Source organism: Dreissena polymorpha, chromosome 13 (assembly GCF_020536995.1).
Source record: "Dreissena polymorpha isolate Duluth1 chromosome 13, UMN_Dpol_1.0, whole genome shotgun sequence".
Lineage (NCBI taxonomy): Eukaryota > Metazoa > Mollusca > Bivalvia > Myida > Dreissenidae > Dreissena > Dreissena polymorpha.
In genome coordinates, this window is record NC_068367.1 from 68,249,972 (window position 1) to 68,322,060 (window position 72,089).

Consider the following 72,089-nt stretch of genomic DNA (forward strand, 5'->3'; position numbering starts at 1 on the left):
CGACGTCAGCGAAGGCGAAGCGTGGATGCCCAGGCTTACGTCAACACCTATTTCATGCGCAACGGAACACCGGCAATCTATTACCACGTTGAATTGTAGCGAAACAAATGACGTATCGTTTACGGAACATTACGTCAATGAAGCTAAAGTAATGTCGTTTATTACAAATTTCCGAATAGTTACCGGTAGGTAGAATCATGCTTTCCGGCGACTTCAGATTCCGGATTCCTTGTTTAACGTAGCGGTGAACTCCGAAAGGAGTGTCCCGACGCCGTGAACCAAAGAACTAACATACACTGAACTGTAACATCTATTATCTGCCCTTTTAACAAAACCTTTGATAAGTATGAAAATGTCTCGCATGTCATTGTAGCTTTAAAGTCAGCATACAATTATTGATACATATTTAAATGATCAATTCTACTGCAGGCTTGTCATACACGTGTATAATATTGAAACGGTATATTTCTTGTACACGATTTGTATGTAATACATATGTTTATGTTTTATTAATGTCTTCGTTTTGTTTGTTTTGTTTTATTTATTTTATATCTTAATTTATAATATAAACCTGTTGAGAAAAATCACACAATGTATGCTTTATCAATCGTAGAGAGTGCAATCGACAGACTAAACATTCCGTATTTTACTAATCGCTACTTTTTATAAATCCGTTTGCCATACAAGCTAGACTATTTTAATGAATTCATCACAGAGGTATTGGAACAAACAATACCAGATCGATGGTAGGAGCTTTATAGAGAATTACATGTACCTGCGCTATCGTTTAATATATATCAGCTAAGGTTTATAATAAAAAAGCTAGTTTTTCTGTTCTATAATACCTTTAGGCCCCATTTTTTAAACAAATGAATAATATAATTTCTAAGACGTAAATGCATATATTTAATGACGTTACACGTGTTCATCATGGCGTAACGAGTATTTGCACTGGATTTCTATCCATATCATTTTTCATTGTTTTGCATACAAGTTTTACATTAGTGCGTAGTCACATCAGTCTCACGTACGTTGTGCCAACATTGACTTCACTTAAAACACACGCACTTAATTTTAATAACATACATCGGAAAGATATTAACCGCATAATTTCTCAACTCAAACTTTCACTAAATAAGACAATGCCGCCTTCCAAAGGCTGATAGCTTTATTTTGGCAAATATCATTTCTTAAACAGAAAAAAGAAGAGAACAACAGACACGAGAAATACTTCAGAGAAATGCACTAACATCGCAGTAAAAATTGTCTATTGTTTTTACCGGTAAGCCATTTTAAGATGCCATATGGGGTCGATCATTAGGTGATTCCGTAAGCGTGAACGAACCGATAAACCACAACCGATCTCTTCCGATAAAGGAACTACTAAGCTTCTTTACATTTCCCGACAACCGTCATGATACGTTGTCCGAATAACAGGAATGATGACAATGTCCTGGTCACGTGCTCACCAACATTGTACCCGCGCCCTTCTCTGCAAATGTGTAGACCCCGTGCGTAATGAAACCACGTACACGCATGGGTGTCCAATCGGTAAGCGGTTATTTTTTATTATGATCCAGATTTGTTTGCAGTACGCAAGGTGAAAACTAGTAATTTGAAATGAGTGCAGCTCACGGCAGCTTCTTTACGTTCGAGTGTAAGCATTTTTCACGCGCACACATGAAGACGGTTAACCAATGACATTGCGGGAAGCCATAGGTCTTTGGGGAAGCAATTAATTGAAGACTAAGTAGGTTTCCCCATAGACCTTTTAAACATTTGTTCTCGATGATCACTGAAGATAGAAGTGAACATTTGTGTCAACATTTTCGTTTTTATTCCGCGGTTTTATATTTGTACATGTCACTTCCCACTTAAAAAGTACCATATTAGACTAATAATCGTTTCTATTGAAACTAATACTAATATATCGTTTGGTCGAAGGAAAATCCTGCAATGATGGAGAGTGCGTGATTCGATGTGACAAGCTGTACACGTGCTAAGGTAAGTGGTTCCTGGACGCTTTCTGCGCTGACAAGACTGTTCCCTTTTCAGTAACAAAGCTCCAAGCCGAGGTCGCGTTAATAAACCAGTGATATAATGCACGGACGGCATACAGCCTGGCTGCCATCCAAACCCATCCGTTATTGAATGGAAGCTGGATTGAGGGCCAGACAATAGTACTCATATTGTTTATGTATCGTTTCGGTTTTCTTTTTGTCTGTTTGTGTCAGAAAGCTTCGTGCTACAAAAAATCATCTGCAACTGAGAAACAAGAGCATTATTTTCTTCAGCGGTTCTGATTTGTCTGTTGAGAACTGTCTTACGTTCTGTTGGATCATTTGATGCCTATTGTGTTTCCTTTATTGTGGTTAAACAAATTATTTGATGATTTTATATGTTATAAATTATAATACACATTAATATTCATGGTAAGTTGTGGTATATCATGTGGTAAAAATCGGCCTTTTTCTGGGCGTGATCTTGATTCATATCCTGTTCAATGTTAACTGAGTGGTGATATATACATGTATTTTGCATCGATTTGATAATGCACCAGTAACACATTCCCTGCCAAGAATCCCTTTATCTGCGTTGAGGCTTTGTCACCCAAAACTATAATAAATAAAAAACGGGAAACAACGGCACGCTGTCGTGATTATTTTGGGAATCGTTAATGGTCGGACAACGATCGGCGTGATTGTCTTTGCACTCATGAAAGTTGCACGTCGCACGTGAAATTCGGGAGAATCAGGGTGATTCGGATCACTGTGGACCAGTGTTCAAACGGTGTTGATATTGCATAAAAAGCATATAGTGGACCTATCCTACTAAACTTTTATTTTCATATAAATAATGTCTGTTGTTCTGATTTGACAACGCTCCAAGCCGAGGATGAGTTGGGGACTAGAGATCTAATGCAAGAACGGTCTACAGTCTGGCTCCCGTTCTTGTCTGGACCGGACAATACAAGTCGAGCTCTGAGAAAACTGGTCATAATGCATGTGCGTAAAGTGTCGTCCCAGATTAGTCTGTGCAGTTCACACAGGCTAATCAGGGACGACACTTTCCGCCTTTATGACATTTTTCGTTTGAATGAAGCCTCTTCTTAGCAAAAATCCAATTTAGGCGGAAAGTGTTGTCCCTGATTAGCCTGTGCGGACTGCCATCTATAATCTCGCACTTCTTTCATCAAAGACGATATTTTTAACACGATATATCGCCTTTTGGGCTACATACACAAGGGCGATATATCGCGTTAAATATATCTTCCTTGATGAAAGAAGTGCGAGATTATAGATGGCACTATTCGGATTCCGTAGTAAATAGTTTGCATCGCATGAACACATTTCAAAACATGAAATCCCACATCGTCATCAAAGCGTTACGATCCGAAACCATAATTTGAATAAAGATTTGGAGAAAGACCGGTAGATTCAGAACGCTATCGTGACGGTTTCGGGATATGTACGGACGCTTCGTGACGCCGTCCTGAGAATCGGAAATTAGTTAGTATCATTATCGGCGTATTCGGATAAGAAATCCATACAGTTACACGTTACATTTGGAAAATCGAGGCTGAATCGGATCAATTCGGAACAATATCCACTCGGTGTCCGAATAACGTTCATACATAGCGTTATTGTGGACCGTACACTGCCAAAACAACTCGCATTTTCATATGTATTTAATTACTATTTTATCCTAACTGTCTTCTTGTTCTACCGTATCCATAATTATATATCATACCTCCTGTAAAGCGCGTGTCATGTGTTCTAGGGCGTGTTTGGAACTGAAAGACAGTCATTTGACAATGAATGCTTCTCAGACTGAATTAACATTCCCATAGTTTTAGCCATGTTCTGGGAAAACCGGGCTTAATGCAAGTACCATGTCATATAAGCACGCGCAGTTAGCACATGATAATTTTGGCAGGCACTTTCTGCCGTTATTGAATGTTTCGTTTAAAGGCAGTCTCTTCTAAACAAAAATCAATTATATTATTTTTATACAGAAAATATATTTATTTAAATACCTACTTATATAAATTGTCCATAAATAACACCAGAACTTTTAACAAAAATGTTATTTCAGTGATTGTTTATAATTTAATTCGTTTGCAATTAATATTTTATCATAAAGAGGCATACATTAAGTGGATAAATTAGTTTTTATGTCTCATCAATATCGAGTACTTTTTTTCTGCTTCATTTGTTTGGTTAATGATAAATTTGTGTCTACATAAAAACATATATCTTTACGGTATACCGGTAATTAGTTAAAGATTAAATAATATATGCACTTTTCAATTTGCATTTTGATCTATCATCTATGTATTTATATATCATATGCATAAAATAAGTAAGTAAGATTACCACAATTCAATGCCGATATAATACGATCCTTTCCATACGTGTACATGAATGCGTAATATGCTTGTAATTATGGATCTAATATCTGAAATAAATTAATGTAGAGTCTCATAGTTATGACATGTTTATACCTTATGTTTTCATGTTGCATGATATGAGTGAAATAAACAATTTTGTCTCGAATCGAGTAATAAAATGCCGGGTAAAACTGTAAAGTTCTCGGCCAGGAGTCACGTAGGTACTTCCTCACAAGCGCTACAACGCGTTACAAACACTTGAAATGTAGTTAAATTAAAGACAAGGTGTTCTCAACGAGAGTTGCGAAGTTTGGAGGACGTGTGAAAACATTCATCTGTGGTCCTGTTTGGCGGATTAGTGCGCATGCGGGAAAAATCAGTATATATGCCGTAAAAGAACGTAAATTTATCATAACGAAAACAAACTCAGTCTGTTCGTATCTTACTGATTTACCAGCTCAAATTAAATAATGAAGCTTACATATTCTACACATCCCGGTAAAACAGGAAGTCAGCGTCGTCAGCAGACAACATTCACGCCTGAACAGCTCGACGCTTTAGAAGCCGTGTATTCGGACAACAGTCACCCGGATGTACAAGTAAGGGTGCGCTTAGCCATCAAACTGGGTCTTACCGGAAACAACATTTTGATCTGGTTTAAGAACCGACGCGCGAATACCAGAAACACGGATTATAATGACGCCAATAAAGTGGCCCCAAATTCCCCCAGGGCAGACACAGTAACCGCAGACAACGATGACGTTAGAAAACGTACTCCAACTTACCGCCTCCTGAAGAAAAGAAGCCAGAATAATAATTACGTGACCATAGCAACGCCAAAGCAACTCAGATGCGTATACAACAATGTCAGCGACGGCAAAGAGTGGATAGCCGAAGCGAACATCGACGCCTGTTTCATGCGCGACGGAATTCATGGATTCAAGCTTCATGCTGAGTGCAATTGAAACCGATGACATATCATTTATAGAACATGATGCTTATGATGCCTACGTCATGTCGAATTTTACGTTTTTTTCCGAGTAGTGACCACTTTGTTAAGTATAATCATACATGCATATCGGTGGCTGCAGACTCGTGATTCCTTGGTAGTGGCAACGTAGGAATGAACGCTGAACGGATTGTCGCGACACCGCAAACCGACGAACAGAAGTTAACTGAACTGTTATTATCTACTATATCCATATCAACACACGATCCATTTTTACAAAGCAGATTATTAGTATGAGCATGTCTCGCGTATGATCAAATGATCCATGTTCGTCATAACAGTTTCAGTTATTGAAATTGTATATAATTGCCATACACTATTTACATGTTATACATCTTTTCATTTATCTGTTTATAAAAATATATTTATTTTTATTATAATATTTATATAACTGTTCAGGTGTATTTCCATTAAAATAAAACAAAAACGACAGGTCTTGCTTTCTGTGTATCATACCTGGCTGTATGCCCCATTAAAAAACACACTATAATTGCTGAGTCTTCGGAACTTGACAATGACAATGTTTTATAACGTTTTACGTGTCTATCATGACGTCATGAGCACTTGCACTGAAAATGTGTGAAATACATTGTAAGCTGTTTAAGCTACTTTTGTTCATATACGTATCTAATGTAGACTTCATTATTGAATCATATGTAAAACTGCGGTTGAATGTTAAAATCATGTATTATTATAATGCAACGCATATGAACGCATTAGATCCCCATTGGTGGAGAAAGCAAGTAGTCTTATGCCTGAGTTTGTGAATCTAGGTGATGAGGATAAGCGTATATATATTCTCTACAACAATGATATTGTTAAACTTACAGCCAAAACCTGCTACAATATTCTTCAACTTCGCTATAATATTTTGTATAAATAGCAAATGCATACCTTAGTATTTCTTTTAGTGTGCTATAATGTAAATTAATGTTCTAGGTGGGAGATGAGTATTGACTGAAATACACGTCTGCTTTCTTGATACAGCACAAAATAAAGCACATTTGGTGTCAGGTTGATATTGGCTACATGTGTGATTAAACACGTTTCTTGGCACCAACCGAAAACAACAACATAACTTTTCGTTTGGTTAACACCTTTATCTATAAAATTAAATAATATATAAACGTTCTTATACCAGTTTTATTCATTAAGAATACGCCGTACGTTGGTAGGGTTAATTTAACAAAGCAAAACAGCTTAACACTCTTTAAAAAACATTGCGTAAACAGTGCGAATTGAAATGGACAAAAATATGGTTACGACAGATAAATGATCAGGTGACGCTTCCAAGATAAAAACTAATAAATCAGAAACTCTAATAGAAAATACGATGAGAACATACAACGCTTGGTTACATATAATACTATTATGGAGATGAAACTGCTACAAATTACTTGGGTTTGTACTTTGGTAGCAATCATTTCTTTTAGATGGGCATTCTTGCGTCGCTTAGAACCCCTGAACATAGAAATATACCGTAAGGAAAAATTAACAACGCATAATGTCTAAACTCGATCTGTCTATGAATAGGACGATGCTGCATTCAAGGTATAATGTGATACAGAGAAATCTACAACACCGGAGGAAAACGTTCTATTGTTTATACTAAAGCCATTTCGACGTACAAAAGGGGTCGATTCGCACAATGATTTCGTAAGAGTCCATGGACAGATTAACCACAACCCACCCATCTACTAGAGCAAGAAACTTCACAAGCGGCGTGAGTGAGTAATATTGGTCTAGGTACATGTAGATCTACCGCAAGACCTCACCTGATGCCAGCGGACAGATTTCGGATTCGCATTTGTTCGAGGTGACAGAACAATTTCCCTTGTTGAGCGGTCCATGGACCTAGTAGACGATACCGGCGAATGATTTGCGGCTATTGCAAAAAAGACCATAGAGAGTAGAGAGGTGGAGAAATTACGCTCAATAGAAGCTTCATTTAAGGAACATTAAGAATGACGAGATGGATGTATTTTTGTTTCCTACCAAGTCTCAATATCTCCAATTAAATTATTCTGAAATATCTGCTCATGTGTCGTGAGTTTATAATTGCCTTCTCCTTTGTTTTATTGGAATATCTTTGTTTTGATCGTCAGCACTTTCCTTGCAGAGTATTGTGCAATTTTTCCCTGGCCACATATGCCCAGCAAACAATCTATATGGGTCCCATATGGGTCCCATGTGAGCACCTATATTGGTCCCATATGAGCTGCCAACATGGGACCCAGATGGGGAGTGCAACCGGGCTCCATATGGGTCCCATCTGGGCTGCCCCATGTATTAATATTAGGAAAGGCAGTTTCGACAAAATAGTACCAGTTGTTCGATAAACAAAATTCGCCTTTATTATTAAAAAAATGAAGCTGATGTTATTAACATTGTTAATACACTTACCACTTATAATAGTCACAATCACCAGAATTGTGTAAAAAATATTCCACCTCATGTAGTTCCCGCATAAGTTTCAAGATTTTATAGCTTTCTTAACCGTTTTGACTCATGACCGAAACGTTGGTAATCTGTTGATGTAATTGAAACCAGTCGAGCACTGTGTAGAAATGTCAACACAACTTCGTATTAATTTCTAGCTGTTTCATCCTGTGAAACAAGGGTAAACTATACTATCTTAGTTCATATGTCTCTGACATTCTGTTATTTTTATTACATTAAATTTATTGATAAAATCGGATTGTCGATTAAATAACCATACAGATTTAATGAACTCTTCCCATTTATTTACCATTATTTACCAACAAATATTTGACCTACATTATGACATATTACCTCACAGTTGCCTCACTTCAGCTTTCAGAATGGAGAGAGGCCGGGCAAAGCCTCTGGATGACAGGACTCAGCGTCTGGCAGAATATTTGAGTGAGACACTAAGCCCTATGGAGACGACATTAATGAAGGTGCAAAGTTTGCTGGTTTGGGAAACTCCAGCAAAGAGTGCCATTATGGTCGGAATTGTCCATGCAATTTTCTGGTAAATGCTGTGTAGCAGGATGAAATTATTTGCATTTTTTATATATTTTATTTCTTGAGTTCAACCTACTGAACAAGTAGTCATGTTGTAAAAATGCATGTACCAAAGCTATTGGACTATCGTACAAATAGCACTAATTTGTGGAACAACCTACAATAAGCTAAGTTTAGCTTCCAGGTCAATCCACATATTACTGTGTATTTATTTGATGTGTATGCATTCCGAAATAAATATGTTTAAACCAAATAGCACTATAATTATGAGGATAAATAAGAATTACAAAGACACTCCACTATTTACTTTTATAAATATTTGATACATTTGTTTTTTGTATAACTGCAGGGCTAGTTTGCAGCTACTTCGCAGACAATGAATTGTAGGGGCTACCATTTTATGCCTACAATTATAAAAAGTATATAAATTAAGCATAAAATTTTAAATAAAGCATTTTATTTTAATACATAAAATGTTGCAAGTTCGGAATTGGTGAAAAAACAAGGTTTTACAATCGAGACCAGTGTTCGACACTAACAGGAGTCCGGAAGTCCGAGACTCCTTAAAATGAGACTCGGACTCCTTGTTTTTGAGTCAGAGGAGTCCGTCGGACTCCTTTAAAATCATCTTTGAATTAAAAAAATCAATTGATTTCCTTATGTGTTTCGCAAGATCAGAGTGTCCAAACTTTTGTGGATCCGAAATATGTGCCACAAATCATTCTGCTTGAACACATGGACGAAAACAAAAGAATCTGAAATATTGATTTTGGTTCCCTGTCACTGTCCGTGCATGTAGTAATAGGGAAACATGCAAACTATGAAACAATTGAGGCCGTTTTTTTTTCACATATATTTTTGCTGTAGTAAATTGGCTTCGCCAAACAGTTTCACATTACTATAAAAATCATCACAATACCCGATTTTTTTAAAAACATTGTACATTTAATGGCCCCAAGGTACTGAAGATCTGACCGTCTGTTAATCATTTGAGCGTCAATGACCCGTGCCACTATCAATTGATGATTCAGTGGTTTATTGCAGTTTGTAGGCATTGTCATACCAACCACACTAATTGGTTTCTATTGTGTACTCCTCCACGATAAAATCATGGCAAGTTACTTCAGAGAGACTGATGATGGCAACAGGGTGTAATCCTCGTGGAAATTGTGCTTTGCATGCAAAATATTGTCTAAACATGTTTTCATGGTGTAAAAACCACATAATGAAATTGCAAAAAAATTAGAATTATATTGTGTTTCCCAATTTCCACGTTCTTGGAAATATTATAAAGAATATATATAAAGCAATGAGAAATATAGGGTTGTTATGTAACACCCTTACGATGTGATTTAGTAACTATCATATGATACTTACAAAACAACAATGATTTTAACCCTAATGTCGAGGTTAAACAAAGTAATCATAATGCATAATAGAAAATAGTATATGTTGAAATCTTACAATGATTAAGTAAATTCTTACTTTAAATATAACTGGAATGCGTTAAATATTTTTCAATGTGATATACCAAATATTGAACAGCAGTCACAACTATCTTTGATCTAAAAACAAACCTACAATAAACATTTAACATTTCAGGGATTGACATGTGTTACTGGCCGAAAACATTATATAAAAAGTGTCTTAATTATTGGACTCGTTGAAATCTGTCCGGACTCCTAAATTTCAAAATTAAGGAGTCATTGGACTCCTTACTCAGATTAGTTAGTGTCGAACACTGGAGACTGAAATTGTTATCAATGTTTTTAATGTGATGTGCTATTCAACGTTTCCTCACTATATTGCTTGAATCTAGAAATCAAAGTCTGCAGGACGCTAGACATTTTTCGATAATTATATTTGTACAGTAACTGCAACTAGCCATTCTTTTAATCATAGTGATAACTACTTCGAAATGTTTTAGAGATGATTTACGATCTTATGTCCTTCACATGTATCTCTCAACCCAACTAAAGGCGAGCGTTGTTGTTTTGAAAATTGATACTGTCCAATGAGAGCGCACGCTTTGAATAAGCAAAAACACTCAAAGCAGTCAACATCTTCTGTAAAATCATTCTGAAAACATGTGACGTAATTTCCAAAAGTGTTGGGTTTTGTGGCAGTGTGTTGGCTTTGTTATACCTTCGACACTCATCGGTCCCTACTGTGAACACCTTCACGATAAAATCTTTGCCTGTTACTTAAAAGACTGTTGATTGCAACCGATTGTAATCCTTGTGGAAATCGTTCATTCCATTCATATTGGCAAATGATAAATTCCACTCTTAAAGAAGTTTAACAAATAATTGTTGAATGCATAACACACAATTGCAAATGTTTTCTTGAATTCTTAAATGAGCTTAATTAAAGTTGTAATCAGAAACACGCTTCAAAATTTTAATGTTAATGACATTAGCAAATTCTAGCTTCTAATAAAGATTGTGCTTGTATTTTGTATTGATCCTTTGTCTCAATCATAAGGGCCCTAAGGGCCCCTGTGCATCTGAAAAAATTCCTGTAGAAAGTACTGGACGTGATTTAAAAATACTTGAATGCAACTCGCAAATTAATTCTGGATTCTGCTTCTGTTTTACAGAAAGTACATTTTGTCTGAGTCACATATTTTCATTTTTTTCAACGAATTATTTGTAGCTAGTATATTGTGAGTCAGTCTTATTTGGAACCATTGGTTGTATGCATCTTTTGTGGTTTTAAATACCCATCGATGTTGACTGTTCCATTCAGAGTTTTAAATACTGGAAAGACTATTCTATTTTGCTTGGCCTGTTGGTACACTATTGTTTTGTAATAATATGTTATATGTTTTTTGTTGTGAAACATAGGCTTAATACACATGCATATCCTAGATAGTTGCAATAATCCAACTCCCAGGTGCCCCCCTTGAAGAAGAGGGGGTATATTGCTTTGCAAATGTCGGTCGGTCTGTCGGTCGGTACGTCCACCAGGTGGTTTCCGGATGATAACTCAAGAACGCTTGGGGCTGGGATCATGAAACTTCATAGGTACATTGATCATGACTTGGAGATGACCCCTATTGATTTTGAGGTCACTAGGTCAAAGGTCAAGGTCACGGTGACCCGAAATAGTAAAATGGTTTCCGGATGATAACTCAAGAATGCATACGCCTGATATCATGAAACTTCATGGGTAGATTGATCATGACTCGCAGATGACCCCTATTGATTTTGAGGTCACTAGGTCAAAGGTCAAGGTCACGGTGACCTGAAATAGTAAAATGGTTTCCGGATGATAACTCAAGAACGCATACGCCTAGGATCATGAAACTTCATGGGTAGATTGATAATGACTCGCAGATGACCCCTATTGATTTTGAGGTCACTAGGTCAAAGGTCAAGGTCACGGTGACCCGAAATAGTAAAATGGTTTTTGGATGATAACTCAAGAACGCATATGCCTAGGATCATGAAATTTAATAGGTAGATTGATCATGACTGGCAGATGACCCCTATTGATTTTGAGGTGACAAGGTCAAAGGTCAAGGTCACGGTGACCCGAAATAGTAGAATGATTTTTGGATGATAACTCAAGAACGCTTTTGCCTAGGATCATGACACTTCATAGGTACATTGATCGTGACTCGCAGATGACCTCTATCGATTTTCAGGTCACTAGGTCAAAGGTCAAGGTCACAGTGACAAAAATAGTATTCGCACAATGGCTGCCACTACAACGGACAGCCCATATGGAGGGCATTCATGTTTTACAAACAGCCCTTGTTTATGTTTGTTTTGCAAGTTCAATATAGTGTCTACACAAATGGATATACAAATAGTCATAATATAAAAACATGAAACTAGACAAGAAGGAGAATGCACCAAGTTATTGCCCATTGCTTGTTTCCCTAAATGGTCATGCACATGCAGCCCATTAATTGTTGTATAATTTCATGTGAATGGCAGGCTTACATGTACGTCCGTATACCTCCATTGCATACGTCTTATTATGTTGTTACATTTTGACACATGCTTTTGCACACATTCCCCTTGGAAATGCACACATCACCATTAAGTGTTGCTATATATATGAATGCATTCACTTCGGTAGGGAAGCAGTTCACGTTAGACAACAGAGCAGATAGGTCACAATTACTTGTTGTGGTCGGGCCGTAAGGCCGCCACATTTATCTTGTTGTTCAGAAGATTTTACAAACATCTGAAAACTTCAACAATTCAATACCTCAATGTTATATGCTTATACATTTTATTTGATCAGGCAAACATTATCATCAAAAGTAACCACCTTAACAAAATATTTTTGGTATATTTGAATGATTTTCAAAAATTTCACAAAGATTTAATCAAATTTGACAACACAAGTCACAACCTCACATGTTCAGAAATTACATCAAGCTTTAAAGAGTTCTTAAGTCATAGGTCGAGAGTCCTCACAGACTTATCAGAGATGTCACTTTCCACTTTTATAGAATTGTTCGTTTAAAGACCATCTTTTCTTAGCAAAAATCAAGTCTGTGACAACACATTATGCACATGCTTTAAGTCCTGTTTTCTCAGAACAAGGCTCAATTGTGGTTGGAACATTGACTTTGTGATGTCCACCTTTTGTCTACAAAGTGGACATTATATCCATCAAACCTGTTCTTATTTTCAGGTTTTTCTTGTATGGTGGATGCAGATTTTACTCCACCCTTGCAACTGTGATTATGGCCCTGTATTTCCTGCGGATATGGAAGAAAAAGATATGGCCTGAAATAAGAGGTAAGGTGTAAATGACAGTTAATTATTGAACATGTGCAGTTTTCATAACTGTCTTGTTTGAAGCTTTTTTGATTTTGTATTTAATGGGCAATTATGATAAAACTTTGCAGATAACTACCATAGTAAGGAAAATTGCAATTCAGCCTCTCTTTGGGACAACAAGGTTAATACATGTGAATGCAGTCAGCACAGGCTAATCAGGGACGACACTTTTCAGTTTTAGCTTGACTATTATATATGAAATATATATAGTGGAGCTATCCTACTCCCCCGGCGTCGGCGTTCCCATTAGCGTGCAAATGTTAAAGTTTGCGTACTACCCCAAATATTTCCTTTGACATATTGCTTTTATATTTTGCATACTTCTTTACCAAAATGACCCCAATCTATAAACAAGAGCAGACAACTGTATCAAGCATTTTGACAGAATTATTGCCCCTTTTATACTTAGAATATGCATATTATTGATAAATCTATGTTAAAGTTTGCGTACCACCTCAAATATTATGCCCCCCTTCGAAGAAGAGGGGGTATATTGCTTTGCTCATGTCGGTCGGTCGGTAGGTCGGTCGGTCCATCCGTCCACCAGGTGGTTGTCAGACAAACTTCATAGGTACATTGATCATGACTTGCAGATGACCCCTATTGATTTTGAGGTCACTAGGTCAAAGGTCAAGGTCACGGTGACCCGAAATAGTAAAATGGTTTCCGGATGATAACTCAAGAACGCATACGCCTAGGATCATGAAACTTCATGGGTAGATTGATCATGACTCGCAGATGACCCCTATTGATTTTGAGGTCACTAGGTCAAAGGTCAAGGTCACGGTGACCCAAAATAGTAAAATGATTTTCGGATGATAACTCAAGAACGCTTTTGCCTAGGATCATGACACTTCATAGGTACATTGATCGTGACTTGCAGATGACCCCTATTGATTTTCAGGTCACTAGGTCAAAGGTCAAGGTCACAGTGACAAAAGTCGTATTCACACAATGGCTGCCAGTACAACAGACAGCCCATATGGGGGGCATGCATGTTTTACAAACAGCCCTTGTATATATCTGTCCTTGGTTTATTGCATTGCTTTTTTGCTGTCCATCTGTACGTCAGTCCAAAGACCTTTTGGTTCCACATGATGGATTTTTATGTTTATAGAAAAAAAGTTATATGATTGAAAAAAAACTCAATAAAAACCAGTTATTTACCAACATTACAAAATCTTAACAGGTTAGTTTTTATGCCCCCCTTCGAATAGAGGGGGTATATTGCTTTGCACATGTAGGTCGGTCCGTCCACCAGGTGGTTTCCGGATGATAACTCAAGAACGCTTAGGCCTAGGATCATGAAACTTCATAGGTACATTGATCATGACTCGCAGATGACCCCTATTTATTTTGAGGTCACTAGGTCAAAGGTCAAGGTCACTGTGACCCGAAATAGTAAAATGGTTTCCGGATGGTAATTCAAGAAAGCTTATGCCTAGGATCATGAAACTTGATAGGTAGATTGATCATGACTAGCAGATGACCCCTATTGATTTTCAGGTCACTAGGTCAAAGGTCAAGGTCATGGTGATCCGAAATAGTAAAATGGTTCCCGGGTGATAACTCAAGAACGCTTATGCCTAGGATCATGAAACTTGATAGGTAGATTGTTCATGACTAGCAGATGACCCCTATTAATTTTCATGTCACTAGGTCAAAGGTCAAGGTCACGGTGACCCGAAATAGTAAAATGGTTTCCGGATGATAACTCAAGAACGCTTATGCCTAGGATCATGAAACTTGATAGGTACATTGATCATGACTGGCAGATGACCCCTATTGATTTTCAGGTCACTAGGTCAAGGTCACAGTGACCCTAAATAGTAAAATGGTTTCCCGATGATAACTCAAGAAAGCTTATGGCTAGGATCATGAAACTTCATAGGTACATTGATCATGACTGGCAGATGACCCCTATTGATTTTCAGGTCACTAGGTCAAAGGTCAAGGTCACAGTGACAAAAAAACATATTTACAAAATGGCTGTCACTACAACTGAGAGCCCATATGGGGGGCATGCATGTTTTACAAACAGCCCTTGTTTTCTATGTCCTTTGACATATTGCTTTCATATTTTGCATTCTTCTTTACCAACATGATCCCAATCTATAAACAAGAGCAGACAACTGTATCAAGCATTTTGACAGAATTATGGCCCCTTTTATACTTAGATAATTGAACATTTTGCTTAAATTGCCATAACTTCTTTAGTTATGATCACATTTGATTCATAATTTCATACTTTGACAAAACAACACTTACCTGACGTACCACAATGCACTCCATGGATCCAAACCATCCCCCACGCCCCACCACAGAATCCCAATAATAATTTTTTTTTTTTCTTATTTTCGAAAGATCATCTATTAAATGACCACACACCCACATTATACCCCCCTCTCCATGATGGCTTACAGTATACTGTCAAGCAATCGAATAGTCGAGCGCGCTGTCCTCTGACAGCTCTTGTCTAAACACTTTTCGTTAAACTTTAAAGGAAGTCCTTCTCAGTGTAAATCAAGTTTAGGCAGAAAGTGTTGTCCCTGATTAGCTTGTGTTGACTGCACAGGCTAATATTAGTCATATTTATAAGACGCGCAAAGAATTTAGAGATACTTTTTATATGGGCTAAATTCTTTGGATCGTCTTATCGGTCAAGGACCTTTTTTGTGGGGGAAACCAGAAAGTTTAAATTTTCATCAATTTGCGTAAAACTGCCAAATAACATTACCAACTCATTCAGTTTTTGTTCAGAAGTCCATTTTTACCTCAAATATCATCAAATTGAAGTTGGAAAGGCATAAATTCTTCAGTTAAACTTCTGCTTGAATCGCAAAACAATCACTGACCTGTAGCCATGTCATGAAACTGATTTAAATATGAACCAATCAGAAGAAGGCATTACGGTGTAACGTGTACGCGTAATTTTATTTAACATGAGCTTTTAACACCGACTTTTACCTAACTAGATCTAGTATGCTAATCTTTGTCGATTTAATAAGCATATGTTCAAAACAGATATGGTGCAGTTTCTATTCACTGTTCTAAGTTTCAGCAAGTGTTTATGCATGTCTTTTTCGCACCTCTGTCTGTGTTGTTTTATGTACTTACATTCTACGTTACATAGGACGGTATACTGTACGATCTGTATCAATATTATTTATGTACAGTATAAAAATAAAAGATGTAATTTATTTCAGAACTTTTTAATTGTCAATTTAGAAAAAAAACACAATGCTTAATTAATCCAGAAATCTATAACATCGGTTTACTATGTAACGCGCTGCACCACAACAGACGAACGCAAACTGTATTTTACGCTGTTTATTCTTCCACTTTAAACCAGATGCTTTACATCGAGGCCGTGTTATCGATTTATATCTACACAGCGAGTGAATCGAGAGATATTGAAAATGTGAATAGTGGTTGGATTTAAATTGCTCAGGCGTGCAAAATTCAAAGTGTCATTACATAATTTTTACGGAACATTAACGAGAAATGAATTATCTACACAGGTATGTAAATATTATTGCAATCCGTTGATATTAAGTGTCATATCGGGGCTTGGATGTTGCGCACAAAATCCTTGCGCAACAATATAGACAAAGAACAAAAAATCTCCACCATTAAATTGGTCTTTCAACCTTTGTACGCTCCAAATATTACCCATATAAAAAGTAGCTTAATATTTGAGAGCGTACAAAAATTTGGACTAAGGCTAATATGAGATGACAATTTACGCACATGCATGAAGCAATGTTTTATCAGATCAAGACTAAATTGAAATGGAATGTTAAAATGATTATTGAGAACAAATGGAATAGTCATCCAGCAATCAACTGTTATTATAAATTATATAATTTTATGATTATATTAAAGAACTTCTACTATATTGCAGTGCAACCTAAAGAACCGGAACCAGACGAGTGAGTGACACTTCTTTTGCTAGTCTATTAGACAAAAACACTTTATTTAGAAACAACAACAAGCAAATAAGTTCAATGAGATACAAACAAAAGATAAAGATTATTTTGAGTAGTGGCTAAGCATAGTGGCGAAAATACCACCTTCAAAGTGCAAACTTTTCTTCCTTAAAAAGGCTAGGAGAAATTTTTTACCCTCTAATCATTCCATTTTGAAAGAAATTTTTGTAAACCAAATCTGTATGCATCTTAATTTTTAAATCGCTTGACTATGAAGTTCTCACGTTGAGCTATAGTGATCACCCTATATCCAGCATCATGTGATGTGGGCTGCCAATCTTTAAGCTTGTAACCACTCTGGAGTCTAGAGGCCATATTTTCTTTCTAAATTTTAAAGAAACTTGGTCAGAATGTTTATCTGTGTTAGATTCTGTATCACAAGCGTCCGAAAACAAGGTAAATTATTGGAAAAACCTTTTTACCACTCTCGAAACCACATATATGACTTGACTTTAATAATTATGAAACTTGGTCAGAATGTTTATGTTGACAATATTTATGCCAAATGGGGTAAAAAATATGTCACCAGGTCAACTCTTTGACAATTGGTGTACCTTGATCTCAGGTGAGCGCTTCAGGTCCATCATGGCCTTCTTGTTTATTTTAACTCTCTTCTAAGTTTATCAGGGATTTAGAACTTGGTAGTAAAAAGTATATATGCTATTGTATGGATTTGAAGATGCGTTGGTCTTACAATCAACTATTCAGTTTGTTTAAGTATGTTGTGTGTGAGGTGTTATGTTTAGGTGGACCCTAGAACATGACTCACATGACTTTGGATAAATGGGTTTTGCATAAACCATTCAATTGAGTTGGTTTAAATATGTTGACGTGTGAGGTGTTATGTTTAGGTGGACCCTAGAACATGACTTTGGATAAATGGGTTTGGCATTAACCATTCAATTGAGTTGGTTAAGATATGTTTACCTGTGAGGTGTAACTTGCAGGTGGACTCTAGTACACCCAAAGCTTCTGAGTGTGGCAGAGTTGAGTGAGCACATGGCGGGTGCCTGGTTCTACGCCAAACACTGTCTGGACTGGTGGGTCACTATGCGACGTGATAGACCGCTCAAGGTACATGTGACCCCAAGTTGGCTGTGTTAAAACAATTAAGCTTAGTCCTCCGCTTTTAAATGTACCGGTAAATTAATTGAATTTATTCAAATGTTTCTGATTATATTAGTAATACATGTATGTTAGTGATGAAGTAAAATCTTCTTGGTTGGGCACTTGATATGTTTTAATGCGCAGCAAGATGGAATCTCATTATTTGAAAGCATGACTGTTAGAGCTTATAATATGAGCTGCATTCTGGCAAACCTGAGCTAAAAGCTATACACTCATGCATTGAGTCAAGGTTTCCCTGAGCTAAAAGCTATACACTCATGCATTGAGTCAAGGTTTCCCTGAGCTAAAAGCTATACACTCATGCATTGAGTCAAGGTTTCCCAGAGGCTCGCATTTCTGCACAATTTTTCCTCTTTGTTTACAAAGTTAGTTTAAGATTATAAAACCATGTTTGAGTCTATAATGTGCCATTATATGTAAGTGAACATTAAAAGTATAGACATGATGCATATTAAAAGCTATGATGATAAAGCGTTGTATTCATTTTAATAACAATGTTTGCTTTACTCATTTATTTTAATTCTTAAAAGTTTAAAAAAAGAAATGTTTATTTCAGTTTTGCATTGAGACAAGTTTCATCTGTGGGTGCACTGCATTTCTGGGATATTATATCTCTGGTGGTATGCTGTCATATATCATAAGTAAGTTACTAGTAAGTGCTGGAACTTGCTTTTAGCCAAGCTCTTGGAATACTATGATTTATAAATGCTAATCAGGGACGACACTCTCCATTTTTATGGTAATTTTTGTTTAAACAAATTCTCTTATCAGCAAAAATTCAATTTAGGCAAAACCATTCGTCCATGGGAATGACTTTAGGCACATGCATATCTTATTGTAATAAACACAGCTTTTAAATTCCTAGATATTTAAATAAAGTTATTTCAAAAGTTTCAAAATTAAAACTAACTTAAGAGAGTTGATTGAAACCGTCTCCTGGTTTTCTAAGAATTGCTAAATAAGTATATTTTCGTTAAACACTTATGTTGTATTCCTTATTTTAAATATTTTATAAGAAATTTGATTTTCTTGCTCAGTTCTTTCCATAGGCCAGCAGGCAGTCCCTACCCAAGGGGCTTGCATTTCAAATTAGAGGCCCCAGAGTGGGCAAAGAACTGCAACAAGCCATTCTGGTGAATTAGCAAAGTTGGAGGTCTTTTTCATAAAATCTTTAAATAGTAAATCAAGATATGCCAAGATTCACTTGAAACGTTAGAAAAATGACATGAAAAGTTGTGTGTATGCTGTATAAGATTGAATCGAGTTTATACAGATGTATTGGGGAATGGATCTAGTTTGGATTATATCTATGTATGCGGGAAAGGGCTTTCACAAAGTAAAAATTGATCGTTTTCAATCACTTTAAAGCTGTTTTTCTTAAAGAGAAGTAATGCACCAAATAACATCATTTGACACAATAAATGTAAAGAAAAAATCTACGTATGAAGGGGGTACCCCTCCCAAACCTACCCGCAAGGGTTGCGGGTTTTCTTAAAATAATGTAGAAAGCACTGATGTCCAATCCCCTCATGTAATTGACCCTCTCTCTGAGAAAACTTAGCTTAATGCTTGAGCAGTTCTTACAGCTTAATCAGGGACTACACATTATGCTTTTATGAAATTTTTCTGTAAAAGAAGTATCTTTTTTAATGTGAAGTGTTATCCCTGATTAGCCCTTGCTGACTACACAGGCTAATCTGGGCCAAAACTCTCATGGATTAAGCCCCTTTTCCGAGTGGCAGACTTGATTGTTACCTATCTGCCTTTCCTTCAGTAATGAGTGTGATCCTTTGGCCGTGTCTCCAGTATCACAACCTGCTCAAGAAATTCTACATGAAGTTTGAGCCGTTCTTTATGAAGATCGACTACTCTATGAAAGTGAAGAACAAGTGGAGTTACGAAGGTGGTAAGTGACCTGGTCTTCTTATGAGTTAACCCTTTCCCACTCAGAAGCAAAGTGAAAATCGCTATGTGCAAACAGCATAAAATCAGAACAGCCTGCGTGTATTTTGCTGTTTGTTTATGTTTTATGCCATTTGCTGCTCATCGGTATCTAAGTTTGGAAATGAAGCCTTTAAAGCTTGAATCTAGTAATTTGCACCTGTTCATGGCTTAACAATTTTCATTCAAATATCAGTTTCAGATTTGTTTTTGAAACTCTTTCAGATATTTACCCAATTTTTGGTGTGTGAGACTTCATGCATGACTTTTAGATCAAGGTTGAGTGTTTTGTAAGTATGAGGAGTTTAAAACCAAAAGTGGAATGAGGGGGCATCTGTGCTCTATGGACACATATCTTGTTTAGTTAAAAATGAATATTTTAGCAACACACTTAAGAAAAAACATTTATTCATATACGCGTAGTTATGCTTACAAAATTGTTATCATTATTTGGGGTGTTTATTTAAATTTGAATACAGCAATTCTGTGACAATATGTTTTCTCTTTTGATCACACCCGGGCACAACATTTTTCAGACAGGGCCCCAGTTGCAACTAATGAAAACACTGACGAGGAAGGCAAACTGACAACGTCAGTCTGTGCTGACAACGAGAGCGATTTGGAAGACTTCTTGCCAACTGACCCTGAGCTGTCCGCTGCCTTGGCACGTGCAATAACTGACAGCGAGGATGAGGGAGGGACACCATCCATGTCGATCACACCAGGGTTCTCAAAGGAACCATCTGTGGTTAATAGCGATGATGGTAAGGAACCCTCAGTGGTTAATAGTGATGATGGTAAGGAACCTTCAGTGGTTAATAGTGATGATGGTAAGGAAACCTCAGTGGTTAATAGTGATGATGGTAAGGAACCCTCAGTGGTTAATAGTGATGATGGTAAGGAACCTTCAGTGGTAAATAGTGATGATGGTAAGGAAACCTCAGTGGTTAATAGTGATGATGGTAAGGAACCCTCAGTGGTTAATAGTGATGATGGTAAGGAACCCTCGGTGGTTAATAGTGATGATGGTAAGGAACCCTCAGTGGTTAATAGTGATGATGGTAAGGAACCCTCAGTGGTTAATAGTGATGATGGTAAGGAACCTTCAGTGGTTAATAGTGATGATGGTAAGGAACCCTCAGTGGTTAATAGTGATGATGGTAAGGAACCCTCAGTGGTTAATAGTGATGATGGTAAGGAACCCTCAGTGGTAAATAGTGATGATGGTAAGGAACCCTCAGTGGTTAATAGTGATGATGGTAAGGAACCCTCAGTGGTTAATAGTGATGATGGTAAGGAACCCTCAATGGTTAATAGTGATGATGGTAAGGAACCTTCAGTGGTTAATAGTGATGATGGTAAGGAACCCTTAGTGGTTAATAGTGATGATGGTAAGGAACCCTCAGTGGTTAATAGTGATGATGGTAAGGAACCTTCAGTGGTTAATAGTGATGATGGTAAGGAACCTTCAGTGGTTAATAGTGATGATGGTAAGGAACCCTCAGTAGTTAATAGTGATGATGGTAAGGAACCCTCGGTTGTTAATAGTGATGATGGTAAGGAACCCTCGGTTGTTAATAGTGATTATGGTAAGGAACCCTCGGTTGTAAATAGTGATTTTGGTAAGGAACCCAGTTGTTAATAGCCATTTTGGTAAGGAACCCTCGGTTGTTAATAGCGATTATGGTAAGGAACCCTCGGTTGTTAATAGTGATTATGGTAAGGAACTCTCGGTTGTTAATAGTGATGACAGGAAGAAATTAAGATGAGAGTAGGATGCATCTACTCGCCTGTATAGCAGTGCTCACTCTGGGTCAAAATACTTTGAGCCAACCAGTTTCCGTTTGTCGGCTTGCGAAAACTTGTCATTAAAAGAATTTTTTTTAATATTATAATTTCATTTTATTCAAACACAGTATATGTTATCACTTATTATAATTTAACATACAGTTGTAAATATAGTAAATTATAACACTGTTACATGTCCAATACAAAAATCATTTACCTTTATTTATGGAACTACAATTTTCTTTGTAATAGTCAACATCTAAACAAGCATTTCAAATGCTTTTAAAATATCTGATCAGAAAGGAAACTATACAGCTAAGTTTTTAACTCTGATTAAATGTTGTAACATATTTTGTTTACATATCAAATGTTTGTTACACGTTTGCAACAAAGGAGCAAAGGTCCTATATGTGCAGGAGATATGGTGTCCCAATTGTGACCAGGTCTAAAACTGTATTTGGTAGAGGGTATAGGGGTTTATATGTTCAGATGCACTAGTGTTTGAAGTTAAGATATGTTGCCATCTTTAGAACAATTCAGCTATGTTTGAAGGACTATGTTGTAAAATTTCTAAAAAAAAATCTGTTATGTATTTGAAACAGCATGGGTTACAAATAATACAGATTTATGTATTATAAGGATAATTTACTTTTGAGCGCACTGGTTTATGTGAATATCTTATACATTAGCCATTAGAAAACAATGACATTGACAGTTTGGTTTATACATGAGCAGCACTCTGCGAAAAAGGGGTTTAATGCATATGCGTAAAGTGTCGTCCAAGATTAGCTTGTACTTTCTGTAACAGCTGAATTTTTTATAAGAAGAGACTTTCTGTAAACGAAAATTACCATAAAAGCAGAAAGTGTTGTCCCTGATCAGCCTGTGAGGACTGCACAGGCTAATCTGGGACAACACTATGCACATGCATTAAACCCCTTTTTCACAAAGCACAGCTCATATGTTTAATGCACTTGTGCAGTCTTGATTTTCACCGTTTTGGGAATGGGTCTGGGGCATTTAGGATTGGGAAAAATTGCTTTGTTGTGACTAAAATTGGGATAATGGCGTATTTAATATTTTTGCTATCAAATACTTAAAAATTGAGACATAGTACTAAGTTCAACCCATGGAGTGCCTCAAAGAAATAAACTTAATTTTGAATTTTATTTACTGAAAAAAATATCAATTTATTTTTTGGACCCCATCAAAAGGGAATTTAAGGCAATCATTTTGGAAAAATATATACGTTTTGACATTGGGATTGGCGTAAATAACATCCCTAATTCTACCAACAATACAAACAAAAACACTTCTCTTACTTCAACTTCAGAAAACAACCATGCAGACGACATAGAAAGCCACTTTGCACCAAGTATCGATATGATGCCTTCCTTTGAGGACACTCTGGATCACACAGATGACGAACTTCTAGACCTTCCCAGTGGGCCACGGGTAACACAGGCCAGTCGAGAGAGCTCTGAAGAAAGCATGAGATTCATATCTTCCCACTTTAACGACTCTGATGACGATAACGTTGATGCCCTAAGAGTCTCGCGTTCAGCGGTACAAGATCGGCGGGAATTTGACTTTGACTCTGCTGCCCAGAGGATTGTTTCGCAAGCGTTTTCATCTGTGGTGTCATCAGCATTGCAAAACGCTATTTCAAGAACTGCGTACAACCTTGGGTCTTCTGATAACGACAGGGAACAGAATGTGATTCATGCGCCTGGTGATAGACTTGCAAGCACCTACAGTGACTCAGATGACGAGACAACACTGGAAAAGAGTGATCTAGGTCAACGAGAAGCTTTTCCCGACGATGACTCAGCAAGTTTGGACATTGAAGAGGAATTCGATTTTCTGGAAGAGTATGATGTTAGTGGAAGTGCAGAAAAATGATGATGGCTTAAATATTTGTTTCCATAATGTTGCATGATATTGTTGTACTTTCCTGTATTGTACTGATGAAAACATAGCTGTGTTGTTTATCTCATTTTTAGCTCATCTATTTTTTTAGCTATTGTCATCACCTTGGCGTCGGCGTCTGCATCGGCGTCGGCGTCCGGTTAAGTTTTGCGTTTAGGTCCACTTTTCACAGAAAGTATCAATGCTATTGCATTCAAACTTGGTACACTTACTATCATGAGGGGACTGGGCAGGCAAAGCTAGATAACTCTGGCGTGCATTTTGACGAAATTATGTGCCCTTTTTATACTTAGAAAATTGAAAATTTTGGTTAAGTTTTGTGTTTAAGTCCATTTTTATTCCTTAAGTATCAAAGCTATTGCTTTCATACTTGCAACACTTACTAACTATCATAAGGGGACTGTGCAGGCAAAGTTATGTAACTCTGACTGGTATTTTGACAGAATTATGTGCATTTTTTATACTTAGAAAATTGAAAATTTGGTTAAGTTTTGTGTTTAGGTCCACTTTATTCCTACAGTATCAAAGCTATTGCTTTCATACTTGCAACACTTATTAACTATCATAAGGGGACTGTGCAGGCAAAGTTAGGTAACTCTGACTGGCATTTGGATGGAATTATGGGCCCTTTGTACTTAGAAAATTGAAAATTTGGTTAAGTTTTGTGTTTTGGTCCACTTTACCCCTAAAGTATCATAGATATTGCTTTCATACCTGGAACACTCGCAAACTATCATAAGGGTACAGTAAAAGGACAAGTTGCATAACTCTGGTTGTCATTTTTACGGAATTATGGCCCTTTTTTGACTTAGTAACTTTGAATGTATGGTTAAATTTTGTGTTTCGATCCACTTTACTTCTAAAGTATCAAGGCTATTGCTTTCAAACTTCAAATACTTTCATGCCATCATGAGGTTACTGTACTTGGCAAGTTGAATTTTAACTTGACCTTTGAATGACCTTGACTCTCAAGGTCAAATTATTAAATTTTGCTAAAATTGCCATAACTTCTTTATTTATGATTAGATTTGATTGATACTTTGACAAAACAACTCTTACCTGACATACCACAATAGACTCCACCCAAACCATCCCCCCGCCCCCCCCTCCCCCCGCCCCCCCCGAATCCCCCCCCCATTTTTTTTTTTTAAAGATCATCTCACAAATGACCCTCACACTATACCCCCCACCCACCCCCCACCCCCAATTTTTTTTTTTAAACGGTTAAAAAACACAAATATTTATTTTAAATATTTTATTTTTGAAATACCGTCCAACCATCGCACCCAAGAATCCCCTCCCCCCCTTTTTTTGCATTTTTTTTCCCGCATTTTTGGAAGATAATGTAATAAATGACCACACCCCCACACTATACACCCCTCTTCACTCCACCCCTCCCTCCTTTGTGATTGATGAAACTGAGAGTCCCTTCACCTTTAAAAAGAAAATAGATGTGCGGTCTGCACCCGCAAGGCGGTGCTCTTGTTAAATTTAACAGGCATAGATGACATAACACATTAAGGAATAACTAACCTTTCTTCAAAAACTGTAGAAACTGAATAAAGCAATAAGCCATTTTCTTATTATGTATTAGCATAAGCGTGCATATGGTTGTATAGTGTAATGTTGATATTATCATGCCTATGTTTATCTTTATATTTCGAAACTTAATACTGTGATTGTATGGAGACACAAACATCTTTGTTGAGAAAACCGATAAAGTTTTGTCATAATCTTTACTGTAGTATGTTTGTCAGCAATTATTTTTATTCTTATAGATAAAAGTAATCACAATCATGTATATTGTTAATTAATATTGGGCATTTTACACAGTTTGATGGAAACAACAACTGAAGACTAGCACAGGGTTTAATGCATGTGCTTAAAGTGTCGACCCACATCAACCTGTACTGACCCAAGGTCAATCTAGGACTGCTATTTTCGCACTTGCATTAAGCCCTGTTTTCCCAAATCGGTGCTCATTTCATTGTTGGGTTAATATTTTCATGTTCAAAGATAAAAATGATTAGGTTGCTGGTAATATTGTATGTTTTAATAAAATAGTTTGTTAAAGGCAGTTTCTTCTTTACAAAGTACAGATTAGGGGGAAAGTGTTGTCCCTGATTAACCTCTGCAGACTGCAGGCTTATCTGGCACCTAACATAACACACATGCATGAAGCATGGTTTTCCCAGAGACTGCTTTTGTTTGTAACCATCGGCCTCTTGTAATTTGATGATTGTTGCAGATTTAATTGCTGGCCTTATTGTATTGGAAGTACTCTAAATGGGTACCACATTGTACCGATGAAAAGTGAGTGTAATGTGAAAACAAAGAGTAAATTGAAAACGAAAGAGTAATGTGAAAATGAAGAGTAATGTGAAAACGAAGAGTAAATTGAAAAGAAAGAGTAATGTGAAAATGAAGAGTAATGTGAAAATGAAGAGTAATGTGAAAATGAAGTGTAATGTGAAAAAAAAGAGTAATGTGAAAATGAAGAGTAATGTAAAAATAAAGAGTTATGTGAAATCGAAGAGTAATGTGAAAACAAAGCGAAATGTGTAAACAACGAGTAATGTGAAAACTCAGTGTAATTAAAAAAATTATTGTAATGTAATTTAGCCCATTATCAAACAAGCATTGACAAAGTAACAACATATTGAAAATTCTTAGTTTATTCAAAACGTAACGTGGGATAACACAAATTGTTGATTAAAGTTAAGTTTATTTGCAAGGCATGAGTCACTCACCAAGGTTTGTGGCTGTGGCTCAAGTTTTTGCTATTGCTAAATAAACGTGTTTTAGTTTTATACTTTCTAAATTATTATTAGGTGCTTCATTGATCATTTGGGACTCATTGATAGGGTTTTTGTGTTGGTGAAACAGACAAGATGCATTATTTATACATGTATAACTGTATGGTAAGGAAGAGGAAGAATAGTTCAGGTCACCTTTTGTAATAGATATCATGTTTATTGTTGTTCGGGATTATTATTCAATTGGCAGTGGAATTAAGTGATAATTATGAGTATGTAGCGGTCATCAAACTACTTATGATGAAAGTTTGTGAAATTTGTCTTTTCTAAATCGTATTTTGATAATCATACCAATCATGGTTATTTATTGAATGTTTTCTTATGTTAGAATTTATTCTGTGCTTTTCAAGTCTTCCAGCGGAACAAATTAGGCAAGTCGAAAATAATTATTACACATCAGTTTGTATGTATTTATCTCCCCAGTTATTTATTATGATTGATAAACTATATTCTATTAAAAGTATACCAATTGTAGTTAATATGTAGCGATTTCTTTTTTTTCCTACACTATTACTAAAATGTATTCTATAGCAAGTCTGAGTATTGCTAGTTTGTTCCTTTTCATTAAGTTGATGTGTTACAAGTTACTAATTGTACATACAAGTGTTTACCATAAGTAATTTAAGTAATGATTTGTAATTTTCCATAACTGAAGTAGCAACGTTGCCCTGCTATACTTTGTCAGGGTTGGTATTCCAGAAGCATCTCAAGTTAAATTTTTTTTTTTCTTAAATCGGGAATTTGTCAGAAGTGTTTCATTTCATACAGCAATAGTTACGCATCGAAAATTACATCAAAACAACATCATTATGTCAATGTTATTTTAGGAATACCAAAAAAACATGCATGTCTTTATTTAGTAAAGAAATACAAACCATTGTAATTTTGAAATTGTGTGAAAATATTTAAGAAATGACTTGAGATGTTTCTGGAATACGTCCCTGGTCATCTCTACATAGCCTGTGTGTAATGACCATTACATATTTATTTATATTTTTTATTTGTTTAAGCTCTGTAAAATTCTTTAAAGTCATTTTTGTTTATAATGACTTTGGTCATCACTAATTAATTAGGTTTGGGCCATTAGTACATTGTTACCTGTTAGAGTCCTTAGGGCCCTATTGTTTATGAAACTTAACAGTGGTAGTGACTAAAATATTTTTATTGAAATCATCACATTATGGGACATATTATTGTTTGTTGGAATACCCTTTTAGCTATGTGTGTGTTGTCAGTACCACTATTCCAGAAATGAATATCACATGTGAACAGTTATTAACATATGCATATGATTCTCATCTTGAAAACGGTTCTTAGTGCATGTGCTTAAAGTGTCAGCCTAGATTAGCCTGTGTTGTCCGCACAGTCTAATCAGGGACGAAACATCCTGCTGGTATGTTATATTTCGTGTAAAGGAAGTCTCATCGTAGCAAAAATTCCAGTTTGCGGAGCTGGGGACCGTTTCAATAAACATCCTAATACACATTTACGATACGATACATTTTTCAAAGATGCATAATTGCATACGTCCATTTCATATGATTATAACTTTTCAGTACTTTATTAATTTTCATTGGCATCGCTAACAACATATACATTTAATGAGCATGGCGAGTTAGTTCGTCTTCCTATTTCGATTACAAAATTCTCTCATAAGTTAAAATTGTCGTATGATCATTTATGAAACGGCCCTCAGGCTTAACTGGACCGACACTGCGCTCATTAATCTCCGTTTTTCCAGAGTGAGGTTTAATTTTGTTGAACATACTAAAGGTAGGAGTTGTTTTTAACCAGAACTTTCATATATGCATGCACATGAAGGACAACAAAGTAATGAGAAATTCATTGCTGTGTTTGATACGTATTTATTTGTGTTTGATATACATGTAATAGTAACATACGTTATCATGTGATTGTGTTTTAAACTCTGGTTGTTTTATGGTATGTTGTTCAATAGTATGACTGTGATTAGAATTTTATTGGAGCTTGTACCTTGGGTAAAATATTAAAGCATATATGATTTTACCCGTGATTTGCTTTTCGTCCCCTTCCAAGACTTTTGACGAATGTCACACGTGTTTTGTGACAACGCTAAATGCAGGTCGTATAATTTATGTAACCTTTTAACTTTTTAATGATTTTTCTTAAGAACTACTTGTTGTTTTCTCGTGTCTAATCGTTGTCCATTGACGCCATTGATAAACAGTTGATTAATTATACCCCCATTACCATATATGGTAATGGGGGCTATATAGGAGTCACTTTGTCGGTCTGTCTGTTGGTTGGTCTGTCCCGAAATTTCATCAGATCTTCACCAAACTTGGTCACAAGTTGTATCTAGATGATGTCTATGTCAAGTTTGAATATAGGTCATGCCGGGCCAAAAACTAGGTCACAGGGTCAATTAGTGTGTTTTAAACCGAAAGCTGGTCCGGACCATAACTATGTCATTTATCGTTAGACTTTAAAATGACTTGGTATATTTGTTCACCATCATGGGATGGTGTCATGTGAAAAAAATACGTCAAAATCTCCAAGGTCAAGGTCACACTTGGAGTTCAAAGGTCAAATGCTTGTCCAGCCATAACTTTATTATTTATTGTGAGATTTTAAAATCATTTGGTTAATTTGTTCACCATCATTGGACGGTGTGTCACGCGAAAGAATTACGTCGATATCTCCAAGGTCAAGGTCACACTTGGAGTTCAAAGGTCAAATGCTTGTCCGGGCCATAACTTTATCATTTATTGTGAGATTAAAAATCATTTGGCAAATGTGTTCACCATCATTGGACGGTGTGTCGCGCGAAAGAATAACGTCGATATCTCTAAGGTCACGGTCACACTTTGAGTTCAGAGATAAAAATGGCCATTAATGAGCTTGTCCGGGCAATAACCATGTTGTTCATTGTGAGATTTTAAAATCATTTGGCACATTTGTTCACCATCATTAGACGGTGTGTCATGCGAAAGAATTACGTCGATAACTCCAAGATCAATGTCACACTTTGAGTTCAAAGGTCAAAAATGGTCGTAAATTAGCTTGTCCGGGCCATAACTATGTCGTTCATTGTGAGATTTTAAACTTTGAACTCCAAGTGTGACCTAGACCTTGGAGATATCGACGTAGTTCTTTTGAGCGACACACCATCCAATTATGGTGAACAAATGTGCCAAAAATGGTCATAAATTAGCTTGTCCGGGCCATAACTATGTCGTTCATTGTCAGATTTTAAAATCATTTGGCACATTTGTTCACCATTATCAGACGGTGTGTCGCCCGAAAGAATTACGTCGATATCTCCAAGGTCAAGGTCACACTTTGAGTTCAAAGGTCAAAAATGGCCATAAATGAGATTGTCCGGGCCATTACTATGTCATTCATTGTGAGATTTAAAAATCATTTGGCACATGTGTTTATCAGCATTGGACGATGTGTCGCGCGAAAGAATTACGTCGATATCTCCAAGGTCAATGTCTAAAATGGCCATTAAATGAGCTTATCCGGGCCATAACTTTGTTGTTCATTGTGAGATTTTAAAATAATTTGGCACATTTGTTCACCATAATTGGATGGTGTGTCGCTCAAAAGAACTACGTCGATATCTCCAAGGTCTAGGTCACACTTGGAGTTCAAAGTTCAAAAATGGCAATAAATAAGCTTGTCCGGGCCATAACTATGTCGTTTATTGTGAGATTTTAAGATCATTGGGCACATCTGTTCACCATCATTGGACGGTGTGTTGGTGGAAGGAATTACGTCGATATCTCCAAGGTCAAGGTCAGTTCAAAGTTCGAAAATGGCAATAAATGATATTGTCTCTACCATAACTATGTCATTCATTGTGAGATTTTAAAATGACTCTGTACATTAATTTTGTTCACAGTCATTGTACGGCGTGTCATGTGGAAGAATTCAAGAGTCTAAATGTCAAAATGGTAATAAATGATAATGGCATAATAATTCTTAAAAATTGCCATAAATTAGATTCCTTTGTTATGTGAAGAAAACATGCAAAATTGTCTGTGTCAATGCGGCACGTGGGGGTATACGTCACGTCTGTGACAAAGCTCTAGTTTAATGATCGCACTGAATGGTCATTGTGTGATCAAGAGTTTGAATTCTGTTTGCGCTCTAGATGTATGTATTATTGTTGTTACATTTTCAGACCTCTCAGCTTGTTTAATTGCTGCAATCGCAAGATCAGAAAAGAACAAGTTCGAGCAATAGTGATCGCACCAGTGTGGCCCATACAAACACGGTTTACGAAGCTCATACAAATTCTTACAAGAAAACAAATTAATTTTCGAAGAATAAACATATTTTAACTGCCGCACCAAAAGAAACAGCATCCACTTTGTCAAAAAGTTAGTTCCTATGTCATGCAGTGTGTCCGGAATTTATACAGAAAACAAGGATTTTCTAGAGCAAGAATGGTATGATCGCGGTCAGTAATACCTTAATACCTAGAGGGTTGGAATGCCATGCATTTAAGTGATGTATCGATTCCATTGCTGGAACGACGGCTAGTTGAAAGCTGTAAACATTTACATGTTTAACGGTTCACAAAAAAAATAAATATGTTCATCAAAACGTATATCAGGTTATTTAACAACAATACATATATGAACTAAAATAGACGAGTGCACCGAATGCAACATCGTAGTTATGACTAAGTATGAGAACACAGCCTTTAAGTTCAAACGTTCTGGCGCTGACAATCTCCTAAATATAAAGGGGAACACACTACTGTATTGATGTCGAGAGTTGAGTTTGAAACTGTTTTATCTCACAAGCCTTATCATTAGAGATGAAATTGTTTCGTGCTGAACACGCAGTAAACATCGCTGCAAAACGCATTGCAGTATCACTTTCCATACCATATGCTTCCAAAAAATAGAAAGTCAATTGCATAACATAGTAATGTGAACGTGAAAACTTTTTTATAGATTGCACGTTTTCTATTTCGAAAAGTTTCAGGCCCACTGGCGGGAAATTTTATATTCAAATTGATTGGTCGCTTACAAAGGTCAGCTAAGTTGAAAAGCTGGGTTAAACAGCTGCGCCAAAAAGATATTTCATTTTAGTTATAGCTTTGGATCGTTAAGCTACAACAAAGATATATGGAATCTTGGTACGGAATATGTTACTGGGACATTATCAAATGCGATGCAAAATATATACCACCACTTAGCTAAGATTGAGCATGATGTAAATCAAGATCGCGACAAGAAAAGGCAGTTTATTCCCACATGATACTAGTATACTACAACTTATAATGCATAGAAATGTGTATTATTACACAATAAATGAGAAGATAAATAGCTTTACCCACAAGAAAGAAAACAAAACGGACAGCAAATAAGCAAACACAACGTGAGACAGTTCTCAACAGACAAAACAGAACCACTGAAGACAATGAAGCATGGTTTTTGCCAGTTGCAGCATTTTGTAACACAAAGCTGCCGTACACAAACAGAAATCTGATAACGATACATGAACAAGAGAAGGGATATTGTCTGGTCTGGCCTTCAATGCAGCTTCCATTTAATACCGGATGGGTAAGAACGGGAGCCAGGCTGAAGGCCGTTTATTCATTAGATCACTGGTTCACCAACGCAAGCCTCGGCTTGGAGCTTTGTCACTGTACATGGAAGTGCCTTGGCAGCGCAGAAAGCGTTCGGGAACCACTCGCCCAGGCACGTGCACAGCTTGTCACCAGTATCTATGGTTTGCCCATATCGAATCACGCGTTCTCCGTCAGTGCAGGTTTTCCCTTTGAACAGAACGATCTAATAGTTGCCATGGACACGAAAATTAGCATAATATGGTACTTAATAACAAGCAAGTGACCTTTTACAAAAAAAACATCGCGCAATACGAAAGAAATTATTCGAACGTGTATGGGCTAACCTACACAGTCTTCAATTAAGGTTCATGTAGAGGCTTCATTTTGAAAAATGTGGGACCCCAAGCATTGAACTCAAATTTGACTAAAGGAAGAGTGCCACACTGAAAATGTATACATATATGCTTTAAAGGATTTTTTCCTTCAAACTGCTACCATTTTTGTACATCAACGTATCATACCATCCACAAAATCAATCAAAATACAAAGCGATTTTAACACTAAAATATACATTATTTTCAAAAATCTGAATCATGTTAATTCCACGTATTTCGGCGGAATATTATATAACTAGTGAATAATATCGACATTGACGAGGGCAAGTTACGCTTAAATGGTAAAAAAAGTTTACATATCTAGAAATATCAAAACTCGAACACATGTCATTTCATCACCATGGGGGCAGCCATTTGTAAATTCATAACATAGAAAGAAACATGCTAAAAACTAACTCATCGCCTAATTGACATTCCAAACGGTTGACGATGACAAATGCATTGGATTGTAATCTTTCCGTTGATGTTTGCAAACTGCACGATCAGACCTCATAAACACTTAAAAGAATAACTATGTAAGAAGCATTTCACCAATGTTTACAATTGTTGTCGAATCACCATACTTATATTATTGCGCATAAAATAGTACGCTTACAGACTGACAGAAAGATCGATAAGTAACTCCGTTAAATTCATCACGGTATACTATTCTATTGATAATATATAATAACACATCGCTTTAACAATCTAAAAGGAGAAATAATTCTTTTAAACAAAGTTTTTAATAACGAAAGTGAAAACAACGGAAGTTAGATGGATATTCTGTGAGATGCACTTCGGCTCCAGAAAAACAATACAAATAAACTAAAAAAGACGTGTGGGGGACAATTTTCAGCTGGAAAATATTTGAAATAGGGTAAGTGATGATATCTCTACGTGGTCATTTCTGTTATTGAGTGCGATCTCTTGCTGATTAATGTTAATAGTTGTTTTACTAGTTGCGAACCAACTGTCAAAATATGTTTGTGTTTTCTCAGGTATGTGTATACACATACCCGGTTTTCTCACTACTGCACGTGGTTTCGACCGATTTGTTTTGCACGTTTTTCTACGGAGCACAGCGAGGGCCACGCTTTCAAAATGGGTAGAAGTAATCGAAATATAAAATCAATCGGTTTGCCAATTTCTTTATAATTCGTTACAATTTTATATGTCGTCTGCAATCTATTTCAATTTTAGATGGTTTAAATTTGCAATTTGGTTGAGAGGTAAATAACAAAATTGTTAAGCCTTTGAAAAAGAATTGTGACTCTTACTATCCACCATACATGGATTTTTAAAAAGTAGTTACGTTTTAGTTATTTTTAGAACTTTGTTTAGGAAATTTATCCAAAATAGGCAGTTGAATAAAAACTCATTTGTTGTTTTATGACAATAATTTTCTGTGAAATGTTGCTAACTTGACCTTGTATATGTATATAGCTTTGTATTTATTCAACTTAAGGTAGTGCATATCCTTCCTAACTTTAGATTGAGATTTTGTAAATTAGTGTAAAAATGTATTGGTTTTAAACCAAAATATGAATAAAGCACACACATATTGAATGTCAAAAATGTGTTTATGTTATTCTATCCGTCTTTAGCTTTAAAATGATATATAGTTTGACCATATTGTACCACATTGAATGAAGAAAAACCAAAGCGAATTTTTAATTAATTTTATCCCCCCCCCATGAACCTTAAGTGCTTTCTACAATGCTATTGATTAGCAGTATTTTTTTGCGCAAGTACAGACTTTAACATGAGCGCTCGCAAAATCGTCACAAGATCACAGAAAGTCGCTGACGTTAGCACGTGAAGCCTTTCATGGGCTGTACTGATTTATTGCGCGGTCGAAAGTCACGAATTCTACGTGAAGCGTTTACATGAGAAGTGATGTAAAAACTATATAATTTATTATCACCCATATTCCTCACGAATAGCTTACAATAATGTATCATTGTATATTGCCTAGCATGAAGGGCGATCAGCAGGTATCATGTAAGAATACTGTATTGCCGATATTAACTGCGGTCACCTTAAATAAAATTATACCATTACATATTCCCATGAAGTATTCAGAATAAGCGTTTACCGTTTGGGCATCCATACGTGCACGTGGTTTCATTACGCACGGGGTCCACACATTGCAGAGCAGGGCGTGGGCACGGCGTGGGTGAGCACGTGACCAGTCCATTGTCGCATACGCATGCGTCGCATTTGTTCCCAAAAGGACCTGAAAGCAATTAAGGTATATGGCCCCGATTTTACACAAAATCCTTCCCAATATGACTGTTATAACAAGTGGAAAAAATCTGCCGTTCTCTCTGTTTATTCTTCAATATTTCTAATTTTAAAATCATAAAAGGGCCACGTCATCGACGATAGTTCACCTTTAATATACACAGTTATGAATCAAGATTCAAGATTTATTTTATATTATTTCCCGAAGGCCAATAGCCCATGCAGACACATTTAAGTACATGCAATTGATGACAACATGCATACTATTATAAACATATTTCAGACAAGTCCTTACATAATGAGTAAGCGAAGCTGTTGAACATTATAAATACAAGTACTATAAACATAAATATATATATCAAACATAAACAGCAGTGTATAATACATGTACGTGCATTTTCTCGTCGCAAAAGAAACAAAACTACAAATCGTGAGACGATACCAATAACTAGGCACAAAACTACTGAAATTATAGGAGACACCGAGTAATAAAACCCCCAGTGTGCATTGTATTCCAGTTAAATGTTCAATAAACTGTTAAATTTATAAATGAGATGTAGAAGAAACGTATAACATTCTTATAACAAAGCAAAATACCCGTTATTTCGCAACAGAACGTATGGTAGATGATATGCGTGGAATATATCATATAACTAAAATTCATAAAGACACATATTCTATATCCTTTTTGATAAAATACAAAGACAAAAACAACAGCAATGCACATATTTGAGCTCGTGGAAGAAGTCGACATCATAAATAGATTGACGACATGCATGGAATACGTTTAATGGGTACTATATTTCTACATCAAATTGGCAGACATGTTCGTAAATCTTACTAAAAATGCGGCATTTACATAGGCACTTAGTGTTTTTGAAAACAGATTCACTATGGGACGAAAGTAGTTCTATAAATGTTTGCATATTTGGTCTCTGAAATATGAAAGTATATGGTTACATCTTACAGTAAATCTAATTTGCATCGAGGCACAAAATTGTATTCGTCTATCAATGTCATCTTTTACGAAATATATTTATATAGCAACTATATAATATTGGTAAATCATTAATGAAAAAGTATAGACTAGATTTTTATAATGCCTGTAGTAAGATTCGAGTTAAAGCCTACATACATAGCATACGTTAATATAAAACAGTCCTGTTATCGATACTGCGAATGGGTAAAGCGAAAGCGTTACTCCATGTGCATTTCATTCATAACAATTTCAATACTGCTACTGATTTTCTCGCCGCGACTTAGTTTCCCCGGTGACAAATGTTTATAGTTATAAGAATAAGTATTTGTTTGAGTCTTTACAAAAACGAGACATAGGCGTCAAACATTAAAAAAAAAAACTTGAAGTATTGAAAATTATAACTGTCGATATGCCCCTTTAGTTGATCATAGATTTATTACAATTAAACATATCCTTACCAAAGCATATTTGCAAAATATACTCTTATACTATTGTATGACTAACAGCAAGCTAAAAATTGTGCCGCGCTTTGCGAAAACTGGGCTTGCGCATGTGCGTAAAGTATCGCCATAGATAAGCCCGTGCAATCCGCACACGTTAACCGGGGACGACACTTTCCGGTTTAATGGTAATTTTTATTTTTATCAAGTCGCTTCTGAACGGAAATCCAGTTTGGGCAGAAAGTTTCGTTCCTGGTACAGGCTAATCGGGGACGGCACTTTACACACTTGCATTAAAAGCGATGCTCAATGAAATAAGTCCAAACCTTGTGCGTATAGTTCGCCCTCGTAACGACAACCGCACGTTGGGCAGCACGAGTCTGCGGGAAAAATGAAGTTCCGATTATCGCACGTGAGTTTCTGGCACATCCGGCGCTCCGCACGGCACGGGACGTCACACTGTAGGCAGCAGCCATCAGCCGTCGGTACCTGTCGCTGCTCACCGCACCTGCACGTCGCAACCATGTTGTCTTTACGTAAAACATCACGTTGACTATATTATTCACACCGACGTTACGTGTTGAATGACTTTGCATGTAAGTATTGAATAACTTTGATTTAACAAGCTTCGTGCAGTGAAAATTGAGCATTATGCATGTGCGAAAAGTGTCATTACAGATTAGCCTGTTAAGTACGCACAGGCTTATCAAGGACGATACTTTGCGCTCAAATGGATTTTTTCGTTAAAAGGAGGTCTCCTCTAAAAAAATCAGTGTTTAGGAAAGTGTTGTCCCTTATAAGCCTGTGCATACTGCACAGGCCATCTGGGATTACACTTAACGCACACGCATTAAGCCCCGTTTTCCAAGAACGAGGCATTAATGACTCCCAATAGGCGCTTAAATGTCGACCGACTAGAACTAACACATAGCTACAACGCAAATCACATCGTTCGCGCCATGTAGATGTGAAATTGTCTACGTGCATCTGTAGTTGTCTCAGTTAAGCAAGTTACTCAAATATTTTGATGTTAATCATACAGAGGCTATGGTGTTATGTTTAACAGGCATTTAAGTAACGTTACAATTTGAATTGGAATTACATAGCAATTAAACAAAGTAAGTTCTAAGTGACGTAAGTGTTCGTGTCGCAATTTTGTTAGATTTGTTAAATAATACTAATTACTTGAATAATGCAATGGAATTATCTAACACCGTCTCCCCTGACCGCCTACCCACATATGCGTGATGTCTACATGTTTCAATGTATGCTTAATACTTAAAGTTATCAATGTTGTGTTAATTCATATTTACTTGGGGGTTACGCATGATTTTTTACAGCATGAGATCAAACCGTCGCTGTTACACTGACATTTCATGCATCGATCTTCAGGGTGAATAAATGGGCCTGAAAAACACAGAGTGACATGCAATTTAATAATAATAATAATGATGATGATGATGATGATGATGATGATGATGATGATGATGATGATGATTATGATGATGATGATGATGATGATGATGATGATATTAAGATATATATACCAAACACTACTTTGCAAATAATTATTCAAGAGGTAAGATAATGTACCCGTGTAGTGCTGTATTTCTCTTCGATGTTTATGTGAAGATCTCAATAAGTGCTTTGTAGGTAAAAACTATTTTCTTTTATATTTTAGTAAATGCTAAGTAGTCATACCTTCGTTGAATAATGTACCATTTACGACGCACTTGACAGCTGGATGTTGAGTAGTGGTCTGGATGTCATTTGGATCGCTAACCAACACGTCGGTAGTTTCCGATACAATCGTTTCCTTTGACACAGAATTTTCTGACTTTGAGCCTTCAGTATCTGATTTTAGTCCTTCTGTCTCTGACTTTGTTTTTCCGGATGTTTTTCCTTTGTCGGACTTGGTACTTTTTACGGATTTAACATAATCGGAAATCTTAGACTTCTTCCCTTTGGATATTTTCTTCCCTGATTCTTTGTCGGACTTGGTACTTTTTACGGATTTAACATCATCAGAAATCTTAGATTTCTTCCCTTTGGATATTTTCTTGCCTGATTCTTTGTCGGACTTGGTACTTTTTACGGATTTAATATCATCAGAAATCTTAGATTTCTTCCCTATGGATATTTTCTCCCCTAATTCTTTGTCGGACCTAGTACTTTTTACGGATTTAACATCATCAGAAATCTTAGATTTCTTCCCTTTGGATATTTTCTTGCCTGATTTTTTGTCGGACTTGGTACTTTTTACGGATTTAACATCATCAGAAATCTTAGATTTCTTCCCTATGGGTATTTTCTCCCCTAATCCTTTGTCGGACCTGGTACTTTTTACGGATTTAACATAATCAGAAATCTTAGATTTCTTCCCTATGGATATTTTCTTCCCTGATTCTTTGTCGGACTTGGTACTTTTTACGGATTTAATATAATCAGAAATCTTAGATTTCTTCCCTATGGATATTTTCTCCCCTAATTCTTTGTCGGACCTAGTACTTTTTACGGATTTAAAATAATCGGAAATTTTAGATTTTTTCCCTTTGGATATTTTCTTGCCTGATTCTTTGTCGGACTTGGTACTTTTTACGGATTTAACATCATCAGAAATCTTAGATTTCTTCCCTATGGGTATTTTCTCCCCTAATCCTTTGTCGGACATGGTACTTTTTACGGATTTAACATAATCAGAAATCTTAGATTTCTTCCCTATGGATATTTTCTCCCCTAATCCTTTGTCGGACCTGGTACTTTTTACAGATTTAACATAATCGGAAATCTTAGATTTCTTCCCTTTGGATATATTCTTCCCTGATTCTTTGTCGGACTTGGTACTTTTTACGGATTTAACATCATCGGAAATCTTAGATTTTTTCCCTATGGGTATTTTCTCCCCTAATCCTTTGTCGGACCTGGTACTTTTTACGGATTTAACATCATCAGAAATCTTAGATTTCTTCCCTATGGATATTTTCTTCCCTAATCCTTTGTCTTCAGATTTGTCTTTATGTCCCGAGTTGCCGCCACTTCCCTCTGACATTTTGTTATTTTTGTCGGATTCAACATCATTCGAAACCTTATATTTCTTCTCAATGGATAATTTCTTCCCTAATCCCCTGCCCGCAGATTCGCTTTTTCCACCGTTTACTTTCGACTTAACCTGACTTTTTCCAGATTTGTCTTTAAATGATTTGTCTGCATGGCCGTTGTCTTTTGAGCTAGACTTTCCAAGTGTTTCCTTTACATTAACATGGCTTTTCTGTGGGTTTACGTTAATGTTTCCAGGAGGTTTGTTCTCATTTGCAGCTTTCTTATGCGGATCGGCGTTGTCTACAATTAACTTCTGTGGGTTTACGTTAATGTTTCCAGGAGGGTTGTTTGCATTAGCAGCTTTCTTTTGTGGATCGGCTTTGTCTACAATTAACTGTCTAACGTTCGCTTCTGCACGTGTATCTTTGTCCGCGGAAGAAAGTTCTTTGTCATATTCCTTTTTCTCATGCAATGACTTTTTCAGGTCATGTTCTTTCGATTTCTCTTTATCTGATTTAGTCGATACGGCACTTTTGGAGCCCTTCTTATCTTTTTTTTTACTACCCTTGCCTTCACACAGATTGACCAAGCACAATACCAGAATGCATATCAGCACCAGTCGAAACAGAGCGTTTTTCTGAAAGAAATACATTCATAAACACAATAATGTACGTCGGCATACGTATAATAAAATAGAACACCTGTAACAAGGAAGCGTGCAGTTTACATAGAAATAATAACAGTAGCAGAAGCAGCAGAAGCAGCAGCCGAAGTAGTAGTAGTAGTAGTAGTAGTAATAGTAGTAGTAGTAGTAGTAGTAGTAGTAGTAGTAGTAATAGTAGTAGTAGTAGTAGTAGTAGTAGCAGTAGTAGTAGTAGTAGTAGTAGTAGTAGTAGTAGTAGTAGTAGCAGTAGTAGTAGTAGTAGTAGTAGTAGTAGTAGTAGTAGTAGTAGTAGTAGAAGTAGAAGAAGAAGTAGTAGTAGTAGTAGTAGTAGTAGTAGTAGTAGTAGTAGTAGTAGTAGTAGTAGTAGTAGTAGTAGTAGTATTAGTAGAAGTAGTAGTAGTAGTAGTAGTAGTAGTAGTAGTAGTAGTAGTAGTAGTAGTAGTAGTAGTAGTAGTAGTAGTAGTTGTAGTAGTAGTAATAGTAGTAGTAGTAGTAGTAGTAGTAGTAGTAGTAGTAGTAGTAGTAGTAGTAGTAGTAGTAGTAGTAGTAGTAGTAGTAGTATAAACAGTAGTAGTTGTAGTAGCTGTAGTGGTAGTAGTAGTAGCAGTAGTACTAGAAGCATAATTAGTACTATTAGTAATAATACTACATAAACAGTTTGCGATATGTATAATTGACATAAAATGTTACATACCATCGTTAGTCTCTGCGGGCATTTGCTGAAATAATGGTGAAAAATGTTTCTTACCCGGCTATAAATAACGAAAGCCGAGGCACCACGTTACGCACGGGTCGATTGGCAACACGTTGCAAAGACAAATCATAAGAATGGACAACATAACGCTTATCGTTAGCATTGTACCGCGATCTCGCTTATTGTTTCAGTTTAAAGGCTACTGACATTGCCTTCAAATAAGACCATCTGCTGTGGGTCATAACTCAAACGCCTGGTACTCAAACAATTCACGTTAATTAATTATTTTCCATACGGTATTTGTAGGAGCGCATATCCACTTACATATGATGTAATTAAGAAACCAAGCCATGAACTATTTCACGCATTGACTACTTCTGAAAACAAATTAGTTATGACTTCCATTAATTCGACAAATTCAGATAATTGGCAGACCAAACTAAGGTGTCATAGCCGAAATAAAATATTATCGACGCTGACGCAATACAGCACTTAAGTAAAAAAAATCCGTTTATCCTATCGATGTTGGGAATTATACCGGTGCCAGTCAAGTAAAGAAAAAATGCGTCATTCTAACACATTGAGCATTTGATTGAAATTAACCCGTTTATGCCTAGTGGACTCTCCCATCCTTCTAAATTGGATCAATTTATTTCCAAAATTATGGATGCCTAGTATATTTATTTCTATATTTAGAATATTTCTTACAGAAATTCCTTTAAGCAACCAGCGCAGACCATGATTAGACGCAGCATCTAGGCATAAATGGGTAAATAGCTCTCGAAAATTGTTTTACCTATAATTGTTTTTTAAAGTTACATGCACATATTTTTGCTTGCGAGTGACATTTTATGATTTAGACATAATAGTGATTCCTTTATATTGAAGATATGAAAATAAGCTAAAAAATATATAGACTTTCTAGGAACCTTCAATCGGGCTGCAAGTTTATAGAGTTGAAAAACACTTTCACTTTTGAAATTACTGTAGGAAGTTAAAGGGATCTTTTCACGCTTTGGTAAATTGACAAAATTGAAAAAAGTTGTTTCAGATTCGCAAATTTTCGTTTTAGTTATGATATTTGTGAGGAAACAGTAATACTGAACATTTACCATGCTCTAATATAGCCATTATATGCATCTTTTGACGATTATAAAACCTAAAAATTATAAAGCGTTGCAACGCGAAACGATTGAATAATTTGGAGAGTTCTGTTTTTGTCGTTAAATTGTGTATTACTACGAAGATTGCTTATATAAGGTATAAAATGCAACGCGTATGTGTACTCGGCGGAATAGCTCAGTAGGCTAGAGCGTTTTTACTTCAGAACTCTGGCAGGACTCCAGGGGTTACTGGTTCGAAACCTGCTCCGGGCAATGTTCTTTTCCTTTTTTTAATTTTATTCTTGATTTTTTACTGGAGCTTTTACGATCTAATGTTTACATTTATCAATATAAAGCATTTAATGAATAAGTTAAAAAATGCCAAAATCTGTGAAAAGGCCCCTTTAACAGTATATCGAGATATTGAATCGCATACCCCACTGTCATTCTTCGCTCGATAAGAAGCACTTGCATTATATTTTAACGGGCTCTTTCACAGTTAATCAATTTTTTTTTGGAAATGATTGTAACAGAATGATTAAAAGGTATATTATAAAAAAAGGGCGATTGTATGTAATGCCAAAATGGGGCATAGGCATAATGTTAGATTTTGCTTCCCGGGTTCGAGATCGGGGAGCCGCAATGTTTTCTGTCCAATTTGTTTCTTATATTTATTACAAATTTTTACTTTTCTTAAAACAGAACAAGTGTAATATAATACAACAAATGTCAGGGGATGGATCGTACGTAAATAACTGGTGTGGCGTAATGCCTCGGTCACACTGTCACGAATCAGAGCTACGAATGAGCTACGATTCAATCGGCTACGAATTACTACGAAATTGTCAAAATTCGTAGGCCGCTACGATTTCAGTATGGAGCACAACGAATTTACCATCAAAATGTGGGAAAACGAACAAGGAAAGGTACGGACTGCTACTGATCGACGCGATTTAGTACGGAGCGCCACGAATTGGTACGATCAAACTACGATTCCACTACGGTCTGGTACGATTAGTACGATGCTACGCGAATCAGTACGATCTAACTACGGATCCGCTACGGTCTAGTACGGGTAAGTACGAACTCGAACGGTCCGCTACGAAGCAGTCGGAATTGCGACGGACTGGTACGGACAGGTAGGAACGAACTACGATTGAACATTGCGCCCACAGACTCTTGTATTGTCATACACAGAATGCCTCCCAAAAAGAGAACATGCAAGAGGCAGCAACAGCGCGTAACAGAAATAATGGAATCAGCCGTGTCTGGGGAAGAGTCTACCTCCTCCATCCAAAACCAAGAGCCGGGTTGTCTTAAAAGCCAGTCTCTTATTCACCACCTCCTTTTTCTTCTCTGACCTGATAAAGTATGTAATTATTGATGTACACATATAGATTATGCTAAGAAAGTATGATTAATTTTGTATTTTAGTATGTCGGCTATTAATTAAACAATTATTAACTCACGTAAAAGAGCAAGATTCAAAAGGCATATGAGGCAGACACTTACCTGCAAATAAAAAAAATGTATTACTAGTACGTTCAAATTATAATCTTTTCAAAATACGCAACCTTTAGCACAAAGCTATACTAGTTATACGATATTGAATCATTATTACCTCTGCATATCGTCAAGCAGCTCGACTACGGCCTCTGCATTTTGTGCCATATCAATATCCAAGTGTAACAAATTTATCGCAAACGCAATTTGCTGGCAGTTCATGATTGTGAACTCAACAAATGCAAGTACGGTTGCTTTATAATTTCAATGATGTATTTCAGTAGCATATTGTAGTGGACCGTTCATGTCCGTACTGTTTCGTGCTGAAATGTAGTACATTGTACAAGATTTCCTGCCTATCCGTAGTACAGCGTACTAGAACCCAGCTTTCCGTAGTAAATTCGTGGAATAATCGTAGCTAATACGTAGCCTAACCGTACCGCTCCGTAGTTCTTCGTATCAATCCGTAGAAGTCCTTGAAAATCTTTGGGCCTACGAAAAGGTACGGACGACTACGGTGTCGTTACGAACTAGTACGGATCAGTACGGACCGCTACCTATACGCTACGATCGATACATTCATAGCCATTTTTTAACATGTTCAAAATTTGTCAAGAGTCGCTACGGACATCCAAAAACTACTACGACTGATCACGGATCAAGTACGGAAAGCCACGGTCCAGTACGGATAGCTACGAACTGCGCCGAAAAGTATTCGTAACTCGTTCGTAGCTCTGATTCGTGACATTGTGACCGAAGCATAACTGAGAAAAATAGTAACTTGTGTTCACAATGTCGCCCAACTGCTGATATTACGATATTTTCGTGCGAACTTTTGAAATGTTTGTTGTTTAATTATACTTATTCAACGTTATCATTACGCTCAGGATGATCTACGGATATCCATTTAAACTCTGTGTTAAGCCTGTAGCTATATTATTAATATAACAAAAGTTTGCAAAGACTTTGTACGAAAGTGCGTATTTGACTACGATTGACGCGGTTCATTGTATGTGCCTTTTTAGGTCATATATAAGATTTTCTCAACAGTTTTCATGGAAAGGTGGACTCAAGAACAATCATAGTTTACCTTGCATGAACATCAGGATGCTTACATAAGGCAATCCAAATATATGCATCACAATGAGAAAATTAGCCCCCATTTTCATAACTGTTGAACATACTGGCACCACTTTCCGTAACTGGTAATTATCTAACATGAAGCAAAATTGGTATTTTCATGTTAAAAATTTCGTAAGTCTTTGAAAATTTCACGAAAATCTCCTTACAGAGAGTGCAGCAGTACTAAACAGGTGGATTGAATACTACAATTACCTCTACAACGACCCGCTTCATCCAGACTCCAGACGATCCCAGACCAGAAGCGGACGACGAAAGTCAGTCCATACTTAAGGCAGAGGTGGGAGAGGGAGTGCGTAGTCTTAAGACAGCAAAATCTCCGGGAGTGGATAAAGCTGATTAAGCACGGAGGAGAAGCAACGACTGCAGCAATTACGCCACAATGCCAATAGATCTGAGAGGAGAAAAAATGGCCCAATGAAAAGACCCAGTCACTGGCCATACCCCTAGCGAAAAAGTTTCCTCAAGCTGTGCGAGCACAAAACAAACGAGTACGTCCGGAACAGGACTGCAACACTTATTGGTCCTCAAGTGACCCTATTTGCGACCGTCAAGCGACGAAAGCTGGCTTGATTCGGACATGTCGCCAGGCACGACTCTCTGTGCAAGATTGTTCTCCAGGGCACGATAGAATGAGGTCGACGTCGTGGCCGTCAGAAGCAAAGTTGGATGGATAATTTAATAGAGTGGACATCCTCCCTTCACATGGATGAATTACTCTCAGCAGCAGACCTGACCTGGAGGAGGATTTCTGTATCTTCGTCCTCCATTTCCCCCGAACGACCAAACCGGTCAAGGGATTGATTATGATAATTCAATTTTCAGGACAGCAATTAATGCATAAATGTTTTGTTTCAGATTCCATGGTGGTATCCTCCAAATATGCCTAATTGGCATGGCAGGTTAGCATGATGATGATTGTTCTGGTGCTTGCTTGTGATCTATTAAAGTTTCTTTAGTTTCGAGTATCATGCCCATATGGGTTTCTTTAGTATACTTTGTACAAATGGTGATAATAAAATGTTTAAGTATTTGGTATAATTTGTTTTTGCTAAGCACATTACGCAGCGTTTAAATATCCCAAAATATCAAGTGGTCGGTTATAACTTTTGTTGAGTGTATATCTTAATAAACACTATATTCGTAATAACATTATATTATAATAAACATATAAACACTATATTCGTAATAGCATTATATTATAATAAACATATAAACACTATATTCGTAATAACATTATATTATAATAAACATATAAACACTATATTCGTAATAGCATTATATTATAATAAACATAAAAAGATCTTAAGTACAATAGTAGTTTAGTAACAACTTCATAAAGACGTACAGCAGTATTCACAGGATCTAGTCTGTTAACCCTTTGCATGCTGGGAAATTTGTCGTCTGCTAAAATGTCGTCTGCTGAATTACTAAAATTAGCATTTTCTTTGATTTTTTTCAAAGAATACTATCAGAATAGCAAACAGTTTGGATCCTGATGAGACGCCACGTTCTGTGGCGTCTCATCAGGATCCAAACTGTTTGCAAAGGCCTTCAAAATTCGGTTCCCGCACTGAAAGGGTTAATTTATGAATTTGCAAATCTTGCTATAAAAACACATACAAGCACAAATTAACACTTAACAAATGATCATCATTACAATGTCTTGACTTTGGTGTTTATTATACTAACAAACATATTAAATCGTACTCATATATGTCTTCAATTAAAATGAAATCTGAATATCTTAAAATACTTTGAGATGCTTTATACAAAATAGTCAACAGCCTCAGTCATGAAGGGGACTGCACAATCTTATTACCAATGCACCAAGCAAGAAACATGAAATGTTGTTTTTTTTTGTTTCATTGTCAAAAAAGTGTATTATAAATTTGATTCAGGGTTTTCCTTAAATGTTTTCTTTCACTGCAAGACTTGCACCTTCAAGTGCAACAGAACAAAAGAAACAGAACGGTTCTTTTAGTTTGTAAAGATTGATCATTTAAAAGAGTTAAAAAATTACTCCATGACACTTTTCATCTCCTCCCTAAAAATAACAAAGTACAGAATGAAAATTGTGAGCAGTCAAACCATATGTAAAACATTTAACATAATAAATGTACATTACACACCACATTAATACTGTTAACCAATCAAGTCCGTTGTTACATTAAAAATAAATTTAATTTGAATTGAATTTAAATGGATTGAATAGTATGTCTGATTGAATAGTATGTCTGATTTTAAATGGTTGTTAAACGGACAAAATATGCAGATTTTTGTTATCCGGTGATAAAATTTACCTGCTCTGCCGCTCAAGACTCTCGCAATCAGTGTGTGAAGCGTAGGAAACACACAAGTACCGTTAATGTAACGGGAAAAACGTACGTTTAATGGATATGTACCGTATAATTAACGGTCGGCTAACGGATACTATCGTGCGAGTAATGAACTTCTACCCGGTATTACGGTGGTGTAACGCATAAGTACCGGACAAAACGTTCTCCCAACGGAAAAGTACCGAACACCAACGTACAAAAAACGGTCAGTCACGTGACATGCCGAGGTTATTGTCAAATATATTAAAAATCTGTCCTTTTTTGGACGCTTTTGAACAATGCCACCAAAAGGTAACACTTAAAGAAACGCTAGCAAAGGTAAATCAAGGAGAGCCCCAAAATGGCCTCCCTCGCCTGTCCCTGCAGTCTGCGTGCTTTAGGAAGAACCCCAAGGCTCTCAAAACAACTCTGCCAACCCTAACAATAGTCAGGACGAATTAGACAGTACCAAAGCACCAGCAGATTCTGAACAAGGCCAACCTCCGAACGAAAAGCCAAATAAAAAAGCAAGAAAACGTGTCACATTGGTAACGAGCAGGAAGAAAGAGCACTCATAGAATTGGTTGAGGAGAACCAATGTGTTTGAAACCTGAAACACAGGGACTTCAAAAACAAGGCCATTAAGAACAGTTTGTAGGAGGACAAAGCTAGTGAGCTCGGCTATGACGGTAAATATAATACATAAGTATATATGTAGGCAGGAAGGCAGGCAGGCAGGCAAGCAGGCAGGCATGCAGGCAGGCAGACAGGCTGACAGGCAGGCATGCAGGTATGCAGACAGGTGTGTATGTACAGGGGTTTAAGGTGGGTAAGTGGTACGTAGGTAGGTAGATTATTAGGTAGGTAGGTATGTAGGTAGGAGTTTGGGTTGGTATGGGGAAGGTTGTTAGGTAGATTCATTAAGAAGTCTGTAGTTGTTGTGCTGTTTCGTTATCCTTGGGCCCACTCGTGCGAGAATCTCATCAAACATCTCAGGTGGCATTATCATGAAGTTGACGAATGCGCGTTGGTCCTCTCGTCGTAGTACGACCATTAGTTGGTCATACAGACCGAACTGACGCCTCCGCTCGGGGCCCAGCCAAGCCCTGATTCACCATCTGCGCTGCCTCTATCCCCTTGCTCTTTTTTTAGCAAGACGATGCATGGCATCCAAAAAGCCAATCTGGACCTGTACCGCGGGTGCCTTGACACTCTAATTGAATGCGAGCACGACACTCAATTGCGCATGTCCTTCTCACAATGCGTACTAAAATGAAAAGATACTTCGACCAACAGGCTAATTACGGTTAAATGTATGTCAACAGTTTTGTTCCGCCACACTTCTCGCACTTTTGTATACGTTAGCTGTCCGTTACTATCTGTTGAACATGTGTTAGGTGTCCGGAACGGTGCGGTTTATCCGTTGGAAGTCTGGTATTAGTCCGGTAGTTATCCGGTGGTGGACCAGGATAACCGGACATTAAAGGACATAAACCGGATACGTACAGGAGGTGTAACGCACGAGTTTCAAACAAACCGTTAAACAAACGTATGAAGACCGCACATCAAACGGAGGGATCTGTCTGTTTTATCCGGTGGAAAATTTGAAACATGCTCAAAATTCCCAACGGATAGAACGGATATCACCGGACATCGCCGAACAAGGAGCAGATTCACCAGATATGAAACGGACATTAAACGGATAAGAACGGGCACGAATGGATACAATGAGTTTATGTCCGTTTCTTGTCCGTTACCTCGGTGCGACCGGGCCTTAAGAAAGGGCCTGTCTACTATGTTGAGTCTTGTTACGTGTAATAGTATCCATGGTCAAAATCGACATATGACAGCCGATATTTTAAAATAGACAATTGTCGTACATAAATAAAAAATATTTATTACAGTGTAATCATATGAATTTAAATCATTCGTATAATTAACATACTACACAAGTGTAAAGTATACACAAATAACAAGTTCAGCCGCGCAATGACAATACAATATCAAACAGTATTTTAAATAAAAATTTCTCAAACATCATCAAGCACTTATTAATGTATTATTATAGTTAAATTGTCCACACATTTCTTCAATTAAAAAACATTAATATACTTTTCCCCACCCTCGGTAAATTCGTGAGCACGTGAAAGTAATTCGTGCGCACGTGAAAGTAATTCGTGAGCAAGTGAAAGTAATTCGTGAGCATGTGAAAGTAATTCGTGAGCATGTGAAAGTAATTCGTGCGCACAAGCCAGCAAAATGTCCGCACGTGTATTGAACTTATATTCCCCATAGCCCATGTTTGCCACCATGCATTAAGTGTGACTTCACACATTATAGAAACACATCATCAATTAACATAGCATTATTTTTTGTACTCTGACTCTGCATAAACACCAGTTACTGTGCTCACCAGTTAAAAATGTGGGTTAATTTTCGAATTTTTATGCATATATTTGCGATTGCCTGCTACAAGCATCCTGATGTTCACTCAAGGTAAACAATGATGGTTCTTGAATCCACCTTTCCATAAAAACTGTTGGGAAAACCCTATATATGACCCCAAAATGCACAAAAAATGAACCGCAGAGTCTTCAATAAAAAAATATTATTGATTATGAATCTACAGTATTTACACCGAGGTTAAATGGATATCACTAGATCATCCTGCGCGTAAGGATTGTGTCGAATAAGTTTAGTTAAGTTTTCAAAAGTTCGTACGTAAACATCGGAAAATGAGCCGTTGGCCGCCATTGTGAACACCAGTTATATTTTTTTCACTTACGCAACACCACTTACTTGCGCACGATCTACCCCTGAAATGTTATGCATGTAGCGGGATGAGTTATGTATTGAGGCAAACACCGGCTAAAGGTTCGAAATAATTTTATTGTATTTTTGTAATGCATGCTATAAGTTTGTGTGCTATTTTAAATGGCTAAAGTGGCACAATTGATTAAATTTAAGTTCTTTTGTATATGGCTAAAATTATTAAATTTGTGTTCTTTTTTAAATGACTAAATGTCAAACATTATTAAATTTGTGTTCTTCTTTAAATGGCTAAAATGACCAAATTGTCTGCTTATGAGCAAATAAATGTTCTTGTTGTTGTTGATTGTATATCTCTCATTCTTAGTGTAAAAACCACGAGACAAGGGACATACAAACAGGTATATTATTTATAGGCACACAGAAATGACCCTCGATCTGGGAAAACCAGGCTAAATGAAGTTTCTTCCCTGTTTAGCAGTGCAATCCGCATAGACTAACCAGGGACGACACTTTGCGCCTAAACTAGATATTTGATAAAAAGAGACTTCCTTTTAACAAAAATACAAAAACCCGGAAATTATCGTCCCTGATACGCGTTTGCGGACTGCGCAAACTTTGGGACGACTCTATGCACATGCATTAAAATCCGTTTTCCTAGAGCGTTTCTCATATATAACACAGAACATAATAAAATTACCTAATGATTATACAAACATTTTCTCGAAACAAGCGGAAAACACTCCTGAGTAGGACGAAGGCTTAACAGATCGGCTCGTGTTTGGATAAACATCAATCGACATCGGTAAAACACATAATGCGTTTGTAAAGCGTTTTATTAATAATGCGGAAGATGTGTCTGTAACTTAAACGGCGTTGAAAAAAAAACGTCAGTTCTTTTCAATGCCTTAATGGCTTAGTGACAGCGTGATATTTCGTTTTTCTTAATGTCCAGGTTAAATTCTGGAGCGGGCAATATTTTTAATCAACTTTGTTTCTCTCTCCGATTATAACGCTTCACTTTTCAACATAGTAGATATATTTACATATTACCTATTTACAATCAAAGACCTTACATCTGCTGTCATGGATAAACAATAAGACCACGTAATATAGTATTACGTTTCTAATAAATATTTGTTGAAAGCGCGGATACTGTTTCATATAATTAATTATCTCGATCAAATAAGTATGACCCGATTGGACGGGTGACAGATCATGGTGTCATATTGTCAGTCAGCTTGTGATGAAAAATGTCTGCGTAGGTGTGACTTAGTGTTTGTCTTCAATAACGAAGCAATTAATGTGTACTAAATGTGTGGGCGACAAAATAATTGGCCCGATATCCAGGCTACGATGAAATTGATTTGGATTTATAGAGTGCCGTGTGAAATAAAAATACTTAAACTACGCTATAAGATGTAAAAGTACACGAACAACTGAAATAAAAGTATTGGTTTAATAGGTAAAAGTAACATCTTGCCGATAAAAGATGACAAAAGGATATGCTTATTTTGCGACTTGCAACATACATACATAAATATGTAAAATTGTGTGAACACTTTACTATATTTTGTGTTTGTTTGTAGTTTCTTTATGAAGTTACTGAGCAATATTTTTTTTTTCATACTCACATTTGAATAACCTTAACCTCCCCTTAATCTCCCGAGCCATTAGTGTACTACAAAAGTTGAAATGAATTGCGCGACTCTGTCGGGTATTGAACCCGCGTCCCCCGTGCCCGAGGCAAACTTTATTCAACTGAACCATCGCGGTCGATTACTAAAAAAATGATTATATGCATGCATTTTGTATGTTTAAGATGCAGTTTAAATCAAACGCAGAAAAAGCCGAGTACTATAAAAAAAAAAAGAAAAAGAGAAAAAGAAAGAGAAAGAAAATTGAAACATTACCGATACAATAGTGACAAAATTAACTCGTCAAAACGGGGAAACAGATTAGACATCCCTATTCCTGCAACAAGAGCTCGGTCAGAATGGATGAGATGGAAAACACCGCAGACCTCATAACAGAAGGAGACACTGTGGCCGTCGTTGCGGCGGATGAAAATGATGATTACTTCTTGTTAAAGGTATTTCCGTATTCGCAAGATTAAAATAAATAAAACTGCTCTTTTTCCATCGATGGTGATCGGAATAAAGTATACACTGAGTATAAGATAAGGCAATTTTTGATAATAGGTATAAACAATTAACTGATGAAAATTTAGGAACATGACACAAGATAATGCATCATCACTGTACTAAAAGGCGTAATAAACCTTTAATGACTATTGAAGCTCTCATGTGCTGCATAAATACGCATGTATCATTTTATATAATCTGGATTGTTTAACCAGTTAACTCGTACTCCATACACATTGCGAGCAGAGCGTACAGATGACTGTGGTAATACTTTACCGTAAGGAGCACGTGTTGTAGGAGGGTATTACTACATATCGACGGAGTCCGCCTTTAAGATCGTTAAGAGGAAAAAAGCCCTTGTGTATTGGGTGGCGGTTTGTTACATTTTTGGACGAGAAAGACAAAAACGGAAGTAATAGCGTAGATGAGAACCTCCACCAAGACATTCTGAACAGTTTGAACATTTTAGATGTTTGATGATAACAATAATTTTAAGACAGAAAAAACAGAAATTTGATTCATTAATGATAAGTATTAACGAGTTGTTCGTCATCGCATCCAAAGCCATTGGAAGCTTATACCGTACTTTTTAACTACACTTATAACTACTAAAATTTGTAATTAATTAATAACTTAATCTGAACCAAACCATTGTCACCTTCGATTGACAATGTATACTTTTTTGTTGCGGGAGTTTTTATTATACATGCGTGGTGAGTTGATATATATCTGCTGTTTCTTGTGTTTATATGTAAAGCTGTGAAATTTCAAATTATGTAACTGTCTAGAACTTTGTCGGTCCGTGTAATGTACATGTATTATTAAGTTGGGTGCATTATGTATATTATGTTATGTCATGTCTTTCTTATAATTATGTTGATGTTAACAAGCAACTAAATGCTGTATCAGTATGTAGCCTCGTGTAATTCTTCACAGAACAGACATTCTTTTCATAACACATATGATACTTTTCTGTGCAAATTGTTATATTAACTTTGTAAATTTGCACAAGACTGAAATAAATGGATAAGTTGATGTATTTCGGTGCGTCCAGACCACCGTTACTAATCAAGACAGTTCAGATAATCAAGATAATTAGGTTGTGTCGAGTTCTGAGAAAACTGGGCATAAGGGCTTGCATGTGCGTAAAGTGTCGTCCCAGATAAGCCTGTGCAGTCCGCACAGGCTAAACAGGGACGACACTTTCCGCCTTAACCTGATTTTCGGTAAGGAGGGAGTTCCTTGAAACTAAAAAAAACACAAAAGCGGAAAGTGTCGTCCCTGATAAGCCTGTGCGTACTGCACAGGCAAATCTAGGACGACACTTAACGCACATGCATTATGCCCAGTTTTCTCAGAACACGACTCATATGATCTCACCACATAGGGTTTGCCTCGCATAGTTGTTACAAACATTACACATTCATTAATAAAATCCCTTTAATCACTTAAGATAAAATAGTCAATTAAACAGTAGTTGTAAATAGAAAATGGGTGTTTAATAAGAAATCTAGTTGTCCTGCAACATGTCTCCAAAACAATATTTATCTCGTCGAAAAGATATATCAATTCTGCGTGTTTTGATATGTAAGCTGTAAAATTCGAAAGAAAACTGCCACATAACAACAAAAAGAATCAAGAGTCAACGGCTAAAAATACACCTTAACGTTAGCATTTATTTTCCGCATTTGTTGACGTTACGTAACTTTACGCCAGTACTGAGCGCGACGTCATATATCTATGTTCTTCAATTTAACTACTATACAAGAAAATTACTGTTTAAAACAAATAATTAATACATTTATAACAAGCCTGCAATGGCATTGAGCGTGTGAATATGTACCAATATATATCTGTTCATTTTTAAGCTAAACTGATACGCGTGGCATTATCACACTTAATTATTACTTTGTGATGATATGGGCACAACAGATTATAGGTATCACTGTTCAGTGTACATCAGTTCTTTGGTATACGGCGTCGGAACAATACTAAATAACCAGGAATCTGCAGCCGATGTAATGTAAGCATGATTACACTTAACAAAGTACTCACTGTTTGGAAAATACGTCATATTCGGTATGACGTCATTTTTTATATGTTTTTCACCTGTGCGTTATCCAAATCTTAAAGCGTCTCCAACGGAACTAGTTTCTAATGGGAAATTGTTATAAATATAATTATTTCCTAATGAAGTTGATTGTTCATTGACGTTAGCATCTTTGCGGTAATTCTCCGTAAATGATACGTCATCTGTTTCGCTTGCACTCAAAGTGTCGCTTGAATCCAAGTCTTCCGTACTGACTGAAATTGGCGTAGACGTTCGCTTCGGCATCCACGCTAGGCCGTCACTGACGTCGACGCTTCTGTGACGCTTATTCAGTTTGTCTGGTGTTATTCTGTTTACGTCATCACTATCAGGAGTTTTTTTCTTTGTAAGGCGGCTATTTTGACTACCGGTAAGTTTCCTTCCGCCATCGGTATCCGTGGTTCTTGTGTCTGCACGGGAAGAATTCAGAGAAATTGTATTGACGTCATTGCTATCCGTATGTATTGTCTTCGCGCGACGATTCTTAAACCAAATCAGAATGCTGTTTCCGGTTAGACCCAATTTTATGGCCAGGCGAACTCTTACTTGTACATCCGGATATCGGGTGTCCGAAAATGCGGCTTCAAGAGTTTTGAGCTGTTCACGTGTGAATGTTGTCCGCTTACGCTTACTTCCGGTTTTACCGGTAGTTCGAGTATATGTAAACTTCATTATTCAAATTTTGTTTTTAAATAGTTACAGAAATGAACAAATTGCTGTCGTTTTCGTTCTGATCAATTAAAAGTTAAGAACGCGATCAATATATATTTATTTTTTACGCACGCGCACTTATCCGTCTAAAGTATCCTAGAAGAATGTTTTCACACGTTTTCACAACTTTGCACCTCTCGTTGAGAAGATCTCGTCTTTAATTCGCTATATTAGAAGTGTTTGTAACGCTTTGTAGAGCCTGCGAGTGTAGTACATATTATCTTATTCAAGTCTCATCCACAATTCATCCTAACAATTATTACAATCAAAGATGCATAGCATGTATGAATGTTAGCGAATTATAAGAGACTATATGTCATAATCTCATGAAAACTGACATAGAATACAACATAACATAATATATAACACTTATCGAACTAAAATGTATCTATTTAAAGTTTAATATTCATTATGTTCAATGTAAAACTATACAAATTTATTCACATATTAAAACAAATTTGATTAATTTCTGCTAATCAAGACATTAAGGTATTTGTCTAAAATGGTATTAAAACATGATATTAAGAGTAAACTGTTGATGTTTTTAGGTAGCTTTAAAAACTATTTTCCAGTATGATCTTTTAATCTCCCTAATAAGATATGAGAAGCATCGATTAGCAGATTTTTTTAGATATCATAAAGCTATTAATTATTGTAAAAACAAATAACATGCAGCATGCTACCTGAGTGACTCCTAATATCAGAATCAGAATCGTTTATTCAGACTTAAGCATTACAAGCTCATCGTCATTTACAATCGTATACAATAACAGCATGAAGTAAATACAAACAAAAATATACTCATTTCGAAGAAAGATCAATTTACAATATAAGGAGTAAACATGTTAATGTGTTTTCGTGAGAATGTTATAACATAATTTCAAACATAGTTTAATAATTGCAGCACTAATTGTATTTTTCTGCAACAAGTTGCACTAGTGAATAGAATTATTGTTTCAATCTTCATATGGAAGATATTACTCGTTTTTTGTATGCATTTAAACCTTTGAGTCTTTTTAACAAGAAAAAATACATGAATATGAATTCGTGTGATGGGCATATATAACCGCATAATCAAACATTATATTTGAATGTTATTTTTCATTCGTAGTTAAATGAAATTTATACTTATCGGATAGAAATACTGATAACTTTAAAGCTGTTTGTAATAAAAATCATATGTCGAAATGTGTTACGCTTACTTGTAGTTAAGTAGTGTATTAGTGTTAATAATAGTTCTTTCCCCTTAGTTGACCACCTATACGAAACACGAAACTATAGTTGGTCTATAGGGATATTGCTCCTTAGTAAATATTAAAATAGTATCAGTTAGAGGGCAATTTTAGTTTTAAAAGTAAAATCTCCATCTATATACACTAGTCAATTTAATTTAAATTGTATCATACCCCAGCGTCGACCATCTATGCGAAAAAAGAAATATAGATGATCTAGGAGTATGTATGCGACAAGATTACTTTCGTAGCAGTTACACAAAACTTTAAATATTTGATAAACAAATAAAAATACAAACAGCACACACATATACACAAACATGATACAGGGGTATGTGTGCGGCAATATTACTTTCGCAACAATTATACAATACATTAAGTATTTGAAAAATAAATAAAAGGAGAAGCAGCACAAAAATACACAAACATGATCCAAGGGTTTGTATGCGTCAAACTTACTTTCATACCAATTATACAATACATTAAATATTTGAAAAGCAAATAAAAACACATACAGCAAAAAGCATACATAAACCTGAATATTCAAAACGATTTGGGTGTATGAAAGCTTTGAGTGGTGTGTAAATCACCGATTTTATACTTAAACTGTAGATATTAACGTTTCTCTTAGTTGGAAAGCTTTTTGGCAGTATGTTGCTAGCTTTTTTAAAGTAGTTTTATTTTCGCTTTGCATAAATAGAACATATTTAAGCATACTCGTGTGAGCATAGAAATATTTTGAAATATATTCTTTCCGAATATGGATATATATGGGACACTTTAGGACAAAATAAAACCTTTTTCTATATCATTTAGGTTACAGAGGGTGCATTTTCTATCTTGTCTAGGCACATTATTATGACAACCGATTTCAATATTTAATTTGTGGGATGATAAATATAATTTGGCCACTACATTTCTGTATTTTGGATTTTCCACTGGCTAATATATGCTGACTTTTCAAAATAAAGTTTTATTTCTCTATATACATCTAGAGACGTTAAGTTTTCTAGTCCTGATTGCCAATCGCTAATATAGATATCGCGAAGTCGGACTCTTAGCTTTGGGATGAATATTTCTATTTTAACAGAGTTCGGATACATCCATATTTCATGTAAGCCCGAGGATTGAAGTATCAGACGCACTTTTGATGCCCAGTTTGAACGAGAATTGTTAGCATTTATGTTATTTAATTGTTCGTTTAAAAAGGTATTTACAATACAAATTTCTTGTTTGACTGTGTGTATCTTTTAAAAGTATTTAATAATTCTAATGTATCTTTCGATAAACAGTGGAAATCTACCCAGTTCGCTATGCAAGAGTACTAATACCTAGTACCTAATGGTACTACTGCACTGTGTCAACTAATTATTGGAGTGGCAACTATACATTTACATTGACACATATTGAAATCGACAAAGCTGTGTTTATACATGCATTTCTAGTAGAGACAATATTCTGTACTGGTTCAATATCTCACATATTATCTACTTTGAAGTAAGCAGTCTAGTTTGGAACATTTTATTTCAGAACTAGCGGCCTCATCGATACAGTACATTTATTTCACAAAGTATCAGCGAATACTACTGTATATTTAAAATAACTGTATTTATAAATGTATATTTTATCGATTTTTATAGAGTTTATTACTTTATAATTTATCAGTCAATACACTAATCTTTATTTTTTGCATGGACGCAAAATATGTCCAATTAAATTATTTGGTGCATATCTTTTCTCACCAGTTTCTTGATAAAAGAGTCTTTTTTCTCGTGTACACATAATACATTTTTTTCGTCATTTCCACTGTTCATAAACGGTTATTGTCTTGAAGTAAGTAAATTTGTGAGTAAACTGTTTATTACAGTGGCATGCCCAATATAACAAAACATCATATTAATATACATGTATATACAAATGCGTTTTGCACCCGACCCGATTGGCCTATAAGTCACCAACACATAATTTTTCAAATTATTTACAATAGCACCACATACACAGATACATGTGAATAATATATTACGAATATGAATATGAACAAAAATGTGTCTTGAAATGGCTAGACATTGCGATATTGTTTTGTTTACATGTTTGTTTGCAATGACGCGCAGGCAACAAGGTAGTGTGAACAAACATTATAGCAGAAAAAAGTTACAACAACGTATTTCTAAATATCAATACCATATTTGGAAATGATAACATTTCTTTAACATTAGTTTACAATGGTAGAAACAGTAAACACGATCGCTTTAAATATTATAAGACCATACACAGTCTCTATAATGAGTGTACATTATATCAGTATTGAAGTTGTCGAAATATTAGAGCATATGATTTGTCATTTTGGGTTCGAATCATGTAAAGCAGCCTTTTGGTCATTGTTCAAGATATAACGTTAACTGGTCTTCATAACAAAACGTTAACCAGTCCCTTCATTAACAATTGATTTTAAGAAATTGAGTTATAATTATTTATTTTAATGCATGTACATGCAGGCATTCAATATTCCTTTTGTGGTAATATTTGCGAAGAGTCTTTTTACTGTGATACCATCTATATACCGGTACACGTAATTCACAAAGAACAATAACTTCATCTAATTGTTTCTACGAACAGATTAAATGACATGGATACCAATCACAAACATTAACTATTTTAAAGAATAGATTCGAAATATAATCCTGCTTCTAGATCATAATCTCACGTTGATCTTAAAAATTCATTTGTTTGTGAAATCCGCGATAAACAAGAGTCAAGTTCTGTTGCATCTCAAACAGTTCTAAGTCTATGGTAATTTTGATTTAATCCTCTGCGGGGTATAAAGGTGTAAATAAATGCAAGTTATTACTTTAATTCATAAACATTCTGCTTGGACGCGAATTATAATACATATCACAAGAAAAAACTGAATAAAAGCAGAACATACCAAGAACTAAGTTTTAAAAATAAATATATACATATCCTAACCTTGGATTACTAAGGAGCATGTACGGGCATAATTCAGACGTTCCCGTCGAAACGAGGCAGCGGCGACGGGACCGGATAACGTTCTCACGTGATCAACTCAACGTCCTCGAAGCGCTCTTTAAAGTATCCAGCCACCCGGACGAACTAACAAGATTCAACGTGGCGAAGACAATCGACGTTTCGGAAGTGCGCGTTCAAGTCTGGTTTAAAAATAGACGCGTTAGATGGAGAAACGAAACGAAGTCGAAGGAAACCGGAATAATTGGCGGGAAAATTTCAAAGAAAAGGAGACCTATACTGAGCAGCACGAATAATTCCGCTAACGTACTCAGACGGAAAGATGTTGGCTATGCGGCTGCTTTGTCATTGAGCGCCAACGGCTGCGGCGACGTCACCGTTCAGCCTATGACGTATTGCTGGAGTCCAAATAGTGCATGTCAAGGCTATTCAAATTCATATTACAGTGCAAGTGTTAATGACCGTTATCTAAATACTCCTAATTCCAACACAATGCTGTACGTTGAAACCTCACGGAACGGTTATCAAGTGAACTACTTGTCAGATAACCAATATCCGGTGATGTTCCAGCAACAACACAACGATGAGGCGTATATGTATTCATCCGCACGTGGACACGAACGTTTTCGGTCTCCCGTGAGAGAACTTACTGAAAATGACTTAGACATGATTTCTTATTCTGATCTTTTAAAGATCCATGAATGTTGATTTACATTTTTTGGAAATTTGCTTAACATATAATGGTATTATGTTTATTTGGAAAGTGTCAGGGTTGTATATATGTTTATTTATTGTATGTTGATAAATGCAAATAATATGTTCAATTATTGATAAAAGATATATATCAACGACTGGATTAATGCGTAATTTTTGTGTTCTGTACTCGTGGCAAAAGTTGAATTTTGTGACGAGATCTGTTTAAGTTTGTTCGATTTATTAGTCAACAGTTCGTCAATGCTTTTCTCCGAAGTGATATATGAAATATCTCAACGAAAGGAATGAATGCAACAATACACCCATTTACTGACTTGTAGGCTGCCGAGTAAAGATGTAGTTTGCTAAAACGCCTTAATATACCTGCATGTATTTTAATCGATTATTATTTAATAGACTTCAATTACAGTGATGTTTCAGTTGCCGCAGTTAAGGTTACTTGTTTCTAATACTAGATTTTTTGGAAAATGTGCATGAAAATACTACCTACAAATGGAATGTATCAGTAGTTATAAACTTAAAATCTATTGATTTTGGTAAAAGTTAGGTTCCACATATATTAAACTCGACGTGAAATTATGGGCATGTTTCACTGTTGAAATGAGCTAAACAGAATTAACAGGTCAAAAGAGTTAGTTAAAGTGTGTTAACTGACCAATTATCTGCAACTCATCTTGCTACCAGTTGTTTATTAAACCATATTTTTTATATTCGATATTTTACATGACTGTCCCAGTCCTCTAAGCCGAGCGGAACTGTCTTTTAATTAGGATCGGAGTTAGTGTTTGAGTGTCCTATGACAGAACAGAAGAACAGAACAGAACAGAACATTTTATTTAAGACTTGTACAAGTACATCGTCTTCAATACATATACATATATAATACATAAAACAACATGACATAGCAATAAGTGAAAGGGTTATACAAACTTATTAGTTAAACAATACATAATCGAGAATTTATTCGGAGATGAACTGTGTTTCAGTATTAACTAAATTTTGTGTGTTTCTGTAGTTTAGAGCGTCCTTAACAAACTTACAAAGATTATTTATATCTGTCTTATTACATGAGGTCAAAAGTTGTGTAAATTTAAATAGAGAAGGTTTAACATAGTAATATTGTTTAATATATTTCTTTCTTATTACAGTATAACACTTGCATACAATGACAAAATGGTACTCGTCCTCAATATCGCTAGAATTACAAAAGGTACAATATCTTTCTTCTCTAGGAATTTGTCTATAGCAACCTATTTGTATATTTAGAGGAAGTCCGTTTAATCTTAGCTTGCTCATAAATGAACGGTTACTTTTAGACAAAATATCAAGATAGGGTTCATAGAAATGTGATTGTTTGCAATACTTGTATAGATTAAAATAGAGCTATTTTCTATTTTAGACATAGTTTCTTGCTTAAAAGTGTCTATAATACGGGTTTTAAATTCATTTAAAAATGTATACTGATCGATAACGTTAGGGTTGTCAAATATATATGCAAACCCATATTTTGTTAACAATGTTCTGATGTTTGCAGCCCAATTCGAATGACCGTTATAACTATCTGCAACAGATTGTGAATAAATAGTTTTGATAATAATATTGTCTGAGGTTACATTTTTCAACCAGTATTTAATCATTCTAAAATATGAATAGATATCGTTGCAGGAAAATGATCCGTAAAACAAAATTGTGTCTTTGTGTCGTGTGAACGAATCTGCACTAAAACTAAATTTAGATTCACATCGTACATCGAATCATTTCTGTCGTCACGTCGAAACGAAAATTCAAATGCATTATTTTTCTCTTTCCGGGATATTTGTTTAGTATATTGATGCTGCATTAACAATATATAAGTGAATATAAAGTGAAAACACAAAAAATAAACAACAGTTGCAATAGACACCTATAAACATAGCATATACTGTTAGATGCGTCTAATGTCACTTTAAATCGAATATGTTTTTATCCCACTTTGTATTTTACAACAAATTCGGTTGATTAAAGCCCCGTTGATTAAATTTCTGCTCTACAGTAAACCACGGCACAGAATGACCTCATTTTTTCGACAAAATGACGTCATAAATCCAGCGAAATTGTCCAGTTAAACTAATGTTGTTTAAATAAATAGGTTTTACTGAATAAAAAGTGGGATTAATAGAATAATAGGTTAGTGTTGATTATAGATCAGGTTTATCATGCTCGGCACGAAAACGAAAAAGCACTCGCCAAGGCTCGTGCTTTTTGTTTTCTAAGCCGTGCATGATAAACCTGATCTATAATAAACACTAACTTATTTTTCTCTATATAACATTCTCCGTAAATTAACTAAATTCTATCAATCACAGTGTCATGCTATTTAATTAAAATATGTTATGCACTGATTTTATTTGCTAATAAAATCGTCTGCCTGTACACAAACCTGATCTATAATAAACACTAACCTATTTTTCTCTATATAACATTCTCCGTAAATAAACTAAATTCTATCAATCACAGTGTCATGCTATTTAATTAAAATATGTTATGCACTGATTTTATTTGCTAATAAAATCGTCTGCCTGTACACATACGCTTCAATAAAATGAGCCTGCAGTGTTGAGTTGAGATTGCAAATCTATACAACGACACTACATTAAAAAAGAACACAGAACAACAGAACAGAGCAAATATTTATTCACTTAAGCATATAACATCTCATCGTGATCAATACAAAACATTCATACATGCGTGAAAAAATACCGTAAATAAAGTAAATACCGTAAAATCACTCGTGAGAGTGTTGTGTGTTTATGTGCACACTGAATTGAGTATTCTTACTCAACTATTTATACAAGCAAAAAAAAGGACAACAGAGGAAACAGCAAAAAAATCACATTTGACAATCATTACATAATACACTGAAAATGTCAGAAAAAAATTGGCGTCAACAGATAAAAACAAATATATTCATTTCAAATCTAACGGTAAATAAATAACCATTTTAAACGTTGAGTTAAACAAAAATAAAATCATTTCTTTTCTTTAAGCATATTATACAGTAAATTGCTAAATTCCGAAGGGTACCTTTATTATTACTAATTAAGAGTTTTAAAAATGTATGCATACTTGGTCTTATTGAATAGTATTTTGATATGTATTTAGATCTTTCTTCTAAATAAAATGGACATCTAAGTAAACAGTGATATTCGTCTTCTAAATCGTTAAGATTACATGAAGTACAAATTCTTTCATTTCTCATAATGTTATAATGTCTACCAGTTTCAATTAACAGGTAATGTGACGATAGACGTATTTTAGCAATCATGTTTCTATGTTTGTTTTTTTATTGTCAATGACATCTAAATACACAGATCTTTCAAATACAGGTTTAAGTTCCTTATAAAAAAGTCATGTAATGAAGTGTATGAACCAACATTAACTCTCCATCCACTCAGATACATACTGATCTCTGAGTCTAGTCTTTAACTAAGGAATAAAACTTTCAATTACAACTCAGTGCCATAGCCAGACCCAAATTTAAGCCGAGGCAGTATGTTAGGTCCTTCTGGGCTTCTAGGGGGGGGGGGGGGGGGGGGTCCCGGGGCATGCCCCCCCCCCCGAAATTTTGTTATACCTAAAACGACTGTGGTGCGTTTTAAAGGCCATTTAATATAATCTACATTTTATACCTGATTTATCGGAATCGTGGACGCTACATATTGCCGTTTGGTATCAATAAAGTTAACAAAAAAATCTGCTACAAGTTCATTGTCAATTTTATATTCTGGTACCATAAACGGTGTTATAAGTGACAATGATGTAACAAACTTAACTATAGAAAACTAGTCATATACTTCATTTGAAGTCAGATAGAAAAAATAAAAAAAATGAGACACAGCTCTCTCATACAAGCCATAGAATTATATGGATAATAGAATGTGCTTTACATATTTATTATTGAAATACTAAAATAAAATAGATCAACATGAACCTTATAATATGAAGAAACAGATCTATCAAACATTTTTAGCGAATAATGTTTCATGAGCATGTTTTATTATTCTTCAACTTTTAAATATCAATCTTATTGAACGCTAATTCAACTCTCCTGTCTCCAGTCGAATCCCACATTTGAAGAATGTGTTTTCGATCAACTGGAATGTGTTTATGCACAAATATTAAAGCGATGCCATTAAGCCGTTCCTCTTTAATATTTAAAGAAATATTTAAATGCATTAAATCAAAAGCGTTTTCAATCATAAACAAATATAAAAGGATCATTGATGGAATTTACTTAAACACGGACCTACTGGGATTCGAACCAGCGCAGTGACAATATAATAGTGAGCAATGGATCCAGAGTCTGACGCCTTACCGATTGCGTAACAGGGGCATATTGCTTATCATGAGGACTACAAATATTTAACTAAAATCAGTATAGTTTTTGGCCATTTTTTCAATTTTCTTGTGTAACATTTTGTTTTAGCACTGCGTCATCATTTTCTGTCAGTTGGCAGTTCTATCATCAACGTTCTATCATCAACTTCATTGACTATTGAAAAGAAGAGACTTGAACTTCTTTATATCAAAAACGTTTAATACGCGGGATATCATAATTTGAAAATTCTAATGTAGACAAAGATTCTTACCATCTGAAACGGTCCAGATTCTTACCACCTGAAACGGTCCCGGATTAAACTCGACGCCGGCCAAAAAGAGGAGAAATCCAATAAAGGCGAAAACGCCACCCACCCGAAGTGTGTCTAGGTCCAAAATAGACCCAGACCTGGCCGTAAAACACCCGATCCTCGCTTGGTACGTTCCGATGTCCACAATGATTGTAACATCGAAGTGTACAGTGCGACGCTTTGTTTAATATACGGATTTTCCTAATCATTTTGCTGAGCCATTTGGCATCAATTGAAGTTATTAAAATGAAATACTTATCTGCCTCAACATGAACCAATTGTACTCAACGATAATATTTGTTTGTGAATATCACAGTGCCTTAAATTCATTAAATTGCCTCAGTTTCTTTTATAGATTTTATTCTTTGACATAAATTTTCCTTTTTTTCCTTGTAATCTCAACATTGCGCTGCAAATGTTAGCTGAGGCAACTGCCTCGGTGTGCCTCAGCGTGGCTACGGCGCTGTAACTGACTCAGGAAACAACCATACATCTGTAAATCCTGTTTGGTTTAAAATTTTGCGAACTTTAAAGGACCAATTTACAGTGTTATTTTGTGTTTCAATTTCTGATCTTTGCATATTAATGACCGTTGTAAGGATACAATTTCCTTGTTTCTTTTGATGAAGTTTAAAAAAATATTTAACAATTCGTACGTATCTACCAATATATAAAGGAAATCGAGTTCGGCATAGAGTGACATTGAATTTGTTGATAGTTTTACATTTAACAGTCGTTTACAGAACTTTCTGTGAATACGTTCAATATTAGTTGCCACAATAAATCCCCATACTTCGCAATTATAATTAAGGATTGATAATACATATGAGTCAATCAGCTTGAACATAACATTTATTGGCACTTCCATATCTTTTGTAATACAAAAAAGTGAATTCATAGCCCTTGTAGCTTTACCATAAATTGTATTTGTGGCAGGTATAAATGAGCCCCCACTTGACATAACAATACCAAGGAGGTTAAAATTGCTAACTATTTCAATAACTTTTTCTTTGTAGGTCCATTTGTAGTTTTTGCTTAGCGCCCCCTTTTCGAAAGACCATTTGTTTCAATATTAACAGTTAAATTCCATTTATTGCAATATAATTCTAGATTGTTCAACGATTCCTGGAGTTCTTCTTTAGTTTCTGAGAAAATGAAAGCATCATCCGCATATAGGAGGAGATAAATAGACAATTGATCTAACGTTATTCCTGCATTTATTCCGTTTTGCAAATTAAATTCTATATCATTAATAAATAGAGAAAACATTATCGGCGAAGTTATTTCTCCTTGTAATAGTCCGACATTACTACTAAAAAGGTCCGAAAGTGATCCCATGTGTTTAACTTGAAGTTTGACCTCGCTATACATAGAGCGGATAAGTGAAATTAACTTGCCGTCGATTCCCGATAAATAGAGAATACTATGTTAGTGTGATTGTGTACTTAAATTTATCCCATGAGTGAAGAAAGGTTTACATGGCGAGGCTTGCCGAGTCTTGTAAGCCTTTTTGACACGAGTGGGATAAATTTAAATATACAATCACACTAACATAGTATTGTATTTATCCTACAATATTGTTTTATTTAATTTATTCCTAAAATAAAAGCAAAAACACATTAAATTAACTGAATATAACATTGCGTAGTAATATTTATTGTGATCTTTCCTGTTTACGGAAATCGAAATAGTCCTTAAGAATTCCACGCAAAAGAAAAGTAACGAGACAAAATATCGCTATACGCCTCGATTCAAATTTAATCAGCGTTCCAAACGTAACACACTCAAGTAGAACACAGACGGTTGTGTGTTCAAACTACAATTCTTGTTTCACCACTGTAAAAAAAAAACAAAAAACAAACATGGCTCCCGCCATTTTGAAATTTACAAAATGTGTAGACAAATACCGTGGCTACGTGAAGCATGATTCAGCATTTATTCCCGTCGATATTGTTAATTTTAGTCGTTAAACAACTCTTCTTTTTACACACTTTATACTTACATAAAAGTTTTGTTCTACTCACCGAAGTTGTATAATTACCACGTCCACGTTTATTTTCGTAATGTTCAATTTGCTTCCACGACGAGTTAAAATTCTAGACAAATTTCTTCATCGCCATCCATTTTTTTCCATTTTAAAGCACTGGATGTAAGCAGGCAATTCTTTGTGGATAGACATTCTTTGATCGACTGACAAAGGAACGACTAAACCATCAAAGAAATTACCTTTTTAATTCGACTTCGATTTCCTTCGAAAAGTTAAAGAACAATTCACTGACACTTTTCTTAAATTTAATCCATCAATTGTTCAACAAAACATCGCGTTATTCGAGTACATTCGACATTTTAACTAAATCGAAAATGCAGTCTCACCAGTTTCATTCCAGTTTTATATCCAAACACTGTGTTTTTCACATTCATAATATTATAATAATCCATCGTAAACACACACACTCGTAAACTCGTTAAACAACTGCGTACCCAATGACCTAAATGACGCAATCAGGGGTGAAAGGCCAAAAAAAAAACTAGTCCCTACGTTATGTTCTTAAAATAAGTGTGGAAGAAACCTGATCTAAAATAACCATGGAGAAACCCTTATCTTTTCTTTATGAGTCGTATTTGTTCTATAAAATCATTTGACTGTAAGATAAAATCATTTTATGCCATAGCTGTCCGCGATTTATAAGGTCGTAGGCCTTCCGGTAATCGACATAACAGCAGAAAACTTTGTTTTTACTATGTATTTGCTTTTCTATCAAATGATTTAGAATAAAAATTGCATCAACGGTACTGCAATTTGGTTTAAATCCGAACTGCGCGTCTGTAAGAATGTCATTGGTTTCTGCCAAAGATTTTAAGAGTTTCGCAAAACAGCTTAACAACGTATTTGGATCGGAACTATCGCCCCGTTTATGTAACGGAATAATAACTCCCGTTGACGAGCTCTTTGGAAATTGTTTCGTATCCAAGATATAATTAAATAATATGTCCAATGGTTTGGCTATAATATGCAATGTTTATATGAAGTATTCATACATAATATTATCGTTTGAGGCTGCCTTATTATTATTATTTAAACGCATTGTAGCTTTAATTATTTCTTCTTGGGAAATGGTTTTGTTTAGGTCAGGGTAAGAGCTGATCGGATTTTCTATGTTATCAAACTGCCGTAAATAAGTGTCACTTTCGTCGATGTTTACTTTAACGCAAGCCTCAGTAGCTAAAGTATTGAAGTACTCATAGAATTCTTGCAGCGATATATTATCCGCGTTCGGTGATACCGTTTTCTGTTTAAATAATTTCCAGAATTCGCGATTCTTTTTTGCGACTCATGTTATTTAATTTCGCTCCCTGTTCTCTGTTAAACTTAGATTTTATTTTCCGTCATAAATATTTATACTCTTTCCTTGCTGCCAGCAAGGTTGTTCGTGTATGCATATTTTTATTTAAATTATATTGGTAAACTGTTTAAGTATACTCTGTCCGTTTTCGTCTGCATTCTTCATTAAACCAGCGTTGTTTATTCGTGTCAGCAGAAGCGAATCTACTTTGATTGTTAAAATCATGATTACTAATTATATGTTTAAACTATTTTTCACCTCGTTTACTTAGAAATTCAGTGAACTCCGAGACTAATAAATCCGGATCGCATCGCAATTGAATACCGACTGTAAATTGTGTTCTAGTTCTTGAGCACCGTTTAATATTTCGTGCACGAAATTATCCCTGTACTCGGATTTCCATTTAACGTATACGCGCGGATTATTCGTGCTCAGAGCAAATGTCACTGGGGCATGATTGGAAAATTCCGTAAAATCGTGCACTTTAAAATTGGTTAAATCGTGAAAGTTTTTGACTGATGTAAACAAATAGTCTACTGTACTTTCCCCATTATGAGTAAAACAAGTTAATTTGCCAACTCCTTTATCTTGAAATAGCCTACCGTTTACAATTCTTATATTTGTAGATTTACATACGTCTAACAAATAATCGCCAAATCTATTGGCACCAAGGTCACAGGCTGCCCTCTGAAGTGGAGTATTTATTTCAAATTAATCAAAGTCACCTAAGCTTTTGTCGTTGTCAATAAAATCAGCTTTATGACCGGTTCTAGCATTTGCGTCCCCAGTAATAAATAGTTTTCCACAGAGGTATACCTAATGATCTACTGCCGTACTGGTTAGACGTATACCTAATGATCTACTGCCGTACTGGTTAGAGGTATACCTAATGATCTACTGCCGTACTGGTAAGAGGTTTACCTAATGATCTACTGCCGTACTGGTTAGGTCTACTGCCGTACTGGTTAGGTATACCTTATGATCTACTGCCGTACTGGTAAGGTATACCTAATGATCTACTGCCGTACTGGTTAGGTAAACCTAATGATCTTCTGCCGTACTGGTTTGTGAAAACAGGTGCAGGAAAAACATTTTCAAAACTTAGATTTTATGTACACTATTAATTTAAACATGCTATAACCACACACATAATACACGCTGAATTATATAGTACAATTACCACAACGTTAGTATATGAATAACAGATTAAAATATAAACAAAGCATAATAAAAAGCATGCACAAACAGAAACGATACGTAAATAATAAATAAAGATCTACATATTATTTTATTTAATTCTTAAATATTTACTTTATCTCTACCTATATAAATAATATCGTTATTTTAGAATATTATAATTTAAATACATTTTAAATCGCATATTGTTATTTTGCAAATGTTATCACCATTCCACTTTTCATAAATCATTAAGTTTGTAAGTACCACGTGTTGCGCTTCATACGCCACTTTACCCCTTTTTAATCAAATTGTCATATGCGTGTATCGTATGATTATGCTTCCATCCACTGCTGACCCGAATGTTGGATCCCCCGAATATCATCATGACTGTACGCCCCTTTGAACGGCACGCTTGAATACACGTAGTTGTATTCCGAGAGCATTTCCGGGTCCTGACTTCCGGTTAGCCCATGACCGTTATTGTGAAACATAGCAGATGTGTATGCGCCACCATACGCGCCGATGAACGTGTTCGAAACCGGAAGGTTGGTATCGCTGCGATTCCACTCAGACGCAGCGGTCGCACTTGGGTTCCACATTGCAGTGGTTGATACCTGTCCTTTGGTAACATAGTTGACCCGCTGTGCGTTGCCGTGCTGTGAATTAGCTGCTTGAACATTTGAAGCGCCATTAGGCAGTCGAAAAGGTTTCTTTGTGGCCCGTCCAGATGGCTCGCCGTTGGCATTAGCACACTTACTTTCATCTTGGTTCCGGCACTTCGCACGCCTGTTTTTAAACCAGACAAGAACTCTGTTTTCTGAGATATCGATTTTCTTCGCAACTTCTTCTCTCATAAACGCATCCGGGTACTGCGTCTTCGTAAAAAGGGTCTCCAGAATGTCGAGTTGCGTTTTCGAGAACGTTATCCGCTCGCGCCTCTGCTTCTTGCTGTTCCTCGTTGGGTACGGCTCCTGACGGCTGGCGCCACTTCCGGTATTCGTCTTAAGCGCTTCGGCATTTGGCGAACATCCAATCGGGTTATAATTCTGATAAACAGACGGAAAACACATTGGCATGTTCTGTCCCTGTGTGTGGTATGGAACGCTATGGTGCTGCGTAAACATCGAGTACTCGGTCTGTGCCGGCGTATACTCGCGGTACTCAGCTGGGCTACTTCCGGTGGTGCGGACTCCGGCAGCGGCTGGTGAGCTGGATTCTTTGCTAGACATACCAGAGGAGGTTGACGAGTTATCGTCGTTGAATTCAGGATGAATTGAAGCATGTCCGTGATTAATGTTGTTGTTGTTGTTGTTGTATCCGGTCAGCATATATCCCGCCGATTCATATGCTTTGACATCCATTGTTCAGAACAACAAATAATATTTATTATATAATTTTTTAAAGTATTGTTTTCACGCTCATTGAATATAAGTGATAAAATTTATAATGATACCTGGTAGTTTTTCTCCCATTTTTATATCCTTGCTAAAAAATAACTTATATTGCGCAAGCGTAGTGCAGATAATTTGTAATCAAAGGTGTGAATTTCTTCAAAACTACATGTAATTGCAGCTGCAAACAAACAATTTACTTCAAAGTGAGAACTATTTTATTTGTATGCGCGAGGCTGGTCAAAGAGGGTGTCTTTGCGCTGGAAATGTTTGCGTTTTCATCAATGGGCGAACTTGATGTTTGATTTGTTTGTCAAACTTAAGCAAACTAACGCAATTAAAAACTGAGTTTCGATTCCGACTCATCGTTTGATGAGGGAAATCAATGCGGGTTATTACATGGTTAACTGAATTAATCCGTAATGGCGGCGTCATTGCAAATAGAGCTTTTGTGAAGCTTTTAATGTTAATGCAAAATTTGCACATTTTATATCGATCGCATAAAAAACGTGAACATTTATTAAAACTGAATGTACATTTTAAACAAGTCAACCGAAATAACACCTTATGGGAAAAAGTAAATCCATATAGCTCGATTATGAACAACAATACACTTGGCTAGTTAAAATCTTTATTTTAATATTTATTAAAAGTTGTCAAAGAAAAACTGCACGGGCGCCGAAAAAACGAAGCAATCGGAAACTTGTACATGTAGTTCTTAAAATTACGCATGTGCAATTTTGAAGCGGTACTGATGTGTTGCAAAAAGTCTTCAGTGCGCATGAATTAGAATTCACTGAAGTTTTGAAAAGTATGTTTTAGTCTATGTACAGTATTTTCTTCTTAACGACTCCATCAACAAGTCAGTGCGTTAAAATATTTACGGATCCTTGTTGATATAAATGCATGTCTTAAATGTCATTAAACTAATTAAATGGAATACTTCCGTTTCCTTCGGTGTTCGTTCGACTTTTATTTCACGATTGGTAATAGAAAAATTCTTGCAAGACCAGCGCCTTGTTTTGGGGGATTTTATTTAATGTCAAATTGTGCAATATTAAAAAGTAACAAATAAATTATTTTCAATATTATTTAAAGTAGCCCGAGCGGGGCTCTCTTACACATTTGAAATTAATGAAAACTACTGTTTTGGTGCATAATCTTTCACTGCTCATAAAAGTTAAGCATAAGAAAGAAGTAAGCATAAACCATCATATAATTTAAAACAACAAAAATAAAACCAAAAAAACCCGTTGATAAATCAAACACTGGAATACAAACTTTATAGGAAGCTGAGCCGGAAAACGAAAGAAAAGTTTTATTTGATGCAGTAGAAAGGAGAAGTCCTAAATGTATACAAGGCAAACGTGTCTGTGTCGGCGCTAACTTGCTCGTAACAATTTTACGGTAGTTACAATTTTTTATTTATGGTACCATATACATATTTTTTAACACTCCTCGGTCATAATCAAGTGTTGGTTAACGATTAAAGCACGAAGACAAAAAGTGCCCATTTTACAAACACGAATAAATGTATCCGACTCGCACATGTATTGCGTTGGTTTATTTTGATGTACATAAGTATTATAACGCATTTGGAGATAGCATTAAAGTTATTTGTATGCACATAGACGACAGTTCGTTAAGAAATTAAGTAGAAAAATCGTCACATAAGACATCTCATTGAACATTGGTTCAAATAAAAGATATATACACACACACACATGAGCCTGTGAAAACTTGGTTACTTGCTTTACGTAAATTTTCGACCCAGATTAGCCTCTGCAGTCCACACAGGCTAATCAGGAACGACACTTTCCGCATGAATCGTATTTTAAGTTCAAAGGCAGTCTTTTCTCAGCGAAAATCCAGATAAGGTGGAAACAGTCGTCCCAGATTAGCTTATGCGAACTGCAAATGCCACTCTGTGACGACACTTTAAGCAAGTGGATTAAGTCTCGTTTTCCCAGAGCGAGGCTGGTGTAGATATGAGGGTACTCAGTTGAAATACGTCAGG

At 35.9% G+C, this 72,089-nt stretch overlaps 4 protein-coding genes and 1 long non-coding RNA gene across 6 annotated transcripts; 3 read left to right on the plus strand and 2 right to left on the minus strand.

The window, feature by feature from the left end:
• Positions 1–4,860: 4,860 nt before the first annotated feature.
• Positions 4,861–5,355, plus strand: LOC127854737 (homeobox protein goosecoid-2-like). Its single transcript, XM_052389794.1, has one exon. It carries the CDS (start codon positions 4,861–4,863, stop codon positions 5,353–5,355), a length of 495 nt encoding a protein of 164 aa, XP_052245754.1.
• A 2,557-nt stretch (positions 5,356–7,912) lies between these two features.
• LOC127856133 (reticulophagy regulator 3-like) lies at positions 7,913–25,042 on the plus strand. Of its 2 annotated transcripts, none has more exons than XM_052392139.1 (10): positions 7,913–8,019; positions 8,214–8,394; positions 13,041–13,147; positions 17,094–17,121; positions 18,126–18,252; positions 18,863–18,947; positions 20,081–20,212; positions 20,784–21,011; positions 23,369–24,382; positions 24,556–25,042. In XM_052392139.1, exons 2-9 carry the CDS (start codon positions 8,222–8,224, stop codon positions 23,935–23,937), a joined length of 1,449 nt encoding a protein of 482 aa, XP_052248099.1. In that variant the 5' UTR covers positions 7,913–8,019; positions 8,214–8,221; the 3' UTR covers positions 23,938–24,382; positions 24,556–25,042. The 2 variants fall into 2 exon arrangements, with proteins under 2 accessions (XP_052248099.1, XP_052248098.1); XM_052392138.1 differs by having other exon boundaries at positions 23,369–24,291; positions 24,466–25,042.
• A 6,981-nt stretch (positions 25,043–32,023) lies between these two features.
• Positions 32,024–36,911, minus strand: LOC127854738 (kielin/chordin-like protein). Its single transcript, XM_052389796.1, has 3 exons — positions 36,713–36,911; positions 34,819–34,959; positions 32,024–32,556 (listed from the first exon to the last, which is right to left on the minus strand). The coding sequence occupies exons 1-3, from the start codon at positions 36,909–36,911 to the stop codon at positions 32,378–32,380; spliced, it is 519 nt and encodes a 172-aa protein (XP_052245756.1). The 3' UTR covers positions 32,024–32,377.
• Positions 36,912–51,486: 14,575 nt separating this feature from the next.
• LOC127854484 (uncharacterized) lies at positions 51,487–52,671 on the plus strand. Its single transcript, XR_008037089.1, has 2 exons — positions 51,487–51,708; positions 51,976–52,671. It is a non-coding gene; the product is annotated as an uncharacterized LOC127854484 (long non-coding RNA).
• A 16,342-nt stretch (positions 52,672–69,013) lies between these two features.
• Positions 69,014–70,042, minus strand: LOC127854739 (homeobox protein ceh-17-like). The gene has a single exon (XM_052389797.1). It carries the CDS (start codon positions 70,040–70,042, stop codon positions 69,014–69,016), a length of 1,029 nt encoding a protein of 342 aa, XP_052245757.1.
• Positions 70,043–72,089: the final 2,047 nt, after the last annotated feature.

What these genes read in the sequence shown, in the direction of transcription:
- LOC127854738 (XM_052389796.1), bottom strand. Translation starts at nt 36,911, where the DNA reads ATGGTTGCGACGTGCAGGTGCGGTGAGCAGCGACAGGTACCGACGGCT. An exon ending in GGGCGAACTATACGCACAAG is followed by an intron (nt 34,960 to 36,712) that starts GTTTGGACTTAT and finishes AATTGCTTTCAG; the next exon opens with GTCCTTTTGGGAACAAATGC. An exon ending in CACGTATGGATGCCCAAACG is followed by an intron (nt 32,557 to 34,818) that starts GTAAACGCTTAT and finishes TTCTGTTCAAAG; the next exon opens with GGAAAACCTGCACTGACGGA.
- LOC127854737 (XM_052389794.1), top strand. Translation starts at nt 4,861, where the DNA reads ATGAAGCTTACATATTCTACACATCCCGGTAAAACAGGAAGTCAGCGT.
- LOC127856133 (XM_052392139.1), top strand. Translation starts at nt 8,222, where the DNA reads ATGGAGAGAGGCCGGGCAAAGCCTCTGGATGACAGGACTCAGCGTCTG. An exon ending in GATATGGCCTGAAATAAGAG is followed by an intron (nt 13,148 to 17,093) that starts GTAAGGTGTAAA and finishes ACTATATTGCAG; the next exon opens with TGCAACCTAAAGAACCGGAA. An exon ending in TGTGGTTAATAGCGATGATG is followed by an intron (nt 21,012 to 23,368) that starts GTAAGGAACCCT and finishes CTTCAACTTCAG; the next exon opens with AAAACAACCATGCAGACGAC.
- LOC127854739 (XM_052389797.1), bottom strand. Translation starts at nt 70,042, where the DNA reads ATGGATGTCAAAGCATATGAATCGGCGGGATATATGCTGACCGGATAC.